The 72,089-nt window shown below is 45.4% G+C and overlaps 1 long non-coding RNA gene across 3 annotated transcripts; it reads left to right on the top strand.

Moving 5' to 3' along the window:
- Positions 1–5,197: 5,197 nt before the first annotated feature.
- Positions 5,198–51,090, top strand: LOC109559747 (uncharacterized). 3 transcript variants are annotated; one of them, XR_011566781.1, is made up of 4 exons: positions 5,198–6,870; positions 8,887–9,109; positions 13,619–14,598; positions 31,438–51,090. It is a non-coding gene; the product is annotated as an uncharacterized lncRNA (long non-coding RNA). The 3 variants fall into 3 exon arrangements; XR_011566780.1 differs by lacking the exon at positions 31,438–51,090 and having other exon boundaries at positions 5,221–6,870; positions 13,619–15,276; XR_002180833.2 differs by lacking the exon at positions 31,438–51,090 and having other exon boundaries at positions 5,263–6,870; positions 14,444–15,276.
- The last annotated feature ends 20,999 nt before the right edge of the window (positions 51,091–72,089 follow it).

A 72,089-nucleotide genomic window follows, 5' to 3' on the forward strand; every position in this document is an offset into this window, starting at 1 on the left:
GCACCACTACAAGAGAAGCCACCGCAATGATAAACTTGTGCGCCGCAACTAGAGAGTAACCCCTGCTCGTCGCAACCAGAGAAGAGCCCAAGCAACAGTGGAGAGCCAGCACAGCCATAAATAAATACATTAATTAATTTTATAAAAAGCCCCTGCACACTGCAACTAAACCCTGAAGCTGCCAAAACAGAGAGAAAGAGGTTTCCCTCTAACTTACAGACATATGTAATACATGTACCCATAGGGGTAAAAGGTGTTGTTTTGAAGGTTATCCCCCCATCCCATGAATAGATCACACCGCATATATTGTTCTACAACTTGCTTTTTTTTTTTTTTCACTTACTCTGCTACGGGGATTTTCCCCGCATAGCTCTACATTTAAAAAATTTTAACCGCAGCTTAGTATCCTGTGGGTATGATCGTTCTGCAGTTTCACATATAGTTAAAGATCAGTAGTATTAAATTACCACAAGGTTCTACGCTGTAACATAGCCTGAGCATTCCTGAAAACCCTTGCATTCTGCAAAAGTGTGCACTAAAATAATAGGCTAAAAACAACAGGGTAGGGCTGACCTGCACAGCGTGCGTGACTTGGGAATAGAACCCTACCCAAAGTGGTGATGCATGTTTCAGGAGCAACCTGGACAGCTAGGTCATGTGATCGCACATCCAAGGTTGCCTCCGGGGATGTTAAAACTCTCCAGCAACATTGTTGCCTGCAGGTGATGGGCCGGTGCAGGTGGAGGTGAACTCCCAGCCAGGTGGACACAGGGGAAGTGCAACCTGCTTCCTGGGATGGGTCTCTCTGGGGACCAAACCCCAGGTGCAGGCACGCTTTTCAAATCTCTCAAAATAGACCTGAAAGGGCTCTTGCTTCAGCCGAAGTTGAGTTAAGGGTCTTTTCCTTTCTGGCTGAGGGTTACCATTCTACATCTGCTGTCCCAGCTCTCCCAGTCAGAAAGAACTCCATCGAAACCAACCAGCTTCTCTTTACAACCTCAGGGGCTCCTCTTGATCGGGTGTGGGGAGGCTCTTCGGTACTATAAAAGTATTCGTTATAGAGGAAAAGGTGGTAGGAAGATGGCTAGAACATAGTAGTTGCTCAAGAAGCATTTATAAAGGACGGGAGGGAGGGAAGGAGAGAAGGAAGGAAGGGAAGAAGGAATGAGGGAGGAGGGAAGGAGGTTAGGATGCAAGAACAATTTAAGGCAACTACTAGTAAACACCGTCGGTTAAGAAGAGCATGCCTGCATCACGTCATCAAGTTCATTAACTCCTAAATGAGGACCCATGATGGATCTCTGAAGGTCCTTGAAGAAACTTTTGCTGGTGTGAGGGAGAGCAAAGACTACTTATGTGGGCCTCCCAGGCGGCGCTAGTAGGAAAGAACCCGTCTGCCAACGCAGGAGACGTAAGAGACGGAGGTTCAATCCCTGGGTCAGGAAGAGCCTCTGGAGGAGGGCATGACGACCCATTCCCATATTCTTTCCTGGAGAATCCCGTGGACAGAGGAGACTTGAGGGCTGTGGTCCATAAGGTCAAAAAGAGTTGGACAGGATTGAAGAGACTTAGCATGCGCGATGTGAGCAGAAAACATTCCTTGAATAAACAATAAGGACCTACCGAATAGCACAGTGAACTAAATTTAGTATCTTACGATAACCTGTAATGGAAAAGAATATATATATGTATGTACAACTGAATCGCTTTGCTGTACACCTGGAAGTAGTGCAGCACTGTGAATCAACTCCACTGCAATAGAAAAAGGAAAACATTCTTTGAAGGGGTATCTTTAGTCTTAGATCATTTTACTTTTTGTTTTCAGAAGATCTTCACATTGTGAAACAATAATCATAGCAAATAGTCTTTCTACATCTGTGCCTCCCTAAATTCATATTCTTATTTGGCAAAATGCTGAGTCATCAGCTTTTTATTGGCCCTCAAATTTGGGGGTGAAGTTGTGCTAGTTTATCAAGTGTAAAAAGTCTGGGAACCACTGAATGTTAGACCATCCTTGATCTCTAGATAAAATGGTCCCTAAACCATACTTTGCTGACAAAGGTCTGCCTAGTCAAAGCTATGGTTTTCCCAGTGGTCATGTATGGATGTGAGAGTTGGACCATAAAGAAAGCTGAGCACTGAAGAACTGATGCTTTTGAACTATGGTGATGGAGAAGACTCTAGAGAGTCTCTTGGACTGCAAGGAGATCCAACCAGTCAATCCTAAAGGAAATCAGCCCTGAATATCAGGGGAAGGATTGATGCTGAAGCTGAAGGCCACCTGATGCGAAGAACTGACTCATTGGAAAAGACCCTGATGCTGGGAAAGACTGAAGGCAGGAGCAGAAGGGGATGGCAGAGCATGAGATAGTTGGGTGGCATCACCGACTTGATGGACATGAGTTTGAGCAAGCTCTGGTGTTGGTGATGCACAGGGAAGCCTTGCGTGCTGCAGTCCATGGGGTCGCAAAGAGTCTGACACAACTGAGCAACTGAACTGAAACCATACTGGAAAAAGCAGTGACTGGTCTATTCTTCAGGTCCTCGGACATTCTGGCTTCATGATGTAACTGGCATAATGCGGTCCACTCATAGTCCTCTCTGTTCTAGAAAGAAGAGTTACATTAAAACTTGTTTGAGCTTCATGCTGTGGAAGTTTCCTTCAAGCATAGCTTATTTTTCACAATGTAAATAGGGGAAACTTGGAGGATGGAGGCCCAGAGTGTTAAGGGGACTTCAGATCCCCCATACGACCCCCTGATCACCCAGCCATCTCCCTGGGACTCTCTTCTGGTCCCCCGAGACTGGCGTTAAAGTCCCTTCACCCATGTGGCAGTGAGGGCTGGGCAGATTAAAGAGGCTGAACCGAGGCTTGGGGAATGAGTGCTCCTGGACTCAAAGCTCTTCCCCAGTGGTTAGGACCAACTGCACGTACCCAGATTTCTCTCTGGTGAAAGGAAATCAAGTCAGGCAGGGGTTCCCTAAGATGCTGCAGCCCTGGACACTGGTCTGATGGTCCTGACCACCACCTCTGTATCTAGACCATCTTTGGCAGTAGACAGAGCCTGACCCTGGAAGGCTCCTGGGCTCGTGCCAGCAGTGGTGGTCTAATCAGGTCACCTGCTCTGGGTTTTGGGGGAACCTACCTGTTGATGGAGGAGGTCACCTGCAGAATCTTTAAGTTGCTTCCAGCTTTTATGCCTCATGAACTCCCAAGTCCACCATAAAAAAAGGCAGCCATGCAGAGACAGACTCTGAACAAATCCAGTTGCAAAGTCCCAGGCATGGAGAGGGAGATGGAGAGAGGGGCAGAGAGAGAAATCACCTTTAAGATATTTATTAACTTTTATTTACAATAGCCAGGACTTGGAAGCAACCTAAATGTTCATTGACAAAGGGACAGATAAAGAAAATGTGGTACGTATACACAATGGAGTATCACTCAGCCATTAAAAAGGAATGAAATTGGATTATTTGTAGAGATGTGGATGAACCTTGAGCCTGTTATACAGGGTGAAGGAAATCAGAAACAGAAATACAAATGTATATTAACGCATAGGACATCTAAAAAAATGGTACCGATAAACCTACTTGCTGGGCAGGAATAGAAACACAGATGTAGAGTACGGATTTGTGGACACAGAGGGAAAGGAGAGGGTGGGATGAATTGAGAGCAGCACCGATGTATTTACACTATCACGTGTTAGATAGATGGCTAGAGGCAAGTTGCTGGGTAGCACAGGAAGCCCAGCTTGGTGCTCTGCGGTGACCTAGAGGGATAGGATGGGATGGGTGGGGAGGAGGCACAAAAAGTGGGGGGGGGGGAATATCTACACATACAGCTGATTCACTTTGTTGTACAGAAGGGACTGGCACAGCACTGTAGAGCAACTCTACTCCAATTTTAAAAAAGATATTTACTCAGTTTCAAAGCAAAGTGCTGAACAACAGGACATTACCATTTGGGGTAAGGAGTATACAAAGCAATGGGGCTTCCCAGGTGGCTCTGTGGTAAAGAATCTTCCCGCAATGCAGGAGACACAGGTTTGATTCCTGGGTCAGGAAGATACCCTGGAGGAGGGCATGACAACCCACTTCAGTATTCTTGCTGCAGAATCCCATGGACCGAGGAGCCTGGTGGGCTTCAGTCTCAAAGAGTCAGACATGACTGAAGCAACTGAGCATGCACACATGCATTCAAAGCAATATTGATGCACATTAGAAAGTATATGCAGGCAGTATCTAGAGGATGATATAAAAGAACTGGTTGATCCTGGTGGCCTTGAGGAAAGGACTGTGCTGGCGCACGGGAGTGGAGAGGAGGCGCTTCATTGGCATAAACTTTTGTAATACATGTTTTGAAGTAACTGGGTTTTCGAAATGAGCTTAGAGAAACATCCTGGCTCAGCCATTTAGTAACTACCGGTCTTTTGGCAAGTGACCTAACTTCCAGTTTTAGTTCCTCATCTAGAATATGAAAATAATAACCCCATAATGTTATGGGTGGGGATTAAATGAGAAAATGATATATAAAGAGCTGAGCTCCGTGTCTGGTGAGTCAGAAGGCTGCACCAAGATGTGGATGGTTTGGCTCCATGTCTGGAAGCTCACACTCGGGTTGGGAAGTCAGTCTCAGTTGGGAGGGTGCCCCTGTGTACAGGGAATGCGGTGACCGGGGGGCATCCTCCACTTTATCACATTTCCTCCTCATCACAGCCTGGAGGGGCAGCGCGGGGAGCAGAGCTGACTTGAAGTTCACACCTCCAGACTGCAGGGCAAGAAGGGGATTCAGGTCTTACAACCACCTTGACTTGTGTGGGTCATGTTCCCCTCTTGAGCGAAGGCCATTCTCCATCAGCCGCTGGGTTAAGGGGAGGACAGAGGCTCTGCCTTATCTGCCCTGTCCTTTCCAGGCCGGTAGGACTTGTCAGCAGGTGTCCTGGAGGCAGGCGGACCGCAGTCCAGGATGCGGTGGAGGAGCAATTCTGTGTGGCTTCATCATTTTAACTCAGCTCAGGCCCCCTCTCGCTCCCTCTCCCCCAACCCATGTACATTTCGCTCCCGAGGCCCCTCCTAACTTCTGTGTCCACGTCGGGTGGAGTGACTTAGGCAGTTTTCTCAAGTTTAGAGGAAGGAGGCCGAATTAATCAGAATATTTGGATCTGAGGACGCTGAGCCACAGGGATGCAAAAGGTCATCTAACCTCTGGGTCCCCACTATTTCAGAGAAGGAAGTGGGGGTCTGGAGGGCAGAATGGGGGCATCAGGGTCGCACACCACTTCGTGCAGCGCTGAGACTCCATCGCAGATCTTCTGCCTCTAGGACAAGTGGCGGTGGAGGTTCTTGGGCTTTTATTTATTTATTTATGTATTTTGGCTGTGCTGGGTCTTCGTTGCTGTGTGGGCTTTTCTCGAGTTGCGGCAAGCAAGGGCTACTCTCTAGTTGCGACGCATGGGCTTCTCATTGTGGTGGCTTCTCTTGTTTGGGGAGCACAGGCTCTAGACAAGCAGGCTTCAGTAGTTGCAGCACATGGGCTCAGAAGTTGCAGCTCCCAGGCTCTAGAGCACAGGTTCAGTAGTTGTGGCACATGGGCTTAATTGCTCCACAGCATGTGGAATCTTCCCTGACCAGGGATCGAACCCATGTCTCCTGCATTGGCAGATGGATTCTGTACCACTGAGCTACTGGAGAAGCCCAGTTCTTGCTCTTTTTAGCTGCAGAAAAAATACAGCATAGAGTGTTTAATGAGGACTGATTTGTGTCTCTGCAGGGTGCAGGGGTGGGGGGATCCGGGGTGGAAGAAACAAGCATATACTGGGAGCGAGATGAGTACAGGGAGCTAAAGCTCCTGAGATTCAGGGAGGTGAACATCCCTCTCCCCATTGTACAGATGACAAAACCGAGGTTCAGAGAGCTCACATCAGCTTCCAGAAGTCTCATGGCTAGTCCGAGACAGAACCAGGATACAAATTCAATCCTTCTGCTTTAAAGCCTAATGCGCTTTCAGCCTGACTTTAAAGCCTAAGTCAGGAACAGGGCATAAAGTTTTTCATTCTAGTCTCCTGGCAGGCTTTGCAATGACATCAGCGTGTGGTCAGCGTTGTAGGACCAACAGGGTGAGTCAGTCTGAAAGTCCTGGGGACCACCATTGAAATCCCCTTAGCAGTGGATGTCTGGGGTTCCTGGACAAGTGACATGAAGAACTCGTTCTCAGAATTAAATGTGAGTCAGTGTGATGAGGATGTGGTCAGGACCACTCACCCTGGTCACAGTCAGCACCCTCTGGGGCCGGAGCCGTGCCATCCAGGTCGCAGACACCTGATCGGAGGATTAGTGGCCACGCTGAGCCCTGGCTCCTCTCAGGTGGCTTGAAAGAGCCTCTGTCCCATAGCAATTTCTGTGTGGGACGGTGCATTGTGACCCAATTGGACTCTTTTTCTTGGGAACTCGGAAGGAGCGGCTGCTGTGTCCAGAGCTGCGAGGAGCGAGTCGTCACGGTGAGTCCCCAGGACCTGACGGCAGAGGACTGTGCTTCAGAGGAATCGCTCAGTGCTGCAGTCTGATTCGTCTAGAACTTCTCCACTTCCTCGTAAGTCCTCACACACCCACGGCTCCTTCAAGGAGCACTCTTTGCTTTGGGGTTCTGGTCACGCCAGCTGGAGCCTTGTATTCCCTGTGGCTGTAGAGAGTCCCCGCACTTCTGAGAAGCACCCAGAATATCTACACGCTCCTATACCCATGCGGTGGTCTCGGTACCCCAGCCTGATGCTTCTCAGCTCGTATTTTGCTGGGATAAAGCAAAGCAGGGCAAGGAATTGAGGATATACACGAAGGAGTCATCATCAGGACTGACCAGAGGATTTAAGGCAGGTAAGAAAGGGAGAGGGAGTGAGGCCAGGGAGAATGAGGGTCTGGGAATCCAAGATGGTTGGAACTGAGGTTCTAGAGGGGCAAAGAATGAAAGCGTGGAATGCAAGAAACTGAGATTATGGTGGAATTGAAATTATTGGCAAAACGAGGTCTAGCGTATGAGTACGGGACTAAGTGGGGGGGTAGGTAGAGGACAGATTGTTGGAAAGGAGGTGCTCAGGGAACCGTGTTCACTGCACAGTACACCTCCAGAATGGAGGAAATATGTGGATGACTGGAGAAAATGACCATGATCCAGGAATTACCATTACAAGGAAGTGACAGCTCAACAGGTGGGTGTGAGCACACGTCCCTGGGACAGTCCTCTTTTTTGACTTCTGATTTTAAGATAGATTGTTGGAAGAGGCGTGAACTTATGAGTTAAATCCCCTGCATGATATGAGGCGACAGTCTCTTTAATTGTTCACGCTGATATCCCACTAGCTTTGCTCTTATGGGCCTCTTTTGGGGGCAAAGTTTGTTTGTTTGTTTTGGCCGTGCTGGGTCTCCATTGTGGCACCCAGCTTAGTTTCTCTGTGGCACATGGGAGCGTGTTCCCCAACTAAGAATTGAACCTGCCTCTCCCGCACTGGAAGGTGGATTCTTCCCCTGGGCCACCAGGAAAGTCCTGGTTTATTTGTTTGACGATTGTAGGAGGAAAGAAGAGATGAGGTTATTCAATAAAAAGCTGTCACCCTCCTTCCTGCTCGATAATATACTGGAATTAAATATATTCCATGACAGATAAAAAACACCCCCGTTTTTAACATGGATCTTAAATATGTAGGAGCCTTGGATGAGAAGGCTTCTATGTGTGCTTATACCTGGGACATAATGAGGTGCAGGTGGACGAGAGTGAAGTGGGAGATGGGCATTCGTGAAGGAAGGTAGGAGGATCCAGGTGGAGGTGAGCACCTGGAAGCCGAGGGCCAGGAATTGGTACTGCTAGATGGGCCAGGCTCACTGATCTCTTAGGAAGCTCTTCCTGCACCCTGGTTAGCAGATCAGCGGTGGTAGGTTGCTTGCCCTCTGTCTCTGTCTCTCTTCCCCACACTACCTCCCAGCTGGGTGAATTTGGGTATGTTTATACAACCTCCTGGAGCCTCAGGGAACAGTGTGCATTCAGGGGCAATCCCACCGCACAGACTAACTCCCCTATGTGTGGTGTGTGTTAGTCCCTCAGTCGCGTCCAACTCTTTGTGACCCCATGGACTGTAGCCTGCTAGGCTCCTCTGTCCATGGGATTCTCCAGGCAAGAAAACTGGAGTGGGCTGCCCTTCCCTTCTCCAGGAACTATCCTATAGCGTTAAAAAAAATCTGAACTATTAAAGGAGGTGGTTTTTGGAGGCATTATAGGCACCCTGTCCTTTGCTCCTGCAGTGCTTGAGTTTTTGCTATAAAAATGTATCATATTGTTCTCATATGCATGCTAGTATATGCATGAACATGTATACTTATTTTTGTACTTTTATTTTTATTTATTCTTTTGAGTGAAAAATTTATATTGAATCCCTGAAAGATTAAAAAGGACAAAATGGTGAGTTTGGGTACCATAACAGAAAACCTCACCTAACTGTACCGTTATTCACAGGAGTGAACAAACCCCAAACATGACAAAATTCAAGTTCTTATATAATTGTTACAAGTGAATGTAAATGAACTAATCATTTTATCATAACCTTGCTTTGTTCAGTTGCTCAGCCGTGTCTGACTCTTTGTGACCCCATGAACTGTAGCCCGCCAGGCTCCCCTGTCCACGGGATTTCCCAGGCGAGAATCCTGAGAGGGTTGTCATTTCCTCCTCCAGGGCATCTTCCTGACCCAGGGATTGAATCTACACCTCCTACACCTCCTGCATTGCAGGTGGATTTTTTTACTATGCTACTTGGGAAGCCACAACTCTTCTTTAATCATAGGAAAAAGAAAGGAATTTTATTTTTGTATTTTTAAAACTTCTGCTTCTGTTTTTGACTTAAGTGGTACCAGCTTGCTGTTGGGACAGCATAGTTTGAAGCTCAGTACATAATGGTCATGATATGTGTCCGATACGCATCTTTAAATGGAAGAACGGCTTCTCATTTGGTAAAGAGAGTCCAGGCATAGCAAGGAGTCCGGGTTGATAAGGAATCTGCGTGTCTGCTCTGTGAAGAGGGGTGTCTCCCCCACCACACCCCAGCCTCTGAGTCCTGCATGGGCAGAGGTGGGTATTGGGGTACAGTGCTCAGCGAAGTTGGGGTTTGGGCAGGGAAGGGAGAGGCAGTACCAGGCCTCCAAGCCTGGAGCAGCTTCGCTGAGATCAGCACTCGCTGGGGAAGTGGGCGGTTTGAGTTTTACTTTCAGTTTTCACTCCAAGTCATTTCAGGATGAAACTCATTTAACGGTCAGATCTCTCAGCCAGATTTCTCAGCAAACCTGGGCTCCACCCTAGCCCAGGTTGTTCAACTTGAGCTTGAGGGTGGAGCTGGGAGGGAAGCAGTGGGCATGAGGCCAACTGCACAGAAGTCCATCCTCTGCAGATCGGCGATTCTCCCCGAGGGGTCCCTGGGTACCAGTGCCTGTGGGTGACGGTGGGCAGGCATCTTCCTCGATCCTCTACTCGTGTGTGTGTGTGCCTAGTCACTCAGTTGTGTCCGACTCTTTGCGATTCCATGGTCTGTAGCCTGCCAGGCTCCTCTGTCCATGGAATTTCCCAGGCAAGAATACTGGTGTGGGTTGCCACTCCCTTCTCCAGGGGATCTTCCTGACCCAAGGATTGAACTCAAATCTCCTGTGTCTCCTGCATGGCAGGGGGCTTGTTTACCCACTGAGCCATCGGGAAAACCCTGTCCTCTAAATATGGACATCCAAAAAGGAGCTCTAGGCCATCATTAGCTGCCAGTGTGTGCCAGGCTGGCACTGTGTCTGCAAAGCTGATAAGACACAACTCTAGCCCAGGGGAACTCACAGGGTAGAGGGGAAGGAGGAAGGGAAAAAAGGTAAGGATAGAGAGGGGTGACGGCAGTCCTCCTGGTGGCCACTCTGAGCCAGGCGCCTTACTTATGTTATTCTCACTGTCCTTACTATGACTCAAAGGCAAGGCTTCTCAGAATTTGAGCTACGGACCACCCATCAAAATACAAGTTCCTAGGCCACACTCTGAGCCAGTGGGTCAGAATTTACTGGAGTTGGGTTGGGTGTCTTCATTCTTTTTTAATTTTTAAAAATAAAAATATTGGATTTTTAATGAAAATTTTTAAATTTTTTACTTTTTTTTACATTTTTAATTGAAAAATATTTTTAGGCTGCACCATGCAGCCATGAAATTAAAAAACGCTTACTCCTTGGAAGGAAAGTTATGACCAACCTAGATAGCATATTCAAAAGCAGAGACATTACTTTGCCAACAAAGGTTCGTCTAGTCAAGGCTATGGTTTTTCCTGTGGTCATGTATGATGTGAGAGTTGGACTGTGAAGAAAGCTGAGTGCCGAAGAATTGATGCTTTTGAACTGTGGTGTTGGAGAAGACTCTTGAGAGTCCCTTGGACTGCAAGATCCAACCAGTCCATTCTGAAGGAGATCAGCCCTGGGATTTCTTTGGAAGGAATGATGCTAAAGCTGAAACTCCAGTACTTTGGCCACCTCATGTGAAGAGTTGATTCATTGGAAAAGACTCTGATGCTGGGAGGGATTGAGGGCAGGAGGAGAAGGGGACGACAGAGGATGAGATGGCTGGATGGCGTCACTGACTCGATGGACATGAGTCTGAGTGAACTCCGGGAGCTGGTGATGGACAGGGAGGCCGGGCGTGCTGCAATTCATGGGGTCGCAAAGAGTTGGACCGACTGAGTGACTGATCTGATCTGATCTGATCTTACACAGTGTATGGGGTCTTATGCCATGTTTTCTGACCAGGGATTGAACCCATGCCCCATGCATTAGGAGCATGGAGCTTTAACCACTAGACTGCCAGGGATGTCCCTGGGCATCTTAATTTTTAACAAACATCTTGAATAACTCATGCATTTCAAAGACCGAGATCCTGCCCCTGCCTAGGGGGTAGACATTGTACATTAGTATGTTTACTAAGTCGTGTCTGACTCTGTTATCACATTGGACTACCATGGTTTTTACCAATAAGAAACCTAAGACTCAAAATAGTTCAATTGCTCAGGATCAGATAATATAAGTTGTAGGGACTTCATTCAAACTCTGAGCCAGGGTGATCGAGGACTCCACTTGACCTGGTGGAATTCTGATTTATGCCTGTCATCCTGCATCAATAATGGCAGCCTTTTCAACCTCAATGGCATTCTGGTTTAGATACTAAATTATACAGGTACCCCATGGTGTAAAAATGTTAGTCGCACACTCCTATCCAATTCTTTGCGACCCCATGGACCATAGCCCTCCAGGCTCCTCTGGAGAATTCCATAGAATTTTCCAGGCAAGAATATGTCAGTGGATTGCCATTCCCTTCTCCAGGATATCTTCCTGACCCAAGGATTTAACCCAGGTCTCTCGCATTGCAGGCAGATTCTTTACCGTCTGAACCACCAGGGAAGCCCACCCCATAGGGACCCCCTAACAGTTACTCTGTACCACACCACTGCCCCTCCAAAAGGTCACCCAGTGTGGTTATGGGGGATACACAGAAGATGGCAGTGTGGGGTGGGGAACCTATCACGGCCTGGCTGGGGAGGCAGAGAGGAGGTGGAAGGGGAGACAGATCAGGGAAGACATCCCAGCTGGGACACTCACCCTAACCCCCTTTCTGCCTTGGGACAGGATGGTAGACAAATGGTTTTTTTTTTTTTTTCCTTTTTAAAATTTTTGGCCACACTGGGTGGCATGTGGAGATCTTAGTTCCCCGACCACGGATCGAACCCGCGCCTCCTGCATTGGAAGTGCAGAGTCTTAACCACTGGACCGCCAGGGAAGTCCGGACAACAGATCTTCTTACGAAAGAAACTGAAAGACAGACTTTCTTTTCCACCGAGAGCTGCAGCCGTAGCAGCTATGAGCATGCATCGCACCAATAACAGGGTGCTCGCGTTGCTGACTCCTGTTCTAACCACCCACACACATCGCCGAGATGAGCAGAGAGCCGGAAGGGCAGCTGGAGGGCGTGGCTGGGCAATGGGCACTCCCAGGCCTGGGAAACTTGGGGAAGGTGGATCCCAACCCTCTCCTGACCCAGGACCCATGTGTCCCAGCATCCAGCTGAGTCATGAGACAGTTTCTGACGTAGTCTTTCTAAAGTATGACCTTTGTGGATGATGGTGGCAAAGTCAACACTGAGATCCTCAAGCCTCATATTTGATGAAAGGAAGCTCATTTCCCTCCTTCTCCAGGGACCTTTACAAACAGAACTGCCTGCACATCTTGACTAGTTTAGATACAGCCCTGCCCGGAAGCAGGAGGATGCAGGAGATGACCTCTGAGGTCCCCAGGCGCCTATGAGGTCTGTGATCATTACAACCACATGTCAGGACCTGGAGACGTCCCTGTTTCCTGCTCCTCCACCTGGTGGGGGGCTGCGGGGCCCCTTGGCTGGTGTAGTGAGCAGGTCACGTGCCCTTTTCCCTGCACACCACCCCTACCCCGGCCTCGTCCTCTGCCTCATTGCCCCAAGAGCATGTCCCACAGTTCTTTTCCTGGACCTCCCTCGTGTCCTGTGTGCAGAAAGGAGCTGGGGTGCGGACACAGGATGGGGCCCTAGCATTTTCCTACATCTTCTCTGACACGCATCTGGATCTTCCAAGACCAGCCTGGGCCATTCCCAGAACCAGCCTCTTTCAGTGACAAGGAGCAGGATGTATGCACGCGTACGTGCTCAGTCATGTCTGACTCTTTGTGACCCCAAGGACTGTAGCCCACCGGGCTCTTCTGTCCATGGGATTCTCCAGGCAAGAATACTGGAATGGGTTGCCATGCTCTTCTCCAGGGGATCTTCCCGACCCAGGGATCGAACCCGCATCTCCTGTATCTCCTGCATTACAGGCAGATTCTTTACCACTTGAGCCATTGGGAAGGAGCAGGAAGCCCTCTTCCTGAAAGAGAGCCGAGACCCTCTCCAAAGCCACCCCTACAAACTGCGTCCACTCTGGACTAGCAGAGCTAGTGGCCATGGTGGCTGTGGTCAGAGGTGCCCCCACTGGCCGGATGTGGCTATTCTCTGAGGGTGCTCTTTATCCCAGAAGCCCAGGGAAGAGCATCCCTTGAGGACACGAGGCCTACACATGCATCTCTGATTTAGATCATCCTGAATTGGGCAGCTGGAGGCAAGGGATTGGCCCAGGGCCCAGCCAAACAGAGGTTCCTTGGAGCCAGCTGCTGGGCTGACAGCTCAATAGAGGGAAAGAAAGCCTGGCTGGGGTGGGGTGGTGGGAAGTGGGAGAGAGGGCGGTGGGGAGAGGATAAGGAGGAGTGGGGAGGAGTGTGGAGAGGAGGGGCAGGAGGTGGGGCACAGGCTGCTGCCCCATCAACTGGGGACACAGAGATTTTAGGGCAGAAGCTTCAGGGAAAGGTTGGGGTGGAGGGAGGGAGTGGGGTGGAGGATCTCAGTACCTCCAAGCTGGGCCTTTGGGGAGACTCCAGACACAGTCTCTGGGTTGCGGGGTGGAGATGAGGTTTTCAGGAGAAGAGAAAAGAAAGCACTAGAACTACTCATAGGTGCAATGCATCCCACTCAGCTCACATTTGTTTACACACCTACGTTTTGCACGCCAAGGTCCATGCTAAGCCCTGGACAAACCGGTAGATGAGACTCGATCTCTGGCAACTCTCTGGGGAGAAGACCCACAACATGCCCAGGAGGCAGGTGTGGGAGCAGAGGTAGGTGGGGAGTGCTGAGATTCCTTCCAGAAGGAAAGGAACACATGGGTTTGTCTTTATGTGTGAACTCAGGGATCTGAGAGCTAGGGAGCCCCTCAGGAAGGCAACATGTGGGTCAGTACCTAAAACCGCCCCAGACAAAGGCTTCCTTCCTCGGTGTTCCACTTCTCCTAGGGACCAGGCAGCAGGGACGATGGTTCTGAAGGTCAGAGAGGGAAGCTCCGATAACACTGAGTTCAAGGTTTCCTGATGTGGGGTTTTCTGTTCTTTGGTTTTGGTTTTTGCCCTTAGAATTTCTTGGAGCCTCTAATACGTAAATTTCTGAGACTTGGACAGTATGGACTTTTGGATGCTGCAAGAGACTCCGTGACTTAGAGTTGTTCTGCCCCAGGGGTGGAAAGAGCTAAAGAATAAAAGACCGGATGTGGCACTGATCTTCAGGCTTCTCCTGGGAGGTCTGGGCGTCCTGTCGGTCACTCCACCTGTCCCCAAAGGCTCTTTGAAAGTCCTTCCGCAGGATTAAAGATTTGATGAACTTGGCTTTGTCTTCAGTGATTTGACCTTGGATGAACGTTTCCCTTTATAGCCTTTCCACCTTTTTGCTCAGTGAATTGGGTCTCGATGCATTCCCGTTTTCAAGCGCTATCTGTCCCCAAAGCAGTTTTGTGTTGGACTATTCACTGTCATTTCCCTGAATTGTCTTTTATTATTTCCTCCATAGGTTCTGACTGCCTGGCCAGGCTGAAAGCACCCTGAGGGCAGAGGTACTTAAGATAGTGGTTCAAAGTTCCCCCAACAGTGTGACGAGATGGACTGGGAAGGGACTTCTGGGAGGACTGGATTTGCTTCTTCACTCAGCCACTCAAATTCCCAAAGGTCATTTCCTTCTTCTATTTAAAAAAAAAAAGTGTGTGGGGGGGGGCACTTCTCTGGTGCTTCAGTGGTTAAGAATCTGCCTTGCAAAGCAGGGGATGCAGATTTGATCCCTGGACAGGGAACTAAGATTCCACACGCCAAGGAGCAACTAAGCCCACATGCCACAAGGGATCCTGTATGATGCAATTAGGACCTGACTCAGCCGAATAAATATATATTTCAAAAATAAAATAATAAAATTTAAAAATGGAGTTAACTGAGCTGAGGGAAATGGATTTATAAACTAAGTTTCCATAGACCCCAAGTCATGTTTGTAAATCATTTATCCAGCTCCTGCTTACTCTGTTCTCAGCACCATGCAAGTCATGGAGAACCCTGAAATGGGCCTGTGGTTCATCCATCCCATTTCATCTGGACTGTGTGTGGATAAGGGTGACGATCATGGGGAAAGCACGCTTACAAAGCTTAAGAAAACCTCAGCATTCTGGAAAGGGAGATAGAGATATTTTTAAATGCAGGATTATCAGGCTACGTTTCTCGAGCTGGGGTCCCCATGCCATCCTCCCACTTCAGGATAGCCACATTGGTAATACAGAGCAAGCCCAGGGACAGGGCACTTTTGATTCTAAAAGGAGAACTGAGAAGGTGTTTTGCACTGAGATAAACTGGAAGCTGGGATGTTGGGGGGAGGGGGAGGGAGGGCAAGGAGGGATGGAGGTGGGGGAAGCCGGGGGCAGAGCAGACAGACCCCCAGCATGGGCACGCACCCGAACAAGGGCATGTTGTGAAGCTGTGAAGCCTGCGTGGCTCCATCCTGGCCCCTTAAGGACCACCCTGGGAAGCCCTCTAGAAAACCCATCCATCATGGACAACAGTCTGCTTTCTTTCCTCCCCGGTTCAATATCCATAGCACAAAAATGTGCTTCGCTAATGGAAACCTTGTGCTGGCCCCTCCGAGGATGCTGGCGGTGAGAGGCAGAGGAGGAAGCGGGTGTGTGACGGCCCGGAGCTCCCACGTCCGGAATGCAGTGCAGGCGGACAGGGACAGCGGCTGGGGAGCCCGGCTGGCATGGGGCCCTGTGACAGTGACAGAAGGGAGGCCGGGCAGCTGGGGGGAGCTCCCCAACCACCCAGGGATGGGCGCCACCCTTCTCTGTGCTTCTCAATGATTCAGAGGCTGCTTGGTGCGTCTGGCTGGGGTTTTCACTGGCTCTTTCAGACCAGGTTGGAGGGGGGAGGAAAAAAGAAAGAAAGAAAAAGATCAAATTTCAGTTCCCCTCAACTGCCCTGGGTTTGTGCAGCCAACTGTCATTGTGAGACTTCCATTGTGAGACTGTCGCTGCCTTGGTCCTCAAGGGGGTCTGCACGTGGTCAGGGTCTGCACCGACATGACAGCAATTAGCAGCCCGCCCATCAGAAGCCACTCCCCACCCCCCAACTCCCGCTAACAACCTAACCACTGGCTTAGCCCACAGGGCTGTCTGAAAGGAGGGGCAGTCAATGAACGCTTATGCTCACGGGGCATGTGAATTGAAGCCAAGGGTGGGCACTGAAGGAATCTGGACCCAGGTCTTAAGAGACCTGTGTTCTAGTCCTGGGTCTGTAGGAACTGGCTGTGTGACCCTAGTTAGGTCACTGAACCTCTCTGATCCTTCCAGTCATCTGCTGAAAACTGAACAGGGCAGACGATGACCCTCTCCAAGGCTCCCCACTTCTGTCCTGGGATGCCTTGTCGGCTGGCGGGTAATCGATCAGCAAGGTATGAATGAAGAGCTGCAGAGGCCTGGGTAATAGGAAACAGCAGTGACCTAACTTTAATTTTTTTTTTTTTTCTTTTTTCCTTTCTGTTTGCCTCTGGAATGTAACTGGGGCGCACATTCAGACATGAACTTCCTCTCCTTCCCTGCTCCCCTCTCTTTGGTCCTCTGTTCAGCCCTCCAGGCCCCAGGGTGGGGGTGGGAGCCTGTGCTGCTGAGTTGGGGGCAAGGGGTGGGGGTGTGTCGGAGGAGAGAAAGGTTTCCGGGTGGGGGCTGGAGGTCGTGGGGGAGGAGTGGTCCAGGCACTGGAGAACTGATCAGCTATAAGGTCATTCTAATCCCTTCCCGATCCAAAAAGGTAGGAGATTGTGAATAGAACATTCCTCACATGAAATACCATATATACTTGCCTAGAAGAAGCCCTGGGAAAAACAGTCCTGTGTATTTAAATGAGGAGCCTCAAGGAGATTCATCAGAGAAGTCCTAGTTCTCCTTCTGGTCAGTGACATAGGGTTAGCCCGGTTTCTAGCCAAGGCGGAGCCCCGGCAGAACTGAGATTGCCAGGGCCCTGGTCATGGCCGTGGGCACAGAGACTGGGAAGGGAGGGTCCTTCGTGGAGAAGCCAGCGTGCAGTTGCTGCCACATTCACTCCACGTGGCCTGGCTCACGGGCCACATTCCTTCTGCAGCGGCATCTTCTATGTGAGCATATACGGTAACCGAGGCATTCCAGAGCCCGGCCGCTGGCCAATCAGGACTTGGGGCCTTTCTGCATTTTTTTCTTTCAGAAAAAGTTTTGGGTCCTCTAAGGAGCTGCAAATCAACTGCAGTCTACAGGGTTGTCATCCCCTCCCCCAATCTCTGACCCTCTGTCGTGGTGATGGGTATGTGTGTGTGTGTGTGTGTGTGTGTGATAGGTCTACCTTGGTCCCCATCCTGGGGAGAACCCCATGGCAACAGGCTGGCTGTCCCAGGTGTGGGGAATGTGGGTGCTGGGAAGAGGAGAGAGAAGCTGGCTGGCCAGCTGGGGCCATTGTCAGGGCACTTGGAGGGGGAAGGAAGGGAGGGGAAGAGAGAGAGAGAGGATTCTGTAACTTGTGCATCTAGAGATGTGTTGTGTGTGTGTCTCACCCCCGGAGGGCCTCCCTTGCAGGACCAGTGAGTGGCAGGGTGGTGGAACAGACAAGCAGTTTGTTTCAGGAAGGGGAAGGAACGGCTGTCTCCCCAAGAGTTGGTGTGGTGTCTAGAAGCGGCTGCAAGCTGGAGGGATAGGCCAGGAGAGGCGGACAGGGTGCTCTGGTCTCGGGGGAGCTGTGCTGGTCAAGTTGCGAGCTGGCCAGCCTGGGATTTCCTTCCTGGTCTTGAATTCTGGGTCCTGACCCTCCTATCTGCAGCCTCTGACTCTGCAGCCGTGTCCCCCAGGCTCTGTGGCTGTGACCCCTGCTCAGGTCCAGGCCAGTTCCCTTTTCTTCCTCCGTGGTTTCGGATGCTGAGGTCTTCCCACTTCCAGATGCCGTCCTGTTCCTTGTTCACTTCTCCTTCACTTAGTTCTCCTTTTCTTCAAGGCTGAACAGACCCACAGGCAGTGTGGCCCACAACCTAGAAAACCAGGTCAGTCCCAGGGGCACATTTCTTCTTCTGAGCACCTGAGATGCTTTGCCCCCTGAGGTCTTGCCTTAACATTCCTTTTATGTGGTGGACTCTTACCCAGATGAGGACATCTGAGATCAAGAGAGGTAAAATAAAGGAGCTTGCAACTTGGGCGCTCATCCAACGTCCCCTGACCACCTGCCTAGTGCTGGGACCTGGGGCTGTGAAGATAAGGATGTCTGTTGTTGTGTTAGTCACTAAGTCATGTCCGACTCTTTTGTGACCCCGTGGACTGTAGCCCACCAGGTCCCTCTGTCCGTGGCATTTCCCAGGCAGGAATACTGGAGTGGGTTGCCATTTCCTTCTCTGGGGGAATCTTCCCAACCCAGGGATAGAACCCATGTCTCCTGCATTGCAGGCAGATTCTTTACCCTATGAGCCATGAGGGAAGCTTAAAAATAAGGATGTTCCTGCCCTAAATGTGGTCCCCTAATCAGCAGCAGCAGGAGCAGTATCACTTAGGAAATTCTTAGAAATGCAAATTCTCACGTCCCTGCCAGGGCCTGATGGCAACTCTGGGAGCAAGACCCAGAGATCTCTCCCTCCTCTACTGCCCCGACCCCCACCCCTCCACAGATCTGGAGAAGAGCAGTTCTGTACAGGGATCTCACAGTGTCTTCTCTGCTGGAGGAGGGGACCCAGGCCACATAAACACTTGAGGTCAATTTTCCAAGCTTCCTCTTTTGGTGATTTCACTGTGGAAGGAAGTTGAATATTTATCCACAGCAGGCCTGGGTGCAAGTCCCGTTTTCGGGAGCGGTGGCCGCAGCCCTGTTGAAATTTTGAGAATGAGGATGGCTGACTTCAGTTCATTTTCCTCCCTGTTCCTTCCCTTAATGATTTTTGGCTTTTCCTTTCACAGAAGTTTGTTTTTTTTTGGGGGGGGGGAAGTGGGACATTAAGGATTTCAAATCTAGGAAGATGTATCATGTGGGAGAGAATTTCTTGAAGAAGGAATTTAGCTGGAGATGGACATTCAGGTGGATCAGTTTGATTCACTTCACAGTATTGATCTGGATTTTGGAGGTGGTCTCAATTTGAAAAACGACTCTCTGGAACCCACACAGTCACAGTAAAACTCGAGTTAACTACCCGAACCTGATTGCTATGTAGTTGGAAAACAAGTTAATGGCTTGTGAAGGGGATCTGTCTTTGAGAACTAGGCAGATGACTAAATAACAAGGTCCTGTTTAGTCCGAAAATTTGTATAAAGTGGAAGCACGATTCGGTGATGGTCCTCTTTGGGCAAAGATTCTAAGGATGGAGCTGGGGATTTAGACGACTTGGATGTTTTAATTGTGATTCCTTTCACTATGGTGTAAGCAAGTCCCTTAAATTTTCTGTGATTCGATTTCCCATTTTCTTTCCTTTTTAAATTAATTTTTATTTTTGGGCCATTCTGTGGCACGTGGGATCTTAGTTCCTGAACCAGGGATCAAATCCATGCCTCCCGCAGTGGAAGTGCAGAGTCTTAACCATTGGACTGCCAGGGAAGTCCCCCACCCACCAAGTTGTTTTATTTAGTTTAGTTTTTTTTTTTTTTTTAGTTTCTCATTTTAAGTTGTTCAGAGACGATTTCCCATGGTCTCTCTTGTTGCTGCACATGTCGTGAAGAAAGGCATGGACTGACTTTTGTTTGAGATTATCTTTTTAAGATGGGCTTCCCCAGTGACGCTAGTGGTAAAGAATCCTCCTTCAATGCTGGAGATCCAAGAGATGCATTCGATCCCTGGGTAGGGAAGATCCCCTAGAGGAGGGCAGGCAACCCACTCCAGTATTCTTGCCTGGGAAATCCCATGAACAGAGGAGTCTGGCAGGCTACAGTCCATGGGTTGTAAAGAGTCAGACACAACTAAAGTGAGTGAGCACATCTTTTTAAGAATGTCTGTACAGCAAACAGCCTTAGGTAATGGAGAGGATGTCTACCTTCGGAGCACAGGATTGCTTTCTTCTGCAGTGTAATAACGTCCCAGTCCAGGCTTCTGGCCAGAGTTTGGGCAGATTTGCATGCAAATCTATAAGAGATTGGGATTTCCTGAGTCCTGTCATACAGACCCACTGCTTGTGAGTCACCTGCGTCACACCTGTGGGACGGCGGAGAGGTAGAGCCACTGTGACCAGGATGCTCATGTGGCTTGGTGCACCAAGAGAGCAAAGTCCACTGTCTCTGACCCAGGGCATCACGTCTTCTGCCAGCACCAATGAAACTGCAGAAGGTTAAGTTGTATACTTTGTGGAGTTCAAGAAAAACAGAACTGAAATAGGGCAAAAAAGCATATAAGTTGGAGTGAGGCATGACTAAAGTTGAAACATGCTAAGGTCCTCGTATTGATCAGGAGATGAGTAAGAAGTTAACTGTTGGTTTTAAGCTTAATAACCACGTAGGGAATAGACATGGAAGGATAAAAATGTTGAAACTAGTAGAAGAAAAATTGAATAAATTTTTAAAAAGATGAAACAAGACAAAGATACAGGGAAGCAATGAAGAACAGTATGGTAGGAATCAATCCAACTATTCTAGCAGTCACTGAAATGTAAATGGACCACATTAAAAGAAATGAAGTAATTGTTAGAGTAAAGCCTTCCACGAAAGAGTAAATATGGTTAGACTGGATTTAGGAATCTAATTTATGCTGCTCTCAAGAGATACAACTTGAACACAAAGATGCTGAAAGAGTGAAAGCACAAGCCTGGGAAAAGAGCTACTTGATAAAAAGAAATAAAAGAGGAAATACTATCAGACAAAGTTTACTATAAGCCAAAAAGCTTTATTAGACATAAAGAGAGATAGTCACAATGCTAAAAAGTTCAATTCCCAAGAAAGACATAACAATTTTAAACTTGTATATAACCAGTAACATAGCTTCAAAATAGATAAAACACAACCGTAAGAACCACAGGGAAAAACTGACAAATTCACACCACAGTGGGAGCTTTAGTATTTGTTCTCAGGAGTTGATAGATCAAGCAACAGAAAAATAAAATCATATGGACAGTTTGGGCAATGCCATTAACAAGCTTGAGCTGATGGATATATTAATATACAGAATTGTATGCCTAAGAAATGGAAGAGACATTTTTTCCCAAGCTTACTTGAAACTCTTAAGAAAATTGTCTACATGTTATGCTATAAGCCAAGTGTCAAAAAGTTTAGAAGAATCAGTGTCTCATAGATTATATATTACAACTGCAAAGAAATTAAGAAATCAAGAGCAAAATATAATTCTAAAAAATAATCGTGTAGTTGGAAATTTAAAGATATATGTTTAAACAATTCTACGGTCAAAGGAGAAATCACAGTAGAAATTAGAGATACTTAATACTCATTTATGAAGATAATATTGCATTTTCAACTGTAGGGAATAATGTTACAACAGTGGTTATAAATGGTTAGAAAAATATACATAGTTTACACGCTTATATTTTAAGAGAGAAGAAAGTCTGAATAGCAGGAAGGTAAACTTCCAAATAAAGAAATTATAATAAAAGAATAAGCTTTTAAAAAATGGAAAGTTGTATTAAATAAAGAGAAGAATTAATGAAACAGGAAAAAAGAGGTAAAGAAGGATTAGCAAAGCTAAAAGATAGATGTGTGTTTAAAAGATTGATGAAACTGAGACCTACCAGCGAGAATAAGAAGAAATAAAGGGGGAAAACCACAACAGCAACATTACAAATGAGAAAGAGGATTTAACTACTTGTTATGAGCTGAATTGGGTTCCCTTGCCCAAAAGATATGTTTAACCTCTAGTACCTGTTCATGTAAACTTAATAGGAAATAGGATCTTTGCGGCCGTAATCAAGTTAATTAAGATAGGGTCATTAGGGCAGGCTGGGTATCTTTATAAGAAGGGAAGCCCTTGTACAGATTCCAATACGACTGAAGTCATTATGAGAAGGGAAGAGACATGAACACAGTCAACAGTTAGAACATCATGGAAAGATGAAAGTCATGATTGGAGCGATGTGTCTACAAGCCAAGGAACACCAAAGATTGCCAACAATCCTCAGAAGAGGTATGGCACAGGTTTGCCCTTGGAACCCTCAGAAGAAACTAACTCTGTTGACACCTTGATTTCAGATTTGTAGCTTCCAGAACAGAGATGATAAATTTTTATTGTTGTAAGGCACCCAGCTTCTGGTGCTTTATTATAGCAGTCTTTGAAAACTAGAATACTACTGAAGTAGCAGCAGCAAAAATCCATAAGAATATTATAAGTAATTTATTGCCAATAAATTTGAAAAATTAAATGAAAAAGACATCTGTTCAGTTCAGTTCGGTCGCTAAGTTGTGTCCTCATGGACTGCAGCACACCAGGCTTTCCCATCCATCTCCAACTCCTAGAGCTCACTCAACTCATGTCTATCGAGTCAGTGATGCCATCCAACCAACTCATCCTCTGTCGTCCCCTTCTTCTCCTGCCTTCACTCTTTCCCAGCATCAGGGTCTTTTCCAATGAGTCAGCTCTTCACATCAGGTGGCCAAAGTATTAGAGTTTCAGCTTCAACATCAGTCCTACCAATGAACACCCAGGACTGATCTCCTTTAGGATGGACTGGTTGGATCTCCTTGCAGTCCAAGGGACTCTCAAGAGTCTTCTCCAACACCACAGTTCAAAACCATACATTCTTTGGTGCTCAGCTTTCTTTATTGTCCAACTCTCACATCCATACATGACTCCTGGAAAAACCATAGCTTTGACTAGACAGACCTTTGTCAACAAAGTAATGTCTCTGCTTTTTTAACACACTGTCTAGGTTGGTCATAGCTTTTCTTCCAAGGAGCAAGTGTCTTTTAATTTCATGGCTGCAGTCACCATCTGCAGTGATTTTGGAGCCCCCAAAAATAAAGTCTGTCACTGTTCCCATTGTTTCCCCATCTATTTGCCAGGAAGTGATGGGACAGGATGTATGATCTTAGTTTTCTGAATGTTGAGTTTTAAGCCAACGTTTTCACTCTCCTCTTTCACTTTCATCAAGAGGCTCTTTAGCTCTTCTTCACTTTCTGCCATAAAGGTGGTGTCATCTGTGTATCTGAGGTTATTGATATTTCTCTCGGCAATCTTGATTCCAGCTTGTGCTTCCTCCAGCCCAGCGTTTCTCATGATGTACTCTGCATATAAGTTAAATAAGCAGGGTGACAATATACAACCTTGACGTATTCCTTTCCCAATTTGGAACCAGTTTGTTGTTCCATGTCCAGTTTTAACTGTTGCTTCTTGACCTGCATACAGATATCTCAGGAGGCAGATCAGGTGATCTGCTATTCCCATTTCTTGAAAAATTTTCCACAGTTTGTTGTGATCCCCACAGTCAAAGGCTTTGGCATAGTCAGTAAAGCAGAAGTAGATGTTTTTCTGGAACTCTCTTGCTTTTTTGATGATCCAGCAGATGTTGGCAATTTGATCTCTGGTTCCTCTGCCTTTTCTCAATGCAGCTTGGACATCTGGAAGTTCATGGTTCACATATTGTTGAAGCCTGGCTTGGAGAATTTTGAGCATTACTTTGCTAGTGTGCGATATGACTGCAATTGTGCGGTAGTTTGAACATCCTTTGGCATTGCCTTTCTTTGCGATTGTGATGAAAACTGACCTTTTCCAGTCCTGTGGGCACTGCTGAGTTTTCCAAATTTGCTGGCATACTGAGTGCAGCACTTTCACAGCATCATCTTTTAGAATTTGAAATAGCTCAACTGGAATTCCATCACCTCTACTAGCTTTGTTTGTAGTAATGCTTTGTAAGGCCCACTTAACTTCACATTTCAGGATGTCTGGCTCAAGGTGAATGATCACACCATCATGGTTATCTGAGTCATGAAGATCTTTTTTATATAGTTCTTCTGTGTTACTTCTTCTATATGTTACCACCTCTTCTTAATATCTTCTGCTTCTGTTAAGTCTATACTATTTCTGTCCTTTATTGTTCCCGTCCTTGCATGAAATGTTCCCTTGGTATCTCTAATTTTCTTGAAGAGATCTCTAATCTTTCCCATTCTATTGTTTTCCTCTATTTCTTTGCATTGATCACAAAGGAAGGCTTTCTCATCTCTCCTTGCTCTTCTTTGGAACTCTGCATTCAAATGGGTATATGTTTTTCCCTTTCTCCTTTACCTTTAGCATCTCTTCTTTTCTCTGCTATCTATAAGGCCTCCTCAGACAACCATTTTGCCTTTTTGCATTTCTTTTTCTTGGGGATGGTCTTGATCATTGCCTCTTGTACAATGTCACAAACCCTCATACATATTACCAGCAAAATACTAATTGCCAAAGTGGACTTGGAAAACCTTTAAATTGGGGTAATGAATACTTAACAATATCACTACTTGATAGATCAGTACACCAAATATTAGAGAAAAAGACAGTTTCAATGTTATTATAACGCTCCTATAAGGCAGAAGAAAAGGAGCATTTTTTAAGATGTACTATGGGACCAACATAATCTTAATGCCAGGATCAGACACAGTTGCTAGAGAAAAAAAAAAATCACAGAATCATTTCACCAATGAAAATGAACCAAATAAAAAAACATAACAAATAATGACCGAGTTAGATTCATTTCATGAAGTCAAAACTGGTTCAGCTTCAGAAAATTTCTCTAAGTATTTCACTACTTAACAGTTCATTAAAAGGAAAAAAACCATACGATCATCTCAGTAGAGACGGAAGGTGTTTGATAACATACAGTATTTGCTTTACCATAAAAAGCTCTTGTCCTTCTCAACTAGGAACCAAAGGTGACTTCCTTAACCTGATAAGGGTTTTGTGGCCCACACTTGTGGGCGTGTGAGCTCGCATGCGTGCACAAACTCAGTTTTTGTAATTACATATTCGGTAGTAAAATGTTAAAGATTTCCTTCTTGACATTCTGGAAAAGGCAAAACTGCAGGTACTGGAAAACAGATCAGAGGTTGCCAAAACCTAGGAGGTGGGGATGCACATTTGTTTACAAGAGGCACAAGCAATTTGGGGGGATGTAATGAAAATGTCCTACGTCAGGATTGTGGTGGTGGGTACACCATCCATCGGGTTGTCAAAATTCCTAGAACGCTAAACCCTCCGAAGGGTGATTGTACTGCATATAAATTCGACCTCATCTACCCTGATTTTTATACCTCTAAGAACAGCAAAGTGAAAGTGAAAGTCACTCAGTCATGTCTGATTCTTTGAGACCCCGTGGACTATATAGTCCATGATACTAGAGTGGGTAGCCTTTCCCTTCTCCAGGGGATCTTCCTAACCCAGGGATCGAACCCAGGTCTCCTGCATTGCAAGTGGATTCTTTGCCAGCTGAGCCACAAGGGAAGCCCAAGAATCCTGGAGTGGGTAACCTATCCCTTCTCCAGCGTATCTTCCTGACCCAGGAATCAAACCAGGGTCTCCTGCTTTGCAGTCAGATTCTTTACCAACTGAGCTATGAGGATACGTCCCTGAATGGCAAAGCTATGCTTAAAAGCAAGTAGCTTTTGAGAGTGAGGACGTTCCATAGAATTTAGAGACACACACAAGTGACCTCAAGTTTGGACAGAGTGATGTGTCTTCAGGTAGAAATGGAATGGAACTCCTGTTCCATTGTGATTGTTGAAATAGGATTATATCATTTGGGAGAAAGGGGTGAGGGGAAAGACTAACCCTGTCCTCTCGGCTTGGAGTAGTCGACTTGTAGGAGGGACTTGGGGGAATTTAAGGTGACCAAAAGCATGGGATCCGGCACGGAAGAGAAGGACTGACATTGTTCATCGACCTGGAGCATCGTCCTTCATGCTCCTTTGCTAAGCAGGTGCAGCGGCAGCTTGATGCCTTCCCCAGCCTGCCCTTGGAATTGAAGATGGCAACTGGTCCCAGAGGGGAGCCCCAGGCTGCTGGCCAGACTGACCCCTACCTTATCCACCGGTCACAACTTCTTACTTAAAGACAAGCTGGAGGGACTTACCTGGTGGCCCAGTGACTGGGACTTCACCTTTCAGTGCAGAGGGAGCAGGTTTGATCCATGGTCAGGGAGCGAAGATCATACATGCCTGGCAGCCAAAAAACCAAAAAAAGGTGGTACGGAAGTAATACTGTAACAAATTCAGTAAAGACTTTTTTAAAAATTTGTTATTGTTCAGTTGCTTAGTCGTGTCTGACTCTTTGCGACCCTGTGGACTACAGGACACCAGGCTCCCCTGTCCATCACCATCTCCCGGAATTTGCTTAGATTCATGTCCATTGAGTTGATGATGCCATCCAACCGTCTCATCCTCTGTCAGCCCCTTCTCCTCCTGCCCTCAATCTTTCCCAGCATCAGTCTTTTCCAATGAGTCGGCTCTTCTCATCAAAAAAATCTTAAAAAAAAAAAAAGACAAGCTGGAGAGGATTGTCCTTGAAGGCAGGGAGGACATGGTAATAGAAAAAACATGCACATCAGAGTCAGATCAGTTTTGGAATCCAGGCTGGTTGACTAAGCTGAGTGCCCTCTGGGTCAGGGAATGACTCTTTTGAGTCTCTATTTGCTTGCTGATAAAAACGGTCATAGTAACCACCCAACCTGTAGGACTTTGATATATTCTGATCTGTTTGGAAATAGAGAAATACAGTCTGATGGCCCAAATGGAAGGGGCAGAGAAGGGGGCGCGGGGGAGCTTCCCGGAAGACCAGTTCCTGGTGGTAGCATGGTCTTGGCCTGTGTCTCAGGGTGGACGGGCCCATCTCACCCGTCAGAGACAGCTCTGGACACCTGTATGGAGCTGCTTGAGGCTGACACCCATGCTTCTCTGGGGATAAAGTCCTCGGGGAGTCAGGTTGCACTCACCTGGCTGGTGGGTGGATATAGAATGAAAACCCACAGGTCGTTTGTACAATGAAGATGCATCCTGCTGTTGTGTGATGATAATTCAATGCATCTATCTCCACAAGAAAGACACAACTGCCTTTAGCACCAAGATGCTCTCTCCAGGCCAGCGCTCTGCATTCACCCTAGACCTCCTTTTTCTGCACTTGTGTGACTATCTACTCTTTAGGACTGACCACATTTTCTGTAGATGGAGGCTGGATGCCCAGAGAGTCACTCTCTCCTGAAAGTCACTGCAGGTTCTGCACTGTGGCAGTGTGTGTTCATGTCACGGTTTTACCCTCCGAGAGCAGTTTTTGTTCCACATTCTTGGGGGCAGAGCAGAAGGGGGGCATCTCCATGCCCAACTTGCATCCCACCACCCACGGTATGTTCTTGATAATTGTTCTCTTTCCACATAGATCAGGGGCTCTCTCATTCCTCCTGGAAATTATTGACTGAGGTTCTTGGTGTGTGTACGTGTGTGTGTGTGGTCAGCATCGTGCAGGCATGATTATACTGCCCAGAAGCAGTGGCACCAGAACCTCCGGATGCTGTACCCACAAGACAGCCTCTAAGCCCACCCCTCCTTCCTCCAGTTCTCCAAACACAAGCTCGTGATGCCCTGTGAACAGTGACCTCTCCGTGGCCTGCGGGATCCAGGCTCATCCCTTGCCAGCCACTCAGGGCCTTCTGCAGTGAGGCCCTGGCATCCTTCTGTAAATTCTCAACACAGCTACAGACCTAAACCACAGCTTCTGCCGCCTACCGTCTGCCTTCTTCAGCGTCTCTTAGGTTTACTGCCCCTGTGCCGGCGGCACCAAGCGGTCTCTCTGTTTCTCTTTGGACTGAGGATGGTTCCCAGCCATCACCCAAAGACCTGCCAGAGTCTGGCACTGCAACAAGGCCACGTGTCACCCAACAGCCCCTGGGTCCTGGACTTGCTCTGAACAGCCGCCCCATCAGACCACCCACCCTTGGCACTTATCATATATTTATTTTTCAAAACCACAAAAAGAACCGCGAGGCAGGAAGTTGAGAACGTGCTCAGTCGCTCAGTTGTGTCTGACTATTTGCGGCCCCGTAGACTGTAGCCCGCCAGGCTCCTGTGTCCATGGGGATTCTCCAGGCAAGAATACTAGATGGGGTTGCCATGCCCTCCTCCAGAGGATCTTTCCAACCTAGGGACTGGACCCGGGTCTTCTGGATTGCAGGCAGATTCTTTACCGCTGCACCGCCTGGGAAGCCAAGGTAAGAACAGGGCTGAGCTAAGCAGGGGTCTCCCCTCCTCTAGGGCCTGGGACCGCTCACTGTGTGTGCTGGCCCCCCTTGGCCAAGCTTCCTAAGGACCGTGCATCCAGTGGAAGTTAGGAATGATGCTGTTCCTCTGTATGTAGCATGTGCTGACTCCGTGTAGACACGAAGTCTCTACTTAGGTTATGAATGAACAATTGAAATCAACAAATGAAGAATTTCTGGTGAGTGAGGCAGAAGATGGCTGAAAAATACCAGTTGTCAAAGGATGGTGGTGGGTGCCTGAATGCAGGAAGGTTTCCTGGGAGGAAAAGGAGGATCGAGGGAGTATCTTGAGCAATTGCTTGGCGTTGATGCAGAAAACATAAGCTTAGGAGTCTGACAGGGCTTGAATCTGAGCTCTCGCCCTTTACAGCTGTGTGACCTTGGCCAAGTTACTGAACCCCTCTGTGCTTTTACCCGTCACCTGTAAGAGGAGGTTGAGTACCTACCTTCAGGGTCATTATGATGATAAAATCAGATAATGTGTAAGTGCCTGGCCCAGAGGGAATGTTCCAGGAAAGACAAGTCCATTAGGATTAGAGAAGGCAAGGAGAGGAAGAGGCAGTTTGGAGGGAGACCATGTTCAGGGAGGCTGGAAGCGTGTCTGGAGCCGTTTCACCCGGCCCTGTGACCGTCAGTGTCTGTCATCTTGGCAGAGACACCCTGGAGCCCCTGCTTTGGTCATGGTTTCTGGAAGTGGCAGCAACAGCTGCCCGCTGGGTGGTGGTGATGGTGGGTGGGGGTGGGGGTGGAGGGATGGATAGTATTCAGGTGGGGGCGGAGGAAGGGACAGCGGTGGGGGGAGAATTGAAGCTGAACCGTTGGTTTATTTCAAGGTTGCAAGACCTCCAACCATCTCTTCCTATAAGCTCCCCCTGCCTCGAGGGCAGAGGAGCCGAGCTGGGACCAGATGTTTCCTCTCTCTCGCCATCGATGGAGGGCTCGGCGACAAGGGGGCAGGGAGAGGGCAGGAAATCAGGCAGAGGGACAGATTCCTTCGCTGGGAACCCATCCTCCTCCACGCGGGTCTGCCTGTTTGGAGCCTCTGCCCGCTGCAGCTCTAGGAGCTGCCGATGTTAGTTGTGTGGCCACACAGAGGGGTTGGACAGCTGGTTTCCTGGAGGAGCCCCGTTGAGAGGGAACTTGGAGCTTGATTAGAAGATTTGCCCATCTCAGTGAAGACTAACTCAGGAGAGGAGAGGCTAAGAATAGCTCTTTGTCAGAAATAGACTTACAGACATAGAAGACAAACTTGTGGTAACACAGGGCAGAGCAGGAGGTGGGGGAGAGATTGATTAGGTGTTTGGGATTAACATATACACATGACTATATAAAACAGGGACCTACAGTAGAGCACAGGGAACTCTACTCAGTATCTTGTAATAACCTATAACGGAAAAGAATCTGAAAAGGAATATATATGTATATGTGTGTGTGCACTAAGTCTCTTCAGTTGGGTCTGGCTCTGCGACCCCATGGACCCCAGCCCTCTGGGCTCCTCTGTCTGTGGGATTCTCCAGGCAAGAATACTGGAGTGGGTTGCCATGCCCTCCTCCAGGGAATCTTCCAGATCCAGGGATCGAACCTGTGTCTCCTGCACCTCCTGCTTTGGCGAGCAGGTTCTTTACCACTGAACCACCTGGGAAGCGATTAACATGTATATAGATGCACACATATATATGCATAACTGAATCACTTTGCGAAACACCTGAAACTAACATAACATTGTAAAGTAGCTCTACTTCAATTTTAAAAATGGTTAAAAAAAAAGAAAAGAGTAGCTCTTTGTGACATCTGTGTCGCTTGGAGAAAACCTGAGAGGCAGAGACAGGGGGTTGCACAGTCCAGCACCTTCAGAGTCCACCAGCAGAATCTCCCTGGCATCAGTTTTTCCATCTGTAACATGGGGAGAGTACTCACACCTGCCCAGAGGATGTTACTCCCCCACCGAGGACTTCATGGGTTAAGAACTGTCATAAATGTGCAGGATCAGCGGGAGGGAGTTTTCACGGGGCAGCGGCACAGGGGGTGTCTTCACAGGCGGGGAAGCACCGAGGGGCCCACCACCTGCTGCAGCACGGAGGGGCCTCAGCCGGAGGGCAGGCGCACCTCCTCCCGGCGACTCGGAAATGAGTGTGGGCGCCCAGGAAGCACTTCTCGGCTAGAGAACAACCAAAACCTGCTTTGGGCTCAAAACCTCCAGCACTGGGTCATCATCTCGGGGCTTCTGGTCTCATGTCCTCTTCTAAGACACATCTTTTTTTTTTTTTTCTTCTCACTTGAGGGGCTGTGAGGCTCCTGTGAATCAGAGAGTGGACCAAGCTGAGCTGGGCGTGCAGTTTTTCTTGGTGGTCCTCCTGCTTGCTATCTCTAAAGGCCAAGGAGGTGCCTTCATACCTCCTGCGACTCTAAAAGCCCAGCCCCATCTGCGGGTCTTGGTGGCGTGGCTGGGGAGTGGAGGAGATCACATTCAGGTGCGGTGAGTCGCAGGTGCACAACCGTGAGAGCTGTGCGCATCATGGTCACAGGGTGAAGGAGGCCCTTCTCGTGGGTTATCTCCATCATCACCACCGCCTTCTGAAGAGGAACAATTATGTGTGTGCTAAGTCACTTCAGTCATGTCCGACTCTCTGTGACCCCATCAACTGTAGCCTGCCAGGCTCCTCTGTCCACGGGATTCTTCAGGCAAGAATACGGAAGTGGGTTCCCATTCCCTTATCCAGGGGATCTTCCTAACCCAGGGACTGAACCGGCATCTCTTTCGTCTCCTGTATTGGCAGGCAGGCTTTTTACCACTACACCACCTGAGAAGGTGGGACAAGCATCATCATCCCCATTTTACAGATAAGGAGACTGAGGCCCCAGGACGCCTCGGTTTCACAGTCTCATTGGGCCTTAAGTGAAGTCAGATGTCAGGCCACGAGGGACAGGCATGTCCCATCGGAGACCGCACGACCCACTGAGGGGGGCCCAACAGAGCAGAGGTGAATTATTCCCCAAAGGGAAAGCCTTGCTTTAAACCTCAGAGAAGCTCTCCTGGGGTCAGCTTTGAACACCTACGATGGGAGGACCCTCCAGCAGGACTCACCTTCCTCCACCTTAAGCCAGAGGGGCTGCTAGAGGGCTGTTGCATGATCTGAGGAAAATGTTTTCATTTTTTCACAAGCATGATGCTGAATGTTCTGTGTGTGTGGGGGGGGTGGGGGGGTGGGGAGAGAGAGAGGTTTACATGGAGGAAGAGAGTATACCTTTGTAGGAATCTCTCCCTCCTCCCTCTGTTCATTTCTCCCCCCTTTCTTTCTTTCCTTCTGTCTTTCTTTTGCAAACCACAGACCAGCTACACATTCTTTGGCAGTTTCCTGAAGATGAACTTCAGATTTTTGTGGAGAGAGTGGAAAAAAAAAACAAGAAAGACAAAAGCAAAGGGTGGGAAGAAGTGAGGCGGAAAGCGACAGAGCGTGTGCACTCACACGCACACCACGCCTGGCAATAAGGAAGTGAGACCAGACCTTTTTCATGAATGGGCTCAGCTCAGCCCGGTCGGACTTCCGCTCTCCCATTCACCAGCTTTCAGATTTCACCTCTGACCGTCCAAGGGAGCTGGCTGCGGGCCCAGGAACGAGGAGCAGTTGGAGATCGTCCCCTGACCACAGACAACTGTGTGCTCACAAGAATCTTCCTTTGTGAGCTGGTAAATGCAGTTGACCAGCGTGTTGGTAGGACACCGGGTTTGGAGGGGCACTGACCTTTGGGTCCCCCACAACAGTGGCTCCCTCCCTGGGGGGCTGCTATTACTGCCCAGGAAACTCAGAAAGGAGAGCAGGCACTACCCGCAGTCATGCTCCAGCGGGGGGCTGCACGCTGGGAGGGTTCGCCTGCCTTAAATGATGCTGGCGGATGAGCCTCATGGTCCAGAGGGGATGCGTCGAGTTCTTCCTGCCAGGGCTGAGGGGCAGTAGGCTGTGGCTTGTGGCCTGAGAGGGTGTTGTTCTTTCACTTCGGATGGGAGATGCTTGAGGAGCCGGGCACCACTGAAGCTGCTGTCAGTGGTTGAAAATTGGTTCCAGAGGGTTCGCCTCGGTCCTAGGAAGTCTGGCTGCAGATCTTGAAGAAGTCATTGAAATTTGCTGTACTTGGGAAAGATGGGATGAGAACACCTCCCGCAGGGGTGCTGGCATGACTCAGAGAGCAGAGGCTGGCCGTCCAGTACCCGTCCCGGCCACAGGCGCTCAGTCAGCAAAACCTGCAGCCACCGTCCACAGAGTCAGGACAGCCCTGAGCTTCCAGGACACGGGGCTGCCACAGGCTTTTGATGCATGGCCTGGATGGACAGGGAAGCAGGGGTGGCCTGGCCTGGACACCAAAACAGAAGAGGAAGGAGAAACGTGGGGGGCAGACACACCCTCGGGGCTAAGCTATTCTTCCTGTGAGTTCCTTCCCCCCACCCCCCGTCACCTGCAGCCCTTGTAGTGGAAGATCAAGGAGACAACGGAGAAAGGGACATCATTCTCCTGTCCCCACCCTGGTAGCCCTGGTCCTCACACTCGGATGGGTCAGAGGGGGTCCCCAGACACCCCAGGTCTTAAGATCTTTGGGCCCAGAGGCAGGAGCCTGGACGAGATGACCTTCAGGGTGCCTCCCCACTTCCGGGGCCATGAGGCTTTCCCGAAAACGAAACCCAGGGCACAGTGCTGGGGGGAGCCGCATTCCACTCCCTGCAGCTGCCGAGCCGCTGGGCCCAGCTCCGGGCACTGGGAACAGACTCGGAAATACCAGTGGGCTTTGTTGGGGCTGATGACTCACGGCGGAGGAATGACAGCCATTCCATTGGACTTTCTAGGAACTCCCCTGCAGCTGGAGTGTCCCTGTCACTAGGTCCTCCCTGGAGCACAGAAAGGATGCTGCTCACAGTGGAGTGTGGACTGATGCCAACGGACCCCAGGAGGGGCTGCTGGGATTCTCCTGTGATCAAGTGGGGCTCCGGGGCACCTCTCCTGGGATAACTGGAGCATCCTTCTTGACCCATTCTCCTGGTGCCCTCTCCCTCCTCTGCTTGCCGCTCCCCCACGCACTCACCCAGCCAACACATGCAGTGCAGAGGATCTGAGGAGTGTGCGCTATGACGGCAGTGATGTGAGGAAATGCCCGCTGGTCTGAGGGCTCTGATCATGAAAGCCGCTCTATCTCCCGTAATCCTCGCAGCCGCCTGTGCCCAGCCCTATCACTGTGCCTTTTTTACAGACACTGATGAAGAGCCTTAGAGAGATCAAGAAATCCTTCCCAGCTTGCACGCCAAACAAATGGCAGAGCTGGGAATTGAGCCCATCTCTACTCAGCTGCGAAGCCCGTGGGTTTAGCTCTTCTCTTTCATATGCTCCTTATCAGCTCTACTTTTATGAGGAGACGTGAAGCTCTCCCGGAGGGGAAGGGCAGGTCTTACTTTTTCTCCATCAGTTGCTCTTTGAAAAGGCAGTGGCCAGAATTTGCTGAGGCTGGAGGATGTGCAGGAATATGCTGCCGGCAGAGGGTCTAGGGTCACCGGGGCCCAAGACCAAGGCTGGACCTTGCCCCTCTGGTAGGAACACCTCTTCTACAGCCACTGGCCTGCTCTTCCAGCTGGTGTTCACGGTTTTGACTTTCTCCTTCCCCATCTTCTTCCAAGTCCACCTGTCGGGGCTTCTCTGGCTCCTGGTCCCATTCCTGCCTTCTCTCTGCAAATTCCTCTGACCTCCTAACCATCTATCTGGATGGAGCCCAGTTGCCTTGTGACTGCTTTTTCCGGTCTCCTTTCCTGAGCCATGATGGTCCTGTTTGCTCGTGGTTTCCATGGTTCCCCTTCTCTCTGTGTCTAAGTTCCTGGACCACCTCACTCTCCAAGTCCTCTCTGTATCTCACATTCAAATGTCCTGCCAGGGGTTCCAATGGGTTAGTGACTACCTAGTTTAGAGTCAGAGTGCCCAGCCTGACTTTCAAGCAGCTGGCCTTTGATAGGAGACCGCAGGAGCCCATCTCCTTTCCAAGTTGTTGTGGTCAGGATGGCAGGGGAATATGGTCCAAAGCACATGGGTTCAGTTGTGTTACTGTGGTTGTTGTTGTTTAGTCGCTCAGTCCCGTCTGACTCTTTGCCACCCCATGGACTGCAGCACGCCAGGCTTCCCTGTCCTTCACCATCTCCCAGAGTTTGCTCAAACTCATATCCATTGAGCTAGTGATCCCATCCAACCATCTCATCGTGTTGCCCTTTTTTCCTGCCCTCAATTTTTCCCAACATCAGGGTCTTTTCCAATGAGTCGGCTCTTTGTGTCAGGTGGCCTAAATAGTGGAACTTCAGCTTCAACATCAGTCCTTCCAGTGAATCTTCAGGGTTGATTTCCTTTAGGATTGATTAGTTTGATCTCCTTGCTGTCCAAGGGACTCTCAAGAGTCTTCTCCAACACCACAGCTCAAAAGCATCAATTCTTCTGTGCTCAGCCCTCTTTATGGTGCAGCTCTCACATCTGTATGTGACTACTGGAAAAACCATAGCTCTGACTATACAGACCTTTGTCCACAAAGTGTTGTCTCTGCTTTTTAATATGCTGTTTACGTTTGTCATGGCTTTCCTTCCAAGCAGCAAGTGTCTTTTAATTTTGTGGTTGCAGTCACTGCCCATAGTCACTTTGGAGCCCCCAGAAAATAAAATCTGCCACTATTTACTTTTCCCCCTTCTATTTGCCATGAAGTGATGGGACCGGATGCCAGGATCTTAGTTTTTTAAATGCTGAGTTTTTAAGTCAGCTTTTTCACTCCTCCTCTTTCACCCTCATCAAGAGGCTCTTTAGTTCCTCTTTGTTTTCTGCCATTAGAGTGATATCATCTGAGTATCTGAGGTTGTTGATGTTTCTCCTGCTATCTTGATTCCAACTGGTGATTCAGTCGCCTTATCCCCAGTTTAAATATGGGGACCTGACATTGAGAGGTGAAGCAACCTGCCTGAGGTCAAGCATTTAGAAGGCAGTGGAATCCAGAATAAGATATAGATCTTCCATTTCCAAAGCCTGAGAATTTTCTACTCTATGGTGCTACCACCCAAGAAAAAATGAATTGTGTTTGGTTTTCTGTTTAGAGTAATTTTGCATTTTAAGCTATAGGAAAATCACGTTTCTATAAGGTCTTCCCCTCAGCCAACCTGAAACTTCCCCTCATTCTGAATAAATGAAGAGGTATTATCATAAATGTGTTAATGTTAAATAAAAATCTTCACACGACTTCCCTGGTGATCCAGTGGTTAAGACTTTGCCTTCCCATGCAGGTTCGACCCCTGGTCAGGGAGCTGAGATCCCATATGCCTCTCAGCCAAAAACCCAGAAGCAATGTTGTAACAAATTCAATAAAGATTTTGAAAAGAATGGTCCATATTAAAAAAAAAATCTTTAAAACACCAAAACCTTAGCAGTAAAAATCTGACATAGAATTGTTCAAATGATGATACTATTATTAATAATAGCATTATTCATTAATTACATACTAATCACTGCTGCTTGCAAAAAATAAAAACAGCAGAACTGTTGGTAATAATACTAAAAAGACCTACTCAGAACAAAACTCACACAAGAGCTGTGGTCATGGATTAAGAGGATTGACTCAGCTACCATCAGCTGGCTCTGTGGCCTGGGCAAGATGGTGTCCCTCAGCGTGCATGCATGCTAAGGCACTTCAGTCATGTCTGACTCTTTGTGATCTCATAGACTGTAGCCCACCAGGGTCCTCTGTCCATGGAATTCTCCAGGCAAGAATATCAGAATGGGTTGCCTTACTCTCCTCCAGGGGATCTTCCTAACCCTTCCCAACACAGGGATCAAACCTGTGTCTCTTACATCTCCTGCACTGGCAGGAGGATTCTTTACCACTAGCCCCACCTAGAAAGCCTGGTGTCCCTCTGGATTGCCTCAAATGAGGGGCTTGGTCTAAATAAACTCTGTGACTCCTTCTAGCTCCAACATCCTACAATGCTAAATATTTGGCTGAAAGAAGTATGTAAACTGAGGGTATATTGAAGCTAAGCCGTTAGACCTTCCCCACCCTGCAGTGGGGCAGCTCTGATGGGATCTGGAGGTAGAGACGGTCCAGAGACGTCTTTGCTACAACTTCTCTGAGCCACGCTAACTGGTTGCCCTTTAGGGATTAAAAAGCTTCCTCCACATTCCGTTGGACACACACAGGTCATCCCAGTGGCCATGTCCCCTCCCTTGGTTCTCATTTGTTGGACGCTATAGGCGGCAGAATTTCCATGGGCTCAAGCAGCTGTGGATAGCTGCAGAGTCTGGGGTGGTCTCTGTTAACCCGCCAGCTGCTTCAACAGCAGGCGGGGGAGGGGGGTGAGGGAGCTTCCTCTGGCTTCCTCTGGACTGCAGCTGTTCAGAACATCCCCGGAACAATGGTTGACTTCCACAACAAGAATGTGTCAAGACCGATTTTTTTTTTTTTAAACTCAGAAAATGATTTCAGATTGACTTACAAACTAGTCCAAATATGTCCTCTGGAATATACAACATGGTCATAAAGTGCCCCGAGATCATGCCTCACACATAGCAAGTACTCAAGCTAGCTAACAAATATATGCTAGCTCATTATTATGAATATTAGTGCTCCCAAAATAACAAGATTGAAATGATGATAGTATCCAAACTCTACTCATCCTCCCCAGACCAGGTCAAGTTTGCTTTCCTCCAGGAAGTCTTCCTGCATTCCTCAGCCTATAGTTATCACTAGCATTCATTCATTCAGCAAATACTTTCCAAGTGCTGGGGGTTCTAGGTGTTGAGGATATTACAGAGAGTAAGAACCGAGGTCCTTGCCCTGATGGGATTTGTATTCTGGTGGACAGAGATAATAACTTACATGTTAAAGAAAAAACAAGATTCATTCAATTAAATACTTATGGAGCATCTGCTCTGTGCCAAACACATGTTTAGGTTTTGGAGATAAAGTGTTGAGACAAACCCAAGTCTCCCAACTGAAAACACTTTCCTTTTAGTGGAAGGACAATGAAGACATGGATTAACTAGTTTAGACATGGTGAGTCTTTAAAGAAAAAGAAACAGGGACATGTGCCTAGAGTGAAGGAGGATGGGGCGTGCTACTTAAACCAAAGAAGTCAGGTTTCAATAACTTCTAGAGAATACACATCACAATGATAACTTCTACTGTGCTCACTGTCGAGCTCATTCATGGCCCACACCATATCATTGAAGTCCTCTCCTGCAACACTGGCTTAGATGTAGTAGCTGCCTGCTGTATCTGAGGGGTTGCTTACCCGAGTTTAGAAGGGAATAGGCTTTTTCAACTGGATTGAAGCTACTTCTGCAGTGTCTCACAAAGGTCTGGAAACCCTAGGGGCTTGCAGGAGCAAGAGCAGGTGAGAGACAAGTGATGGAAAAGAGCTTTTGGGGGACACTGGAGATTGAGGTTCTATGAAGAAGTACTAGAACACACAGGCTTGACTTCCAATGGAAAGCTCTGAATGCCATCATGGGCAGTTTGGAGTCTGACTCTTCACCAGCTCTGCTGTCTCATTACACATCCCGACACGCCCACTGCCTCCCTTCTGTATCGAGATTTGAACTTTCAGAGCATTTTTCTCTCCAGCTTGAGGTTTACAGCATATTCTTGCAAGATAAACGTGACAAATACTATTATCTCCTTTTGAGAGTGAGGAAGCGAAGAAAGGTCAGAAGTCTTACCCAAGGCCACCCAGGAAGTCGTAAGTCGGAGGAGAAACCAGAAATGGACAGGCTCTCCTAATTCAGAGTGCTTTGTTCTGCCTGCCACATGGCCCGTCAGTACCATAATTCACTGCTTCAGCATGAAACACGCATCCATTCTGAGCTCTTCTGGGCATTTAGAATAAGGATCTGACTTGGGATTTTTCTGGAAGCATGAACTCTCCTTGTTGCTGACTCCCCAGCCTCTGCCTGGCTATGCTGTGGGTTGTGGGGAAGGAGCCCACAGTTATGGGCAGCGTGGGAGGCGGACACTTGGGTCTGACCTCAGGACAGCTGTCCCCGATTAGAGAAGGGTGCGCTCGAGCCCTGAGGCACGCCCTGCTCCACACTCATCTGGAATTGCTGGATGCAGTTTGGAAAGTCTCAGGCAGAGTGTTGACCAGACAGGACAGCACTGGTGGGTCAGGCTGGGGGAGACCTACACCAGGTCCCATGGCTAGAACCCCTTGGAAAGAGGGCAATTTCCTGTTCTTGTACTGACCTCCTCTTGATACCCTGCATTCCAGTGCCCTTACAGCCACCACTGTGGTCTTTGAAAACAGAGTTCAGCATTTCTCTCTCCTGCTTGAAACCCTTCAAAACCCCACTTCTTGCTCCAAGGATAAAGCCTCACATGGCTCATAACTGCTTGCTGGTTGTGGTCCCTCTTGCTCACTCGTTGGCAATATTTCACATCAGCAGTCTCTCCCTCTATCTGACTCCAGCCACAGTGGCTTTTCTGAGCCTTGGGGCTTTTGCATAGACTGTCCCCTCCCTTCCCTTCCCCCGCTTCTTTGCTTGAATATGTCATACTCACTTTCAGATTTCAGCTTAAATGTCACCTCCTCAGACTAGAGGACTACCCCTGTTAGATTTTCCCATAGCACTTTCCCACTTCTTTATGATAGTACCTATCACTACAGTGATTCTTTTTTTTTTTTTTTAATTTTTATTGGCGTATAGTTGCTCTACAGTGTAGCATTAGTTTCTGTTGTACAGTAAAATGAATCGGTTATATGTATGCATATATCCCCTCTTTTTCCGATTTTTTTCCCATAGAGGTTGCCACAGAGCACCGAGTACAGTTCCCTGTGTTCTACATGAGGTTCTCATTAGTTATCTATTTTGTGTACAGTACCAATAGTGTGCATGCTGCTGCTGCTGCTGCTGCTAAGTCGCTTCAGTTGAGTCCTACTCTGTGCGATCCCATAGATGGCAGCCCACCAGGCTCCCCCGTCCCTGGGATTCTCCAGGCAAGAACACTGGAGTGGGTTGCCATCTCCTTCTCCAATGCATGAAAGTGAAAAGTGAAAATGAAGTCGCTCAGTCGAGTCCGACTCTTAGCGACCCCATGGACTGCAGCCCACCAGGCTCCTCCGTCCATGGGATTCTCCAGGCAAGAGGACTAGAGTGGGTTGCCATCGCCTTCTCTGCATAGTGTGTGTAAGTCAATCTAAATCCAACTGCTTACTCGTTCACCTCTCCCTTCCCCACCCCTCCTCCTTTTGGTAAAGGAGTTCCGTAGTTCCTAGGACACTGCCCTGCACTCCAGGCACATTTGCTGAATGATTGAAGGAACCCATATGCCCTAAGGGTTGGGAGGACATTGAGGGTCATCCAATCCAATGAGTCTCCTATACAGCATTCCTGCCAGATGTCCCCTGCCTATGCTTCAGAGCCTCCATGGAGGACTTGCTGTCTGTCAGACTAAGGTGACAACGTCCTCGGGGGTCAAATTCTCAGGTCCCTGAGTATGTTATTTAGCTCCTCTGGTTCGTGTCCTGTAAATGTGATACGAATAATACCCACTTCACAGGAAGGCTGTCATTATTAAATGATATCAGGCACACGAAACCTGACTGACACCACAGAACAGCCCGTGGAGTCTTGTTGACCGCGGGTTTTCTCCAGTTTACCCTGACATAGATACTGGACCAGTTCTGAGCGTCTCACCATCTTGGTTCCTCTCCGAATAACTCCCCTTTGTCTGTGTCCCCTGACATCTTGGGCTGTCCTAGGAATGAAGGAAGTGCTGGTCCTAACAGATCCAGGGCTGTGGGCATCAGACAGAGAGGAATAGAGACAGTTTAGGCTTTGGATCCAGCTAAGGTATAAGGAGCTTTACGGGCTCTTCGGCAAACCTTGGGGGTTTCAGTTCTCATCTTGAGATGGAAACTGAAGGATACAATATGAGGAGTTCAGGTCTGACCTTAGGCAAACTCAACCTGTTCCAATCCACTACTTTCTTCCTATCTCTTCTTCTTTTAAAGGCACCCAGTACCTACACACCACTCCAGCTTATGCATGGAGTTTCCCACCTAATAAACCACGAAAGTTGCACAGATTCTAAGAACTTACCGCTCTTTGGTTATACCTTTTCAAGGTCCTTTCTCTCCTGAGTTAATATACCAGATTAGTTCCTGCTAAAGTGTTAATGACTAACCTCGGCTCCCTTCCTGCCTGCCATTTTTCACCCCCTCCCCAAAGGGCTGGATAAATTTGAACTTTAGATGTGGATGGCAGCGTCTGTGAAGGGGTTCATTCTGAGTGGGCGGAGATCTCACCTAGGGCTCTCCCATTCACCCTGGGCAGGTAGGCTCCCCTTCTACCTGTGCCTGAAGCCACCCGACCTTATGAATACAATCCGCTGGAAAGGAGGGCTGTCCCAGTGAGTAGTCAGTTAATATGAAGACCGCCATCTACTGGCAGATGGTATCTATCGGCCCTATTGGTGTGCTCGGTAAGTTACTGCTACTGCCCCGACTTTTTTGATTGGATTGCTTGAGTGAGGACGACCAGTCATCTCCCTTATTCCTTTTCTCTCATTTTTAAAAAAGTCCTTTAAAAAACTTTGATTCCATAATATACATGGTGTTTCACGGAGCCTTTGAGCTGAAAGGGATCTGTGATGTGCATAATCGTTGTAAGCCATTAACACTTTAGTATAAATTAACCCATTGGACTGCCCATTTTTGAACCTCTGAAACAAATGCAACTGCTCCTGAAATCTCTCGTATCTTTGGGACGCCATATTCCTAGTTCCTTCACCCCCACTAATAGTCTCCAAACTCCCTTCCAATTAGAAGTGTAAATATATTTGCCATCTTCTTAACCATGATTCATGTGTGATACTTTTGCTTTATGTGGGTTCCATCTGTCATCTTCTCATGGGCTATTTTACTTCTGAAGATATTTGGCTTCTTTCTTTTTTTTTTTTGGATAGAGAGTAAATCTACTCTGGGTGATTCGTTTTAAGATGATGACTGCCTTTAATTATTAGGTTAAATTGTGGATGTTATTTGTAAATTGACATGTTAAATCTGCAGCTTCTAAGAGCTTGACAATAAAAATAAAGCCTATGATGATATAAAATAATTTTATAAAAAAAGTTTTGGCAAATATATATTAAAGTGACAATATCTCAATTTATCTAACTCTAGGCATATCAAATTAGAGATACCTTTAAGAAAAAGAATAACATGGATAATTAATAATCATTTGATGAGTAAAGCATTTTAAGTGACTGTTCAGAACTAGGGAAAGTCAATGTCTTCCCAAGTGGTGAAGAACTCGCCTGCAATGTAGGAGACATAAGAAACGCAGGTTTGATCATTGGGTAGGGAAGATCCCCTGGAGGAGGAAATGGCAACCCACTCCAGTATTCTTGCCTGGAGAATCCCATGGACAGAGGAGCCTGGCGGGCTGTAATATGCGGGTCACAAAGAGTCAGACACAATAGAAGCAACTTAACACGCAGAATGACTACATAAACTGAAAAATAGGTACTTTTAAGTCAGATATTTTCTGATTCTTTGCTTTCAGTGATATCAGAAGAGGACCTAATGGAGTTGTCAGCTGATAGATGATTAAAAATAATTCTTGATGATAGAGCAGTATGCTATTTTTGGCGTAGAACTTGGAAAGAGTTCAGATAGTTAAATCATATTGCTATAATAAAACTCCTTCCAAATGATTTATGTGGACAAAGTTTCCCAGCATTTCTTCTGTAAAAATGAGGTGTAGGAATGGAATGGATACTGCTCCTTGCCTAGTTCTAATAACAGATAATATCACAAATGGATATATAAGGTCATTAAAAATAAAAGCCATATTCATTTTATTGAGATAATTTGCTAATAAAAGTTCTTAATTAAACTTTTTAATTTGAGGAGAGCTTCCCTGTTAGCTCAGATGATAAAGAATCCGCCTGCAATGTGGGAGATCTGGGTTCAATCTCTGGATTGAGAAGATCCCTTGGAAGAGAGCATGGCAACCCACGCCTGTATTCTTGCTTAGAGAATCCCCATGGAGAGAGGAGACTGGCAGCCTGCAGTTCATGGGGTCTCAAAGAGTCGGACATGACTGAGTGACCGAGCACACACGATTTGAGAAAATAGATTGGCATGCAGTTGTAAGAAATGATACACAGATATCCTGTGTACCTTTATCCAATGGTAACATCTTTTGACACCGTGGTACAGTGTCATAACATGTCATAACTAGATGTCAGGAGATAGAATATTTCCATCACAATGAGGATTCTTCCTGGTGTCCTTTTATTACCACACTTACTTCCCTTCCATTTTGCTCCTCCTTAACCACTAATCTGTTCTCCATTTCTATGATTTTGTCATTTCAACAATATTATTCATATATAACAGAATCAGGCACTATGTAACCCTTTGGGATTGACTTTTACACTGAGCAATATTCTCTCGAGATTCATTCAGGTGTTATAATGTATCAATAGTTCATTCATTTTTATTGCTGAGTGATAGTTCATGATATCAATGGATCATAGTTATTTAATCATCCACACAATCCTTTCCCAGAAAATTATATAGTTAGAATTATTCGGTGTGTAGCTTCTTCAGATTGATTTCTTAAAATTATCAACATGTTTTTGAGGTTCCTCCACTTCTTTTCATGGCTTAATGACTCTTTTCTTTCTCGTGCTAAATAATAGTTCATTGTTTAGAGAAGTACTGCTGTTCGTTTACCCGTTTACCTGTTGAAGGACATTCATCATTCGGCAATTGTGAATAATGTTGATGGGCATAGAGGTTTTTGTGGACATGAATTTTCAACTCACTTGGGTGAATACCCAGGAGCGCAATCGTGGATTGCATGATAAGATTACATTTGGCTTTGTAAGAAGCTGCCAGACTGTCTTACAAAGTGGTTGCACCATTTTTCATTCATTTGCAATGAATGAGAGCTCCTGTTGCTCTTTGCTTACTAGCATTTGGTGTTGTCAGCGTTTGGGGTTTTAACCATATAGGTATGTAGTACCTGTTTTTTTATTAATTTACAGTTCCCTAATGAACTATGAGGGAGAAGGCAATGGCACCCCACTCCAGTACTCTTGCCTGGAAAATCCCATGGATGGAGGATCTATGATGTGGAACAACTTTTTATGCTTGTTTGTAATTTGTAAATCTTTTTTGGTGAGGTCACATCTTGTGCCCACTTTTTAATTGTTTTTTTCCCCTCGTTTTTTAATGGTTGAGTTTTAAGAATTCTTTATATGTTTTAGGTAACAGATTTTTTAAAAAAAATCAGATGTGTGTTTGGCAAAGAATTTTTTCCAGCCTCTGACTTGTCTTTTCCATTCTCTTAACAGTGTCTTTCACTGAATAGAAGTTTTTAATATTAACGAAGTAGAACTTATTAAGTATTTGTTTCACAAATTGGATTTTGGTGTTATATCTCAAAGTCAAGGCCAAATTGGATGTTATGAAGGTCTTCTCCATGTTATCTTTCAGAAGTTTTACAGTTTCACATAAAGACTGTGTCTAGATTAATTTTTTTGCATGTCCAATCATTCTTAGCACTATTTGTTGAAAATACCCTCCTTTCTCTATTAAATTGCCATTAATCGTTTGTCAAAGGTTAGTTGACTATATCAGTATGGGTCTAGTTTCGAATTCTCTATTCTGTTTCACTGATCTTTTTGTCTATACTTTCACCAATACCACACTGTCTTGATTGCTGTAGCTTTACAGTAAGTCTTGAAGTCAAATAGCATCTGTCTTCTGATTTAGTTCTTTTTTAACACTGAGTTGCCTATTCTGCATATAAACTTGGGAATTCGTTTGTTGACAATCACAAAATAACTTCTGAGATTGTGATAGGAGTTGTGTTGCATCTACAACTCATTTGTCTACTTTGACATCTGAACAATATCAAGTTCATATCTAACTTGGCATATGTCTCCACTTATTTGACTGTTCCTTGATCTCTTCCATCAGAATTCTGTACTTTCCCTCATATAGCTCTCTCATACATTTATAAGAGTTATACTTAAATACTTCATTTTGCAGGGGAGGTGCTAACGTAAATGGTGGTAGGTTTTTAGTTTTTAAATTCCAAACAGTATTGGTATACAGGAAAGTAATGAACTTTTTGTGTATTAATCTTAGATTCTGCAGCCTCGCTATTATTATTAGTTACTGAATTTTTTTGTTTTTGTTGCCGTCAATTCTTTGGGATTTTTCTACATAAACAGTTGTGCTATCTACAAGCAATGAAAGTTTTAGTTCTTCTTTCTCAATATGTATACCTTTTACTTCCTTTCTTGTCTTTTCTACTTTAGCTAGGACTTACATTATACTGTTGAATTAGAGTGGTGAGAAAGAATATTTTTGCCTTATTGATTCAATTATGTTTCATTTTAACCATCCTGATGGATGCATAATGATAACTTGTGATTTTATTTGCATTTCCCTGATGGCTAATGATATTGGATCTCTTTCCATGTATTTATTTGCTATTGATATAGTCTTTTTGGTGAAATGCCTTTTCATGTCTTTTGCCCTTTTCCTAATTGCATTATTTGCTTTTTTTTTTTACTGTTAAGTAGAAAAGTTTTATTTTTTTAAAAGAGTTTTTTAAAAAAATATATATTCTAGATACTAGTATTTGTCAGCAAGACTTTTATGGTTTTAATGGGATCTTTTGCAGAGCAAAAGTTTAAGATTTTGAAAAAATCTAATTTACTAGATTTTTTAGTACCAAGCATACTTTTTGTGTCAAGCCTGAGAATTCTTTTGCTTAGCCTAGATTCTGGTGATTTTTCTCTTATTTTTTTCTTAAAAATTTGTAGTCATAATTTACATCTAAGTCTGGGATCCATTTTGAGTTAATTTTTGTATAAAGTGTGAGACTTATGTTGAGGAGTTTGTATTTTCACTCGTTTATTTTCATGTCCATGGCTCCAGCTGCTCCAGCATCATTTGTTGAAAAAGCTATCTTTCTTCCATTGTGTTGCTTTTGCCCATTTGTCAAAAGGAAGATGGATACATATGTGTGTGTCCGTTTCTGTGTTCTGTATTCTGTTTCATTCATCTCTCTGTTCCTTCATTAATGGCGCACAGTCCTAATTATTGATTTATTGATGCCATAAATAAGTCTTAAAATCAGCTAGACTGACTTCTCTCAATTTATTCTTCTTTTTCAAAATTATTCAGGCATTCCTAGTTCCTTTGCCTTTCCATTTAAGTTTTAGAATCATCTTGTGAATATTTACCAACATCTTGCTGGGTTTTGAGAAGTGTGTTGAACATGTATACCAGTCTGGGAACTACTGACATATTTCCTATGTGGAGTCTTCCAATACATAAACACAACCTGTCTCTCCATTTAAATCTTACTGATTTCTTTCGTCAGCATTGTATAATTTTAGATGTATAAGTCCTATACATGTTTCATTTGATTTATACATAAATATTTCAGCTTTCCCAGCAATTGTAATGTGGTTTTCCAGTTTGTAGGTGTGTCCATTTGTTTGTTGCCAGTATATGGGACTACAACTAATTGATTTTTGAATGTTTATCTAATATTCTGTGACCTTGCCAAACTTCCTTATTAGTCCTATGAATTTTTTGTAGATTCCTTGGGATTTTCTTCATGGACAATAGTATCATCTGCAAATTGGGATGGTTTTATTTCTTTTTTCTGATCCACATGCTTTTATCTCTTTTTCTTTTTTTGCTTTATTGCCCAGGCAAGAACTTCCAGCACTATACTGAATAAAGTGGTGAAAGCAGAAGCTGTTGTCTTGTTCACGATTTTATGGAGAAAACATTTAGTTTTTAAACTTTAAGGATAAGGTTAGCTGTAGCTTGTTCTTCACCAAGCTGAGGAAGTTCTTCTCTACAATGTTCCTATATTTTTCTTCCTGAGAGATTTTATCATGAATTGATGCTGAATTTTAGAAAATGTGTTTTCTGCTTTGGTTAATATGATCATATAATTTTTCTTCTTTAACTAGGTGATATGGTTGATTACATTGATGATGAATTTTTTTTAAAGTTTAATAAAATGAATTTATTAATATGTTTATTATAAAAATAGCAGCAAACCTTTCCAAGTGTGAGTCTTCCCAATTTTCCTGAATAAGGAAGTATACTAGGGAAATAGTAAACAGCCATTTTCATTCTAAAATAATAAATAGCCATTGATCAAGCCTTCAAGCCTCAAATCTTGGCTATGTTTTATTGTCTTTGATTGATAAATTTTAAAATATTGAACTATACTTGCAATTCTGAAATAAACCCAGATTGGTTATAGTGTGAAACTCTTTTTATAATTGTTGAATTCTGTTTGCCAATATTTTATTAAGAAATATTATCCATATTTAAGAGATTTATTGATCTGTAATACTTTTCCTTTTTGTGTGTGTTTTTTATACTGGTTCTGGTATCATGATAGTACTAGCTTCATAAAATGAATGGAAATGTATTTTCTGGAAAAGATTGTATAGAACTGGTGTTCATTCTTCTTTAAACATTTTGAAAATTCTTCAGTGGATCCATCTGGGCCTCAAGATTTTTTTATTTTTTATTTTTAAATTTTCAAATGCAATTTTCTTAATGGTTATAGAGTTCTTTTAGATTATCCCTTTCCTATTGGGTGAGTTCTAATTATTTTTTATAATTACTTATAAGCTTGTGTTTTTTGAGGAATTGGTCCATTTCATACAAGTTGTCAAGTTTACCAAGAGTAGAGCTGATTGTAGAATTCCTTTAGTAGCACATTGATGTCTTAGGCTCTGTAGTGACAACTTTAGTTTCATTCCTGATATTGGTCATTTCTGTTTCTCTCTTTCTTTCTCTTGGTCAGTCTTGCTGAAGGCTTATCAATTTTGTTGACTTTCCAAAGAACGATCTCTTTATTTCACAGATTTTCTCTTTTTAAACTTCTCTTTTCTGTTTTGAAATTTCATTTGTTTTTACTACTATCTTTATTGATTTCCTTCCTTCTGCTCACCCTTGGATTTATTTGCTCTTCATTTTTTAGGCTTTTAAGATGGGAGATTTGGTTATTGATAGGGGAATTTTCCTCTTTTCTAATATAAACATTAATTACACATACTTTCCTCTCTGCCTGGCTGTGTTCCGTAACTTTTGCTGTGATGTATTTTCATTTCCTTTGAGTTCAATGTATTTTTGGACTTCCTTTGAGACTTCCTCTCTTCCCATGGACTATGTACAAGTGTTTTAGTATTTTCTTGTTATCTTTCTGTTATTGATTTCTAATTTAATTCCACAGTAGATGGAAATCACATTCTATACTATTTCAATTATTATAATGTAATGAGGTTTATTTTATGACCCAGAGTATGCTCTATTATACATTTTAAATTTTCTTATCAAAATATGTAATATTTTATACTGTTTTTATTAATTGTGTACTATTAATAATTCTTATTCAAACCTATTATTAATACAGAACAAAATTTGGACAATTGTAGGACATAACGGTTATAGGAGCTTTGGAATTCTAGACATATTTTTGTTGAATTACAGCAAGCAAGGCAAAGTAGAAATACAATTTCAAAAGGAAAAGGATACAATATAAGATTCACAAACTTAAAGAATTTGCTTGTACATTTTCAAATATATGATGTATAGCAAATAATTGTGACAACTCTTTTCCATGGCAAGCATGCAAAAGTCTGAGCAAAGAATTTTATTTTAAACTGAAAATGTTTATAATACTCTGGAAATTACATCCATTTTAACTACATATTAATTTGTTTTATGTTTTGGCTACTCTGCGTGACATGTGAGATCTTAGTTCCCTGCCTAGGGATCGAACACATGCCCCTTGCCTTGGAACTGCAGAGTCTTAACCACTGAACTGCCAGGGTTTAACCTACATATTAAATTTTGATGTAAACTTTTGGATGTTAACTTACAAATGAAAGAGAATACACAATTAAAAAAAAAATTGTGTGTGTGTAGTTGGTGGTGAAAATAAAAGGAAGCTGAGTGCCAAAAAATGGATGCTTTTGAACTGTGGTGTTGGAAAAAACTCTTGAGAGTCCCTTGAACTGCAAGGAGAATCAAACCAGTCAATCCTAAAGAAAATCAGTCCTGAATATTCACTGGAAGGACTGATGCTGAAACTGAAGCTCCACTACTTCGGCCACCTGATGTGAAGAAATGACTCATTGGAAAAGAACCTGATGCTGGCAAGATTGAAGGCAGGAGGAGAAGGGTGGTGAGATGGTTGGATGGCATCACCGCCTCAATGAACATGAGTCTGAGCAAGCTCTGGGAGTTGGTGATGGACAGGGAAGCCTGGCATGCTGCAGTCCATAGGGTCGCAAAGAGTCAGACACGACTGAGTGACTGAACTGAACTGAACTGAACTGAGGTGGTGGTAAGTAAGCTAACAAGGACTGAAGACCAGCAGTCTGGATGAGTGCAGAGGATGGGTTAAGGAAAGTATGTCCCAGGTATAAGCACCCACATTAAAAGATCACTGTTAAAGAAAAACCAGACCCCTCGAGTTAGAGTCTAGTGCTTTTCTGTGTCTGGGAAGATGCAAGAGTCTGGGCTCACTGAAATCATGCCTTTGATGTGCATCTCGGCTACCTGGTACCAGGATCCTGCTTTTCTCCATCCAGAATCCCCTCAGTGTGCACGGTCAGGCAGCTGCAGTGGCTGCTGGTTCATGGCCCCGACATCCTTTGTTTTCTGATATAGTGGGCTATCCCACAGTCCCTTCAGTCTGAGGACTCCCTGACTCTAAGACTCTTTGAGCTGGATTTCACAAATAACTTCCCTCTCCTCATGATTTGCTGGTATTCCTCACTCTGCATGAAGTTCCTTGCATGGAGTCTTTTCAACTCCTTGGTCCAGGTTCTGTTGTCTTTTGTATCCTGCTCACTCTCCCCAAGAGCATCAATATACCCCTCAAGCTCTCTCCTCCATAATCTCCCTCAGCACATGGGGTCCACACCTGCCTCTCTTGACTTGGCTCATCCTTCCTGTCTCCCCTGCCAGCATCAGCCGGCCACCTTCTAATTCCTGGATTGTTTAGCTCATAACTGTGAAGCACACCCACAGGATAACACTTGAGGGAGAAGATGCCTACATCTATTAAAGGGCAAATCCTCCACACCTAAGAGTGACTCCTCTCTCTTCCATCAAACAGGCTTTCAGATCCCCAAAGGTGCAGCCCTCTTGAAGCCAGAAAAGTTTAGCTTTCCCATGTTACTAGGCTTTATCCTCAAACCTGGCACACAAGAGAAGCCAGCAGGTAGTCCAGATAGTCTATGACAATGAAGGATTTAAATACTCTACCTCAGGACTTTCCTGGCGGTCCAGTGGTTAAGACTGCACTTCCAATGCAGGGGGCATGGTTTTGATCCCTGATCAGAGAACTAAGTTCCCACACACCACGTGGTATGGCTGAAACATTTTAATAAATAAATATTCTGTCTCTGAATTGATGCTTTAGAACTGTGATGTTGGAGAAGATTCTTGAGAGTCCCTTGGACAAGGAGGAGATCAAACTAGTCAATCCTAAAGGAAATCAATCCTGAATATTTATTGGAAGGACTGATGCTGAAGTTGAAGCTCCAACACTTTGGTCACCTGATGCAAAGAGTCAACTCATTGGAAAAGACCGTGATGCTGGGAAAGATTGAGGACACGAGAAGAGGGTGTACGAGGATGAGATGGTTGGATGGCATCACCGACTCAATGGACATGTGTTTGAGCAAACTCCGGGAGATAGTGAAGGACAGGGAAGCCTGGCGTGCTGCAGTCTGTGGGGTGGCAAAGAGTGGGACACAACTTAGGACTGAGCAACACAGCTGTATAGCGCAGGGAAATATATTCAATATCCTATGATGTTAATAAATCATAATAGAAAAGAATGTGCAAAGGAATACATGTGTATATAACTGAGTCACTTTGCTGCACAGCGGAAATTAATACAGCATTCTACATCAACTACGCGTCAACGAAATTTTTTAAAATAGCCTATCTCTTATCTCTATAAGCCATTGAGATATCTGGTAACCATCTAAACATGTAAATAGTTCTCAGCACTAAAACTGGGAGCACCGTGTACCCTCTGTCCTGAAGTGATTTCATAAGTACACGGCACCATCCGTGTGGTGTTCCTGCTGAAACATGCACCTCCCCAAGTCTTTGAATTTAGACTCCACAGGAAGTACAGGGGATAAAAGAAGAAGTCAAATGCACCACAAGGAAGTAACCCCCACATACCCAGGGAGTGAAACATCCGTGGCAGTGGGCACCATTTCTTTCATAACCGATGATGCCGGAAAAAAAAAGAGGATTCAAGTCAGAATGGAGAGACAAAGGGGACATTTAACCAAACACAGTAGATGAATCTTGTCTGGATCCTTCTTGAGACAAATCAAATGTGAAACAGTGTTTTCTGAGACACGAGGAGACATTAGAGTTCAACTGGCTGTTTGGCGATATTCAGAAACTGTGACCTGTGTTAGGTGTTTGGTTTCGTGATTCTGTCAGAAATCCCTCCTTCCCTCGCCTTCCCCCCTGTTTAGAGCTACATATGGAAGTATTTAGGGGCAAAATGATGAAATGTCAGGAATTTTCTTTAATGTACTGTAGAAAAAAAAGAGAGAAGAGGAAGGAATGGGGAGATGTAAGTGTGAGGAAATGTTGATCATTGTTGAACCCGGGGGATGGGAGTTTACTGTACAACTAAAGACTTTTAGTATATATATTAAAAAAGCAAACCAGAAAAGGTCTGGGAAATGCCAGTGTTTTGGTGTCAAAATGATATGTGACTCTCTGCGAAGCCCATAATTACACCTCCGAGTTCAGTGTTAAAGACAGTGAGTGTGGAGTCGGGCAAGACCAGATGGTAACCCTCACTCTGCCGCTTGCTAACTGGGCGATCTTTAAAAAAAAAAAATTCTATTTATTTATTTTTGGCTGTACTGGGTCTTCATTGCCACTCCAGCTTTCCTCTAGTCATGGCAACCGGAGGTTACTCTAGTTGGGGTGTGCAGGCTTCCCATTGCTGTGTTTTCTTTTGCTGTGGACCACAGACTCTAGGTGCACAGGCTTCCGTAGCTATGACTCATGGACTTAGTTGGTCTGAGGGATCTTCCCGGATCAGGAATTGAACCCATGTCTTCTGCATTGGCAGGCAGGTTCTTAACCACTGAGCCACCAGGGGAGCCCCAACTGGGTGACCTTGGACAACTCACTCCAGAGGTCTCTGAAGCTCACATGGTTTCTGTGAGAGTAAATTAAATAACATATGTAATGCATGCGTGCTCAGTTGTGTCCAACTCCACGACCCCACGGACTGTAACCCACCAGGCTCCTCGGTCCATGGGATTCTTCAGGCAAAAATACTGGAGTGGGTTGCCATTTACTTTTCCAGGGGATCTTCCCGACCCAGGGATCAAACCCATGTCTCCTGCACTTCTTGCATTGCAGGTGGAGTCTTTACTGTTGAGCCACCAGGGAAGCTCAATGCACATAAAGGTCTCAGCAAAACAGATATTTGGGAAATAGCTGAAATTGAAACCGTGATCATCATGAACCCCAAAGCTTCTGGGAAAAGCCTCTGCCAGGCCATGTGTCCTAGACTGGGTTCAGGAAATAGGAATTCAGAGAAGTGAGAATGGGGTAGGGTGAGGGGGGTAGATACACAGAAAATATGGCCAGCCCCCTCATAGGATGAGAGGCTGAAGCCCCCAGTGAACAAGGACTGTGGACGGCACCAGCCCCCAGCGCCCAGGCCAGGTGGGAGGGGCAGGGATGTTGGCCCAGAGTCTGCAGAGGGAGCGGAGGCCCTGGGGCCAGCAGGGAAGTGAACTGATTTACAGCCTGGGAGGGTTCCGGGGGCCCAGGAAGAGGATTTGGGTTTGCCTCCCAGCTAGTTTCGCACCCATCGGGAGCAGGGGCTGCTAGGAAGAATCTAAATATATAGCGTGTTGTTGTTGAAACGCTTCCTTCTGACAGTCTGCTGGGCATTTTCTCTCATGGAGCTCAGATTCCCCAAACTGGAAAGTGAAATCATTTACAGACTCCCCAGGGAAGCCGGATCCCCGGATTCATTTTTCCCCAGAGAAAGCATGTTTGCTGGAAACCAGAGAAGGTAATTGGAGAGGCCCAGGGAAGAAAGGGACCTGCAGGGGTCATGGAGTCCATCCTCCAGCCTCCAGGCAGGAGGGAAGATAACCCGTTCCAGATGGTGACTGTCCCCGGCAGCCGAGGACTGCGAGAGAGACCCCCGGAGCCTGACTCAGCAGCTCATTCCAGGGGTGGGCCCAGCGCATGGCCTCAGGTCACTGTTGTCTTGGGTCCTGGTTTTCCCATCTGTAAAGTGAGGGAGGTTAGCCCTGCCTTGCTGCTGTGAGACTAAGTCTTAACACAAAACAGGAAAGAGCTCTGTGCCCAGGCAGAGGCCAGGGTGCCCAAGGCCTGGGAACTTTTCACTGTCAGCTCTTTGAAGAGGTTTAAAAACTCTTTTAGAGCTTATGGAAATAACACCTTGTCTTCCCTGCTCCTTCTGTCCTTATGAAGACAGTGGTGGTGGTTTAGTCGCTAAGTCATGTCCGATACTCTTGCGATCCCATGGACTGCAGTCCACCAGGCTCCTCTGTCCATGGGGTTCTCCAGGCAAGCATACTGGAGTGGGGTGCCATTTCCTCCTCCAGTGAAGACAGTGGGAGCTGGCAATACTTCCTACTAGAAGAATATTCCTGCTGCTGCCACAAAAATAATGTATTGGTGTTGGTTGCACAGAACAAATGGAATCTTTGGCAATGATGAAATACCCAGCAGCAGGGACATCAGGGCAGTGCCAACAGGGGTACAGTCCACACTGTGTCTGCAGGGTTGAGGAATACCACTGACCGAAGGGCTGAAGCTGGAGTTGAGGTCCAGAGAGAAGAAGAAACACCACCAATAAGGGATGGAAGATGCTGGAATCAGAGCTGCTTAGTCATTGCTCTGTACCAGGTACTGTGGTGATGGGTGCTGAGAAAGATAGTCCAGCCTTCACGAAGCTTAGCAGTGAAGAGGGAAGACAGACATCTAACTACTTTTTTTTTCCCAGATATGTAAAACTTGATTTTAAAAAATTGCCTCCATGACAAAGTTTAAAGTCTGGGGAGTTCCTTTTTCCTCACCCAAAGAGCCCATAAACATGCACAGGAGAGCAAGTTCATTTTTAAAAGAACATTATTTAAAAGGCAAAAGATGCTATCCATTGGCACAGGTTCAGCTTCTCAAAAGCAGAGCCATCCTCAGGTAGCCAGGGTACCAAGGTTAGAAAACTATCTTATCCACCAGCATTTATAGCTTAATTCCTTCAATTAAGACCAGGGGATTAAAAAAAACTTACGCAGTTCAACATAGTCAGTGTCACAAAGGAGGAGACCAGGGGGTCGTGAGAATCTGGGAAGAAGCAACTTGGAACACCTGACCTAGGTCCTCCGTCACAGGGGAAGTTGGTTATCATAGGAAAGTCACCGTGACATGCACAGTTGGGGCTTTGCCCCTGGCCATTGGCCCTGCTGAGACCTGGCTCCTATCATCTCTTCCACAGCATCCTTGACATCTTTTTTAAATTGAAGTGAAAGTCACAGAAGATACATGTAACCATTTTTAAGTGAAGAATGTGTGTGTTAGTCACTCAGTTGTGTCCAATTCTTTGTGACCCCATGGACTGTAGCCCGCCAGGCTTCTCTCTCCATAGAATTCTCCAGGCAAGAATACTGGAGTGGGTTGCCATTCCTTTCTCCAGGGGATCTTCCCGCCCAGGAATGGAACCCGAGTCTCCTGAATTGCAGGCAGATTCTTTAACATCTGAGCCACCGGAGAAGTGAACAATGCAGTGACCATTTAGTTCATCTGCCTCATGTTGCCACACAGCTCGCTCTAGTTCCAGAACGGTTTCATCACCCCAAGTAAATCCAGGTATCATCAAGCAGTCCTTGCCCACTCCTCCCCGGCCCCAGCCCCTGGCAACTGTCAATCTGCTCTCTGTTTCTATGGAATTGCCTTTTCAGGTATGCCACACACACAGCATCACCCAACACGTGACCTTTGGTGAGTGGCTTCCTTCACTCAGCATCATGTTGAGGTCTATGCGTGTTGTAGCGGTATCGATCCTTCGTTCTTGTTATGGCTGACTAACAACTCTGGTATTTTTATAAAGGTTAACACTTGTTCTATAAAGATTGCTGGAGTCAAGGAGGAGGCACCTGCCTCTGCCAAATGCAAGGGAGTTACTCTGAACCTCGGTTTTCTTGTCTATAAATCAAGTGATAATCATTCGAACCAAACTCACCTTGCAGAATGACTGGGAGACAAAAGGAGATACTTATACATAATAATACATTTTCCAAATGCAAAGACTTGCAACTACTAATAGTAACAATTAGTGTCTTGTGTATATATCTTGTCTCCTTTTGATCTTTTTTTAATTGTGGTAAAAGTCACATACAAACATACTGTTTTAACCTATTTCACTGCACGGTTCAGAGGCACTAGGTACGTTCACACTGTAATGCAGCTCTCACCATCATCCGCCTCCCAAATTTAAATTCAATGGGCATAAGGACTATGCCACACTCATCTCTATCCTTGCATCACTGAGAATGATGCTTACTGCTTCCTAGCTGTTCAATACATGTTTCTCGAATGGGTATTGACTCGAATACATGAATAGATGAAGGATGAAGTGCTACCTGACTTAGGGGAACCACTTGCTTCCTTCCAGGTCACTCAAGCAATATTCATTGAATGAATGAGGGAACAAGTGAATGAATGAGTGCATGAATGGATGAAGTGGTGGAGAGGGGGCATTACCCTCTGGCCTGCAATTTCAAGACTCCATGTTCCCTCTCTCTACCCGTGTGGCCCTATTCCTCACCTGGCCTAATGGCCGAAAGGGAATGACTGTTGAAAATAGCAATGAGACTTTCAGCCTGGAAGTGATGTCCAGGGCAAAGAAAGCAGGAGTTCCAAGGACTTCTGCTCCTGCAGAGAATCTAGCCTAATTATTTGGTCTCCAAAGCAGAGCCACCGTGGATGTGGAAGCCCACGTGGCTCACGTGGCTTCATGGACAAGCTCATATGGCCCATGTCAAAAATAAGCCAACCAACCAGACCTCCCTGGGGTTGGTCAGGAATGAGACGGCACATCAAGGAACAGCCCTTGTCATCTGAAAAGACTGTCCTGCCTACTCCACCAGCCTTGAGTTAGACAAACAAGGAGGAGAATCGCCCTAGCACAAAAACACAAATGATCTCTTTTCAAGTTAATCCATCTCCAAGCATCCCTTCTTTTTTAAATTTTATTTTATTTGATCTTACTTTATTTTTAAAATTGAAGTATAGTTGAGTTTCAATATTATGTTAGTCTCAGGTATACCAAACACCCCTATTTAATACAAGTATATTTTCACAAAATAAAACAACAAATCTCACAAAAGATGATGAATTCAATCAGGTTAACTACAGGGATGTTGGAGAATCACTCAGATCCCAGGTAGAGACACCATGGGGAGAGGATATGACTGAGTTAGCCAGTGAGCCGGTACCAAGGGGCCACCCACAAAGAGGGGGCTGAGCTTCCAAAGAGAAAGCTTTGCATATCAAAGAATGAAGGAAGAGCCCTTGAGGTAAGCAATGAAGGGGCTCTCTGTACAACTTCATTTTGAAAGGCAAAAGTTAACTGAAATGAATTTTTCATGGTGTCATTATAAAATCATGCAAGAAAAATGATGCCCAAGCAAATCAATTTTTTACTCACTATTTATTCTGTGATTTTACATGTAGCGACAACTACAACACCCATTTCATTTTCTTCAGTGCATACTTTCATAATCTGTAGCATAATTTTTCATCTTTTTTTTTTTTTTTTTTACTATTTACTGCAAAATCCCAGGAGCTATTTTTAGGGGCCCTTTTCCTGTTCTAATTATGCTTTGTGACAAGCAGATCCTGTATCCTATTTAGACTTGGGGACTGTTACAATTCTGAGCTCACTGTAATTGAGGCACATGACTCCCTGTCAGGGGTCAAGAGAACCTGAACGGGATTTCGGTTCCACGTTCCCTTTCCTGTGTGACTTTGGCAAAGCCACTTACTGTCTTTCTGTCCCCAGTTTCCAAGTCTGCAAAAATTAGGATAAGGATCCCGCCTCCCTTCTCCTCCACAGAGGTCTTATGGGACAATATTTTGATCCTTATGAAGGGTGGTCCTCAGAGAGAGGAGGTTGCTGTGATGCTGTGACCTGGTCAGATCCCCACTCCAGGTGCTGAAAATGAAATGAAAGTCACTCAGTTGTGTCCAACTCTTTGCCACCCCATGGGCTATACAGTCTATGGAATCCTCCAGGCCAGAATACTGGAGTGGGTAGCCTTTCCCTTCTCCAGGGGATCTTCCCAACCCAAGAATCAAACCTAGGTATCTTGGCATTGCAGGCAGATTCTTTACCAACTGAGCTATGAGGGAAGCCCTACTCTAGGTGCTAAAAGAATGGAAAACCCCTGAACACAATTTCTGTTTACTTTTGCTACCATTTTATTAAATGAAGTTCATATTGCCCTGAGCCCTGAACATCGACGATGTGTATCTTCAGATCAGATCTGTCTTCCTAATTATGGTTTCCTCAGGGTAATTTTATAACCTCCGATTCCTAAGTGCCCTCCCGCTTGTGGGTGGGGAAGCAGCCCAGGGCTGTGATTCACATGCTGACTCTTGGGGCTCACAGGAAACCAGAAACTTGGGGCTCATGGATGGCCATCACCCTAATGTTCACTTTGCCTTGTAACACGCTGTGAGGTTCAGAGCTGGGCTTTCCCTCTCTTTGACAGATTCGGAAATCGAGGTGGGATTTGAAACCAGTAAAACCATTCATTCACCCGGGGTTAAATCTGCACCTCCCAAACCCAGTTTTTCTATTTTTTTTTTTAAATTTTACTACTTCTTTTGTAAGATTGCAAAAATGAAACCAAAACCAGCCAAGGTCCCAACCACTGCCCCACAGCATTTTGGCACTGAACTAGGAAGTAGGGGGAGGAGCCCTGTCATCTGGGGCAAAGGGGTGCAGGGGGGCAGAGTGGGGAGGTCGCCAAGGGCCTTGGGCAGTGTCTGCAGAGCTGGGCTGTGCTCCACCCCAAGCCCGCAGTGGGTGCCAGGCCCTTTCCTCTTGATTGTTGTACTTTACGAGCACTGGGAGAAGAATGTCAGCCAGCTGGGTTTCTCAGCACGGAAGGGATCCAGAGAGTGTTGTAAGCCCTCTTGGACAGCCATCCTGGGTCTCTGTTAGGACTCAGCTGGGGCCCTTTTCATGAATGGAGGGGAACTGCATTTTACTAGCTGTCCCAGCTCAGACGTGGGAGGGCTGCCCGGAGGAGGAAGAAGTGGGGCCTTGGTGCAGAGCAAGGACTAGGGTCTTCACCAGTCACTTGCTGGCTGCGCAGTTTGCTCACGGCAAGGTTTATAGACCAAAGGAGTCACTCTGGTCTTTGTACCCCCTCTTCAGCAGGAAGAACAGCCAAGATCTGGGAAGCAGAAGGGAGTCACTGCAGAAGTGAGGACCCCACTCCCTTGGCAGAGCCAAAGAACCCACACTGCTGGCCCCAAACCTTCCATCACTGACTTGGGCTCAGATCTTGGTCTATGTGTCACTGGGAAACCAAATGATCATGAACCTTAACTTTGCTCATCTTTGAAGTGGGGATGGGGATGGAGGATAAAACCTCCTTCTTGGGATGTTGTTGTTGTTTAGCTGCTAAGTCGTGTCTGAGTCTTCTGTGACCCTATGGACTACGGCCCGCCAGGCTCCTGTGTCCAAGAGATTTCCCAGGCAGGTATACTGGAGCAGGTTGCCATTTCTTCCTCCAGGGGATCTTCCTTACCCAAGGATCGAACCTGAGTCTTCTGCGTTGGCAGGCAGATTCTTTACCACTGAGCTATTGGGGAAGCCCGTATGATCTACTTCTTGGGATGTGAAGTGAAGTCACTCAGTCGTGTCCGACTCTTTGCAACCCCATGGACCAGGCTCCTCCGTCCATGGAATTTTCCAGACAAGAGTACTGGAGTGGGTTGCCATTTCCTTCTCTATCTTGGGATGTAGGGAACATTAAATAAAAGCATATATACAAAATACCCAGCACATTGCCAGGCAAATGCAAGTATGTCATCAACAAGCAAATGTCCCCAGGCATCATGTATGAGTGATGCAGGCGACAAACATCCCAAATGTAAAGACAGACGTTCACTGTGAAAAGGGCAGACCAAGGAGGGCTTCTTGGGAAAAAGCAGAGATGGACTTTCTTGTCCTACTTGCCATAGAACACTCCAACTGGTTATTCTGAGGTCCCAGTGGAACTCTTCTAGAAACTGGTTGTTTATCTTCTGACACTCGTCCACATCTTTGGGATGGGAAAGGGCAGGCGAGATGGAATCTCTGCCCCAACCCTGCTGGGATGCTGGGGGCCTGGGCGGCCTACTTGGTGAGCTCCTTCCACAAGGGCCAGGAGGAGGCTGGCTGCTACTTCTCTTGCCCTTGACACTGGCTGCAGCTGGGCCAGGAGTTAAGGATTGGCCCCACATTCTTAGGCATCGGGTCACTATTCGCAGGAAGTCTCCAAAGGCGGCTTGTCTCAAGAGATGTCCCTCCCTGGGACACTTGTGAGCAAGGCTAGGGCTTTGGTCCATTGGGAGGGGTAGTGGGGTCTAGGGATCCTGAGCCCAGAAGGTAATCAGGGGGGATGGTAGTTCCAGAGAGGGAGGCTTTCCAGAAAGTCAGTCTCCCCCAAAGCGAGTTTTCCAGTGTGGTGTCTTCAGATGCACAAGTGTGGGGGGTGGGGAGGGAGTCAGGGGAGCAGAGAGGGACCATGCAAGCAGTGACAGCAAACGTGGCATCGGGAAGTTTGTTTTCAGTACAGCCCTTTATCTGCTGTCAAATATATTTCCTGGGAAAAGACAACACTTCTTGGGGCAATCCCACGGGAAACTTTCTGTTCCTCCCTATGATTTACGTCGGGGCTGCTGGGGGTGCCTGTGGTCCCACGGGGGGCGGGAGGGGCCTCCAGGCCCTGTGGGCGGGTGGAGGGAAGTAGAGCAACAGGGAGCACCCACTGGTGCTCCCAGCCCGGCAGCCCAAGGCGGCCTGGGTTTCATCTCCACAGAGCGCCCCGCAGCTGGATCGCGGTGTGAATGTGTGACGGGCCTCATTACAGCCCAATATAAAGGCCTCATCACGGTCTGCCCACTGGCCTCCAGCTCCGCACCGCATCCCATCGCAGAGTTCACAGCTATAAAGTGTCTGTGACAGGACCACACGAGACGACAGAGGCAGACGCGTGCGCATTACATTTAGGAAACGTACAAGAACGTCACTTGTCCTTAGGTAGCTGGTGTTGGGGAAGGAGTGTGAGGTTGGGGTCAGAAGGTCGGGGGTCCCGGCCCCCCACGGTGTGGCCACAGGCAGGCGTGTTCCAGCCGTGTCTGCTCCACTTCACCTGAAAAGTGGTGGGAAAGCCTTTCACCCCGACCTCTCTGGGGCCCACAGTGGGGTCACGACTAGGAAACAGCTTTGTGAATTGAACTGCGCTAGGGTCCTGGCTTCACAGTGTTAGAGAACATATCTAGGGCTGAACCAGCTCAGATGACCAATGGGAGCTTGTAGAGAAGCAACAGCCAATATTTTCTGCCCTTTATTTCAGCCACTTGGATCCCTGGACTTTCCCGGTAGCCTGGCCGCTTGAGAATATTTTTGCTTGGAGTGAATTCTTTTTTTAAAAACTGAAGTATAATTGACTTACAGTGTTCTGTTAATTTCTTCTGTACAGTGAAGTGAATCAGTTATACGTATATAAACATTCTTTTTTATTTTTATTAAAAATCGTTTTGTTGGAGTATAATCACTTTACAATGTTGTGTTAGTTTCTGCTGTACAATGACATGAACCAGCTATATATATACACACACACACACACACACACACACACATGTCCCCTCCTTGAGCCTCCCTCCCACTTTCCTCCTTAAAATATGATTTATCATGTGTGCTTTGTGCTCAGTTGCTCAGCCGTATCCAACTCTTTGCAGTCCCTTGGACTCTAGCCCATCAGGCTCCTCTGTCCGTGTGATTTCCCAGGCAAGAATACTGGTGTGGGTTGCCATTTCCTCCTCCAGGGGATCTTCCCAACTCAGGGATCAAACTCGTGTCTCTTACATCTCCTACATTGGCAGACAGGTTTTTTTTACCACGAGTGCCACCCGGGAAGCCCAAGTTAGTCCTAAATTAAACTTGGTCTTATATGGATCCATTGTTCCTGGGTGTTAATTGCATTTCCTTGACTTAACTATAAACTTTTTTAATGTAAGAGATTCTAGGAGACACCAGTCTGGTTACTTAACAGTGAAAAGGCTTGACTTCTGTGTTCACAAAAATGGAAGAGACATAGTCTTCTCTATTTCTCTCACTAAGTACAATGGAAACCCCTGGACATCACGTGTAAAACAAGCGTGAGAAGATTCTGAAAAGTGCAGAGGAGGCAGGTCTGTTAGGGACCTTGGACCCAAAGAATGGCACAGTGGTGAGCTTCCTGGGTGCTGGCTGTTGTTGTTGGTGTTATTATTATTTGCTTCAATATCATAGACCTGGAACTGAAGAAGCTGGCAACCTGGAAACATCAATGGACACAGGCAGAGCTCTTATAAAACTTAATCTCTCTACCCAAGGGACCAGGAAAGGGGCCATGAAACACTACAGAAAACTTTCAGACAATAACTGCTCTATTCTAGCGAAAGCCACAGAAAGACACTGGCCCCATCTCCACCCAGGCCAGCAAAGGCTGGGTAGAGAACCTAGTGGGGAGCCTTGGAGAGGCTCCTATTCTCTCAGAGCTGTAACAGGGCACCAGGAATGAAACAGGCCCAAGGCACAGAGTCGGACACGACTGAAGCAACTTAGTAGCAGCAGCAGCAGCAGTAGCAGCAACACACTTCAAGAGGATAATAAAGGACTTCCCTGGAGGTCCAGTGGTTAAGACTCTGTGCTTCCAGAGGATGGGGCTTGGGCTCCATCGATGGCTGGGGAAGTAAGATCTCACATGCCATGGTGTGCGGCCAAAAAACAGAAAAAAAAAAAAAAAAAATACAAACCACAACTCACCCAATATGAAATTCAAATTCTGAACTGGCTTGCAACTATTAAGATAATTGATTCATAATTATTTTTTAACTCCCCAAAAAAGAAATCTCCAGAGCCAGATGGTTTCACTGGAGAATTCTACTAAACATTTACAGAAAAATTGACATGCATTCTACACAATCTTTTCCAGAAAATAAAAGAGGAAGAAACTTCCCAATCCATGTTATGAACCTGGTATTACTGATCAGAAAACCAGGCAAAACATTACAAAATAAAAAAGAACTACAGACCAATATTCCAACATATAATCCTTAAAAAATATTAGCCAAAAAGGTTCAACAATACATAAAAGGAAATATGCTCCATAGCCAAATGGGGTTTATTCTAGGGATGCAAAGCTAATTTAATATTTGAAAACTAGTCAACTCACCATATTAACATGCAAAAGAAAAAAAAAATGACACAACCCTATCAAACAATGTAGAAAAGTATAATACAAAATTGAATACCCATTCATGTTTTTAAAAAAAATTCCCATGGGGGCGGTGAAAGAGAAAGAAACTTCTCATCTTTATAAAAAACATCTATGAAAAACTGACAGCTAATGTTATTATTAATAATGAGAGTTGGGAATGCCTTCTCCCTGAGAGCAGGAACAAGACAAAGATGTTCACACAACTGGTCCTGATGTTGCAACTAGTGCAATGGGACAGGAAAAGGAAGTAAAGGGTACGTGATTACAAAGAAAGAAAGAAAACTGCCCAAATTTGCCGATGACATAATTCTGCTTATAAAGAAAATCCAAAGCAATCTACAAAAAAATTCTACTCTAATAAATGAGTTTAACAAAAAAGTACAGGACATAAGAGAAACACATGAAAATCAATTGCATTTCTATGTAATAGCAATGAAGATGTAGACACCAAATTAATAATGCAATGCTATTCACAATTACTAAAAAAATTAAATACTTAAGTGTAAGTCTACAAGACACATATAGGGTTCTATGCTGAAAACTACAAAACGCTGATGGAAGAAATCAAAGAAGATCTAAATAAATGGAGAAATGCACTATATTTATGGGTTAGAAGATTGTACACATTAAAGATGTCAATTCTTCCCAGATCAGTATACAGATATATAAAATCCCCAGCAAGGCGTTTGTTGTCTATTCACAGTATTATGCTAAACTTAAAGAAAAGCAAAGAAGCTAGAAAAGCTGAAATCATTCTGAAAAAGAAGAATAAGTGGGAGGATCAATCTTCTCAATTTTAAGACATTATACAGCTAGAGTAATCAAAACTACGTGTTACTGGCAGAAAGATAGACACAGAGATAAATGAAACAGAATGGAAAATCAAGAGTAAACCCACAAAAGTTGGTCCAACTTTTTTTTATTAAGATGAAGAAGAAATTCAATTGGTGGAAAGACAGTCTTCTCAAGAAAAGGTACTGAAACTATTGGTTATCCACAGACATAAAAATGAACCTCAATGTAAGTCTTACATGCTCTACAAAAAATTAACTCAAAATGGATCACAGACTTAAATGTAAGTCTTTTACAAAACTTGTAGGAAAAAATAGGAGAAAATCTTTACAACCCAGGGCTAGGCTGAGAGTTCTTAGACTTGGCATTGAAAAAGTATGATGCACCAAAGGAAAAAACTGATAAATTAGACTGAATCAAAATTAAAACAAAAATTTTTTTGCTCTGTGAAAAATCCTGTTCAGAGAATGAAAAGACAAGCTGCAGACTGGGCGAACATACTTGCAAACTTCATATCTGAAAATAGTCTTGTATCTAGAATGTATAAAAACAACCTCCCTGAACTCAACAGTAAAACAAAACAAAACAAAACAAAAAAAAACAAAAAAAGCCAAAATGAAAACAAACAATTAGAAAAATGGGCAAGAGACATTTTATCAAGGAGGATTATGGATGGTAACTAATACATGAAAAGATGTTCAATAGCATTAGCCATTAGGGTAATGCAAATTGAAATCACGAGACATTCAGAAACACTGAATTTTACTGTCTTTGGATTTATCATTTTCTTTAACATGTAGACATTTTTGTCTTGTCTAAGATATCTTTCTGCATCTGCAAATTAATAAAGATCTTCTTCTATCTTATCTCCCAAAAGCCTATAGTTTGTATTCACTAATTTTGTATAATTTTTTTCCATATAGTTGCCTTGGTATCATTATTAAAGACTCTTGTATTTATTATTTAAAAATGAGGTATCATAGAATCCTTTTCAGAATGGCAAAAATAAAAAATAATGCAGAAGAATCACCAATAATTTACATTGATACTTCCTTGTCATAGTGGTGGAACTTGACTCCCAGCCCTATACATGTGAGCTGTGCTGAAGATTTGCTTTCAAAGGGTAAAGTACAGAGAAGGTAGCCTGACAGTGGCGACCCCAGGCAAACCCTTCCTCACCCGGATGGTTAAGGTTAACCTCATCCACCACAGTGATTGCATGCATCTTCCATGTGAAGCCATGAGAATGGCACTTCACCTTGGTGATTGTCATCCCCCAAAATCCATTAAGCTGGTCTAACCAGGAGAAAAACAAAACAAACCCCAACTGACGGATATGCTATAAAATACTTGGCCAACATGCCTCAAAACTGTTCAGGTCATCAAAAACAAGGAAAGTCTGAGAAACTGTCAGAGATCAGGAAAGGCTAAGGAGATGTGACAGAGAAAGGTGATGTGGTTCCCTGGATGGAATCCTCCAACAGAAAGAGGATACTAGGGCAGAGACGAGCGAAATACGAATGAACTGTGGAGTTTAAAGCCGTGTGTCAACGTGGTTTTCTCAGCTGTGAAAAGGGTACCCCACAAACTTGAGATGTTAACCATGAGGGAATGGAGTAAGGGTACCTGGACCTCTCTGTGCTTTCCTTGCAACTTTTCTGCCTATCTGAGTCAATTCTAACATTAAAAGTGTATTTTAAAAAAATAACGTGTGAAAAAGTGCAGATAAACTAGATCCCTTGTAGCTCATTTGGTAAAGAATCTGCCTCAATGCAGGAGACCCAGGTTCAATTCCTGGGTCGGGAAGATTCCTCCCACCCCCCGCCCCCCCCACCCCACCCCGGCCCTGACTGCCCCCAGAAAAGGAAATGGTAATGCTCTCCAGTATTCATGCCTGGGAAATCCCGTGGACAGAGGAGCCTGGGGATATCCAGTCCATGGGGTCACAAAGAGTCAGACACGACTCAGCACAGCACAGCATACAGCACACATGAAATGACACAGCTACTGTGAAAGGCAGTTTGACAGTTTCTTGAAATATTAAACATGCAATTACTACGTGACCTAGAAGTTGCACTGCTGGGCCTTTACACCAAAGAAACCAAAGCTTACATTCACACAGAGACTTGTGTAAGGCGTTCTTTGCAATAGACCCCAGCTGGAAACAAGCTAAGTGTGTTCCGTTATGCGGATGGTGTTTAACCAAGCTTGTTTAAAACCGTGGTCCATTCATGGAATATGTGTGTGTGTATGTGCTCAGTTGCTCAGTCCTGTCCGACTGTATGTGACTCCATGGACTGTAGCCCGCCAGACTTCTCTGTCCATGGGATTTCCCACAAAAGGAATACTGGAGTGGGTAGGCATTCCCTCCTCCAGGGGAACTTTCCGACCAGAGGATGGAACCTGCGTCCCCTGCATTGGCAGGCAGATACTTTACCACTCAGCCACCTGGGAAGCTTGCATCAACTGTAACTCAGCAACAAAAAGAAAACAAACGAGTGATACACAGAACACGTGAATGACTACTGGAATTCATTGGAGTGAATTGGAGTGGAAACATCCAATCCCAAAGGGTTACATGGTCTATGTATTCTTTAAGTGACAAAATCATAGAAATGGAGAACAGATGAGAAGTTGTCGGGGGACTGGGAATGGGAGGGGCAGGGAAGGAAGTGGGTATGGCTGAGAAAGGGTAATGGGAAGAATCCTCGTGGGAGTGGAAATGTCATGACAGCCTCACTGTCACTACCTTGGTTGGGATATTGTACTATGACACTGAACGATGTCACCACTAGGGGAAGTTGGGTAAAAAGCACACCGGATTTCCCTGGATTAGGTGAATCTGCAGTTACCTCAAAATAAAAACTACAAAATAAAAAGTGAACGTTGCAACCTGAGGCACTTTCAAAATCAGGCAATAGACAACGTAGACTCTCTCAGCGTCAACAGGGATCACAGAGACCCTGGCATCTGTAACTGCTCAAACCCTCTCCCTGCAAAAAGAAAAACTAAAACACGAGATTAGAAATACCAGGAAACATTGGCAGGAGTCAAAATCCACAGGTAAGAGAACAGGAAGGAAGTGGAAGAGCTGCTGTGAAAATACTAAGGCAGTGACCCTGGGAACCACTTGCTCTCTGTCCTTCTCAAGTGGTCGCTCTGGGAGACTGTTCATTTCCTCTGGGAGCCGCCACTTCTAAGAAGAGATTTGCGATCTGGTCCAAACACACCTTGGAGTCCCCAGTGTGTAACAAGCTATTCTTCACCAACCTTCTGCCATCTAAGGTGAATTTTATTTTTCTGAAACCAGTTTAAAAAAAAAAAACCACTGGGATGCGTCCTATGCCGTGATAGGCAGAGCCTTGGGTGTGCCAAGAACCAGGTTTGAATGCACCGCTCTCTGCCACCCAGTGACAGTGTGGCCTCAGGCGTGTAACTTCATCTCCATCCATGTCAGTTTCATAATCTGTAGAACAGAGCTAATTATACCCATCTCCCAGGATTTGTATAAGATTAAGTATGACAATAGATGAGAAGCCTCTAGTTCTGTGCCTGGCCCAGAGTCAAGTCTCATATTTAAGGATCTGTTAGTTATAGTTGAAGGGCACAAGAGGATTTTCTTGTGAGACACTCAAATGGAATCTGAAGGTCATCCGAAGAAGGGTTCAAAAATGTGCTGAGTTGCGTCAATCACTGTCTTTGGACTAGGTTGGTCGTCTCTCCGGTCATACGCAGAACAAGTCATGTTTTGTTTGGGAAGTTCTGGCATGTTTGTTATAAACCCAGCTTTATTTCCTTAGAATCATATCCCATGGTGATGTGGCAACATTTATCAAAGAGATGCTCAGTATCTTCTCCCTCATCAGACCTAAAAGGAATCATGAGTATTTATAAGATGACACTCATGATTAATCAAAATCTGTGGGCTCGGTAGATTTTGCTTAAAACCACAGGGATGCATTTCACGAATTCCCATACAAAATGGTTTAAATACGTGTTCTTTTCTTAAAAAAAAACTTTGTCAAGAATCGGACCATTTGAACATTGAAAAGAATAATGACTACAGTGGACTGAAATACAGAAAGTATATAAAAATCTATCAATTCAGGGAACATATTTGCAATCAATATATCAAAGGACTGATATCCAGCATATATGACTGTATAATAAAATGACAAGTAACCAATAAAAAAGGATCAAAAGATTTAAACAGACACTTCACAAAAGAAGATGTATGAAAGGTCAATAAATCCATGAAAGGATACTCAAAATTTTATTTGTCATCAAGAAGTACAAATTAAAACTTCAGGAAGATATCATTTCGGACCCTTTAGAATGGCTAGCATTAAAATCACGGACATACTTCACTCTGTATAATAGGCTCTAGGTTCGTCCTCCTCATTAAATCTGACTTAAATGCGTTCCTGGACATGGAACAACAGACTGGTTCCAAATCGGGGAAGGAGTACATCAAAGCTGTATATTGTCACCTTGCTTATTTAACTTATGTGCAGAGTACATCATGAGAAATGCTGGGCTGGATGAAGCACAAGCTGGAATCAAGATTGCCGGGAGAAATATCAATAACTTCAGATATGCAGATGAAAGTGAAGAAGAACTAAAGAGCCTCTTGATAAAAGTGAAAAAGGAGAGTGAAAATGTTGGCTTAATGCTCAACATTCAGAAAACTAAGATCATGGCATCTGGTCCCATCACTTCATGGCAAATAGATGGGGAAACAGTGGCTGACTTTATATTTTTGGGCTCCAAAATCACTGCAGATGGTGATTGCAGCCATGAAATTAAAAGACACTTACTCCTTGGAAGGAAAGTTATGACCAACCTCGATAGCATATTAAAAAGCAGAGATATTACTTTGCCAACAAAGGTCCGACTAGTCAAAGCTATGGTTTTTCCTATAGTCATGTATGGATGTGAGAGTTGGACTATAAAGAAAGCTGAGCACTGAAGAATTGATGCTTTTGAACTGTGATGTTGGAGAAGACTCTTGAGAGTCTCTTGGACTGCAAGGAGATCCAACCAGTCCATCCTAAAAGAAATCAGTCCTGAATACTCATTGGAAGGACTGATGTTGAAGTGGAAACTCCAATACTTTGGCCACCTGATGTGAAGAACTGATTCATTAGAAAAGACCCTGATGCTGGGAAAGATTGAAGGCCGGGGGAGAAGGGGATGACAGAGGATGAGATGGTTGGATGGCATCACCAACTCGATGGACATGAGTTTGGGTAAACTCCGGGAGTTGGTGGTCGACCGGGAGGCCTGGCATGCCGCAGTCCATGGGGTTGCAAAGAGTTGGACACGACTGAGCGACTGAACTAAATTGAACTGAATATTCCATTGTGTATATGTACCACAGCTTGTTTATCCATTCGTCTGTCGATGGACATGTAGGTTGCTTCCATGTTCTAGCTGAAAGAGAAATATAAATATTGTCTACTAACACGTATATATAGAATCTAAAAAAATGGTACTGATTAATTTATTTTCAGGGCAGCAATGGAAAAACAGACCTAGAGAACAGACCCGTGGACTCGGGGGAGGGGAGGAGGGAGACAGTGAGACGCATGGAGACAGTAACATGGGAATTTACAATACCACATGTTAAACGGATAGCCAATGGGGATTTGCTGTATGATGCAGGGAACTCAAACAGGGGCTCTGTGACAATCTAGAAGGGTGGGATGTGAGGAGATGGGAGGGAGTTTCGGGAGGGAGGGGACATGGGTGTACCCACGGCTGATTCCTGTTGATGTATGACAGAAAATCACAAAATTCTGTAAAGCAATTATCCTTCAATAAAAAAAATTTTTTAATTAAAAAAAGAAAAACATGGACAAAGCCAAGTGTTGAAAAGTACGTGAAACAACAGAAACTCTCGTGGGAATGCAGGAGTACACCCACTCTGAAAAACAGTTTGGCCGTTTCTCATAAAGTTAAATATTCACCTACGATACAATTCAGCAATTCTACTCCAAGAGAAATGAAAACATTTTTCCATAAAGAGACTCATACACTCATATCGGATCTATTCATAATAACCAAGACTGGAAACACCCTAAATGTCCATCAACAGATGAATAGGTTGAAAAATGCAGTATATTCATAAAACGGAATGTTACCCAGTAATAGAAAAAAAAACAGACTATTGATACATGTAACAGCATGAATGAATCTCAGAAACACTGTGCTATGAGAAAGCAGCCACACGCAATGAGCGCAGACCATATAATTTAATTTATATTGAAATCTAAAACAGGCAAAACGAATAAATAGTGAAAGAAAGATCTGTGATTGCCTGCAGATGGAAATGGATGGATAATTCCTGCAAAGGGGCATGAGAAAACTTTGGGAGGTAGTAGAATGTTCTGTATCTTGATTGTAGTAGTTATCTAGTAGGTTATACATTTGTCAAAATGAGTGCAGTGTACTTTATATAAATTATGCTTCAATAAGATTGCCCAAGTCCACAGTGTGAAAGTGTTAGTCAGTCATATCCGACTCTTTGTGATCCCATGGACTATAGCCTGCCAGGCTCCTCTGTCCATGGGATTCTCCAAGCAAGAATATTGGAGTGGGTTGCCCCTTCCCTTCTCCAGGGGATCTTCCCGGACCAGAAATTCACCCCCAGCTTCCTGCATTATCTAAAAAATACTCTGTATGACTCTATAATGATGCGTAAATGTCGTTATACATTAGTCCAAATCCCAGAGTAAACCCTAATGCAAACTACGGACTTGGGGTGATTGCGATGTGTCAGTGCATGTTCCCCAGTCATAAAAATTGTACCAGCAGAGGTTGCTAAGGGGGAGGCTGTGCCTGTGTGGGAGCGAGACAACATGGGAAATCGCAGTGTCTTCTGCTCAGTCTTTCCTATGAACCTAAAGCTGCTCTAAACCATTAAGTCTATTTAAAAAAAAAAAATCAACCAAGAGGTTGGGGGATCCCAGAATGTCATGGAGACTTTGACAAATGAATGTAACTGTATTGCAGATGTATGGACCTGACCTCACGAAGGAGGGTGGGGGGTGCAGCCAGGGGTAAGGGGGTTCGGTGGGGTGGGTGGGGGAATGGGGAAGGAGCTGAACTGAGTAAGTGTGGGAAATGGTGCTTTAACTGGAAACTGTAAGGCTATAAACAAAAGGCACTGTAGAAAACTCTGTGTTCTCATTGGAAAGCTTGTTTCTCACAGGGGTACAGGTTAGCAATTCTGAAACTACTTTCTGTGTAGATATGGGGCTGAACAAATAAGTAAATAAATTGTGGATAAAAGGAGCCAGATTTCTCACCGTCAGAAAAAGAAGTTACAATTTCATTGGTGGGAAGGCTAGAGTCCTGGGTGCTGGGTTACAGCTGCAGACCGCAGAAAGAACGTATTTATTTCAATACCTGTAGAGATTTAGAGATACAGAAGTACACATAGATAGGCATGTGTACATCACTTGGCACATGTACGTGTGTTTCCTAACTCTGTCGAGAGGCCTAGAAGCAGCCACATTCTTAAGCAACAAACACCCCCTGCACTTGGATCTTTCTAAGTAACATTCCCCATAAAAGGAATCGGGGCTGTATAAAGAAATGGCTGCTTCCAGGGGTGGGGCAGGGATGATATAAAATGAGCCTGGAGTATCTTTTAGTCTCAGGAAGTAAGGAAAATACACAGAGACAGACAGAGACCGAAAAAGACAGAAAAGAGAAAGGAAAATAGAAGAAAAGAGAAAGCAAGATGGAGACTTATGAAAAAGATGCCAACACTAAGCTGGAAGAGCTCCCCAAGGACAAAGCTGGAACAATTTGAAGAAGTAAACAGATTCTAATCCAGAGAATAAACCTTTGAGTCCATATGGATTGTACTGAGTTGACTTGTGTCCCCTCAAATATATGTCCACTGTTGTTTAGTCTCTCAGTTGTGGCTGACTCTTTTGCGACCCCGTGGACTGTAGCCTGCCAGGGTCCTGTCAATGGGATTTCCCAGGGAAGAATACTGGAGTTGCCATTTCCTTCTTCAGGGGATCTTCCCAATCTAGGGATCGAACCCAGGTCGCCTGCATTGCAAGCGAATTTTTTATGATCTGGGAAGCCCCATAAGAAACAAGAGAAGCCTGGGAAATTGACCCAGACCAAAGGATGCTTAAGGAGCTATGATGATTAAAAGTAACACGGGGTCCTAGATTGGCTCCGGGAACAGCAAAAGGGCAAAAATGGGGGAACTGCTGACACCGAGCTTAGGTAACAGTGTGGCCCCTGTGTCACTGTCTCACTTCTGACATGCGTAGCTTGATTAAATAAGATGCTAACTTGAGGGGAAACTGGCTGAAAGATGTACAGGAACTCTATTGTCTTTGCAATATTTTGATAAGTTTAAAATTATCCCAAAATAAAAAAATTTAAAAAAAAAGAACTGTGAGTAAATGATTTGGAAGTCAGTCAGCACTTTCTCTACCTTGACTTTCCATCTGTGGTTTTATTTCCTTTCTCTGAGATGGAAGAGAATCTTGACTCACCTTCAGTTGGCCTCCTAACCCCTCCTAACCTCTTTTCCCAAACGAACCAACACATTTTAAAAATAAGAAGGTAAATGAATGAATGAATGAACAAATAGATAACTTTCAGCAGAGTGAGAGCATGCAGCAGGTTGGTGGGAACAATCAGAAAGTGTAAATATTTAGCCCTCTCGGCTTGCCCATCACAACAGCGACTCCCCAGTGGCGCAGGGTTTCAAAGTGAAAGTTCAATATTTATTCTGGCTCCCCTGTGCCTTGTCCACCAGGACTCCCTGCACAGTTGGCTTTCGGATGGAGCCAAGGTCCCTCCTACCCACCTCCTGACTTCCCACTCCACATGTGTTGTAGGTAAACAAGCCACTGGCATCCACTCCATCTGATTGGCACTCAAGGAAGTAAAATCGGGTGGGAAGATGGGGAGCAGTTCTCACCCACTCTTGGATATGCTGAGCAGGCTGCTGTGCAGGTTGGATGCTCCGGGTAAGGTCCTGAGCGTCCTCTGTGAACCATAAAGCACCCCAGAATCCCGTAAGGTGGTGTTGTCATTAGTACCTGTGCCCTGGTTCTCTCTAGACTGGTGATGCCCTCCTTGCCGCCAGCCCAGCTTGCTTCCAGATGACCTGGGCAGGCTTCTAATACATAGCAAGTCGACCTGACTTGATTTCCCAGCCCCTGCAGCCCTTGATTCTGTGCCTGTAGACATTTGATCCTTATGACCTTGGGCTCAGCTCTATATTCATCCCTTCCTTACAAAAAATAAACTCAACCACATGGCAGCTCTGTGCTAGGTATAGGAACACAGAGATACTTAACACATGACTCCAAACTTCAATGAGATTACTCTTGACTGTTTCTTTGCTTTACTTTTAAGCCCATTTGGTACCCTAGCTTAGATTTTCCCTGCTTCTCCAATTCCAGGCTTCTCTCTTTCTCCCTCTCTCTCTGGCTGGTCCATGCAGACTGCCTGGCTGGTGATGTGATTCTCTTTGGCTTTGGGATCCCCCTCATTGGGCTGTCCCCAG

The sequence above is a fragment of the Bos indicus genome, chromosome 5, assembly GCF_029378745.1.
Source record: "Bos indicus isolate NIAB-ARS_2022 breed Sahiwal x Tharparkar chromosome 5, NIAB-ARS_B.indTharparkar_mat_pri_1.0, whole genome shotgun sequence".
Taxonomy (NCBI): Eukaryota; Metazoa; Chordata; class Mammalia; order Artiodactyla; family Bovidae; genus Bos; species Bos indicus.